The sequence below is a fragment of the Crocodylus siamensis genome, chromosome 1, assembly GCF_052110815.1.
Source record: "Crocodylus siamensis isolate JL-2025a chromosome 1, ASM5211081v1, whole genome shotgun sequence".
Lineage (NCBI taxonomy): Eukaryota > Metazoa > Chordata > Crocodylia > Crocodylidae > Crocodylus > Crocodylus siamensis.
The window spans coordinates 77189316-77261404 of record NC_143395.1 but is presented as its reverse complement, the minus strand read 5'-3'; the positions used below and the strand labels follow the sequence as shown (position 1 = coordinate 77261404).

At 44.2% G+C, this 72089-nt stretch overlaps 1 protein-coding gene and 1 long non-coding RNA gene across 4 annotated transcripts in view; both read left to right on the top strand.

The window, feature by feature from the left end:
• Window positions 1–7625, top strand: part of LOC149872945 (uncharacterized) — a 19000-nt gene extending 11375 nt beyond the window's left edge. The window contains exons 2-3 of the long non-coding RNA XR_016440874.1: window positions 458–516; window positions 4134–7625. This is a non-coding gene — a long non-coding RNA (uncharacterized LOC149872945). The remainder of the gene's footprint in view (window positions 1–457; window positions 517–4133) is intronic.
• A 16369-nt stretch (window positions 7626–23994) lies between these two features.
• Window positions 23995–57468, top strand: GPR63 (G protein-coupled receptor 63). Of its 3 annotated transcripts, none has more exons than XM_090037112.1 (4): window positions 23995–24206; window positions 46872–46984; window positions 47631–47686; window positions 53943–57468. In XM_090037112.1, the coding sequence occupies exon 4, from the start codon at window positions 54076–54078 to the stop codon at window positions 55333–55335; it is 1260 nt and encodes a 419-aa protein (XP_089893238.1). In that variant the 5' UTR covers window positions 23995–24206; window positions 46872–46984; window positions 47631–47686; window positions 53943–54075; the 3' UTR covers window positions 55336–57468. The 3 variants fall into 3 exon arrangements, with proteins under 3 accessions (XP_089893238.1, XP_089893248.1, XP_089893228.1); XM_090037122.1 differs by having other exon boundaries at window positions 47556–47686; XM_090037102.1 differs by lacking the exon at window positions 47631–47686.
• Window positions 57469–72089: the final 14621 nt, after the last annotated feature.

The following is a 72089-nucleotide window of genomic DNA, read 5'->3' as shown; positions in this document are numbered from 1 at the left end:
CTTGTGACCGTTATTTTTAGTCACTCCTGGCAGTGCTCAGGGGAACAGGGACTCCCCCAATGCCTGCTGGTCCCCTCTGAATAGTTTGAAACAGGCTACTGTAGTTTAATTCACTGTACTGCTTTTCTGCAATTAGAAGCAAGCACTTTACCACTTTTATTCACATAACTCATCAAATCTCTAAGATACTTGTGAATTGTCAAAACTTTAGTGATTCTCTTTATTGCATGGTTTGTTTTTCTAGCAAAATTATTTTTATAACAAGAGTTCACAAATGTCCTTTGAGCCAGCAAATTAGTTATTTTATTCTCTCTTAATTTGTTGCCTTTATAAAAACTTGTGAAAGAACACAGGGCGTCTTTTGTATGGGGGGGAGGGAAGTGTGCAAAACTTAGTTTTGTAACATTCCCCACCCCAGGTATATAAGCAAAACTTTGTTCTTGTTTTCACCCTGTAGGAATCCAGGAGGGAGAAAAAACCTAATTCCTTTTATTGGTACTGAGCAGTTTTTGAAGGGTAAGTCTCTTCATCAAGATATTTGAAAGTCATCTCTACCACATTTGCCAGTGTAGAAACTTCAAGGCATCTGACACACAGTAGTGAAGAATATATTAACTACTATGTGATCAACAGATTTTAGATAGTTAAAATATAAGTGACCGAACTGTAATATCAAAGTCCTAAGAATTGGACAAATCCATGTTAATTTATAGTTTCATAGTTTCTAGGGTCTGAAGGGACCTGAAGCAGTTCATCTAGTCCGACCCCCTGCCATGGCAGGAAAGAATACTGGGGTCAAACGACCCCAGCAAGGTGGGGAATAACCTCCTCTTAAAAACCCCCAGGGTAGGAGCCTGCACCACTTCTCTTGGAAGTTGGTTCCAGACCCTAGCCGCCCTGACCATGAAGTAGCGCCTCCTGATATCTAACCTAAACCTACCCTCTGCCAGCTTGTGACCGTTATTCCTGGTCACTCCTGGCGGTGCTCGGGGGAACAGGGACTCCCCCAGTGCCTGCTGATCCCCCCTGACTAGTTTATAACAGGCCACAAGATCCCCCCTCAGCCTTCTCTTTTGGAGACTGAACATGTTCAGGTCCCATAGCCTCTCCTCATAAGGCCTGCCCTGTTGTCCCCTGATCATACGAGTGGCCCTTCTCTGGACCCTCTCCATGCTGTCCACATCCCTCTTGAAGTGTGGTGCCCAGAACTGGATGCAGTACTCCAGCTGCGGCCTGACCAGTGCCGCATAGAGGGGGAGGATCACCTCTTTGGACCTGCTCGAGATACATCTGTGGAGGCATGCCAAGGTGCGGTTGGCCTTCCTAACTGCCTCTCCACACTGCCGGCCCACGTTCATCTTGGAGTCAATGATGACCCCAAGGTCCTTTTCCGCCTCCGTGCTGACAAGAGGGGAGTTCCCTAACCTGTAGGTATGGTGCCAATTGTGCCTCCCCAGGTGGATCACCTTGCACTTGTCTGTCTTGAATCCCATCCTATTCTCATCCGCCCACCCTTGTAACCTGTCTAGGTCCGATTGTAGCCTATTGCTCCCTTCTAGCATGCCCACGTCCCCCCACATCTTAGTTTCATCAGCAAATTTGAACAGGGTGCTATTTACCCCCTCGTCCAAATCACTGATGAAGTTGTTGAACAGTGCGGGCCTGAGGACTGAGCCCTGTGGAACCCCACTGCCCACGTCCTTCCAGGTTGAGAAGGACCCATCTACTACCACCCTCTGGGTGCGGCCCTCCAGCCAGTTGGCGACCCATTTGACTGTGTGGGTATCTACACCACAGCCCCCCAGTTTCTAAATGAGAATGGGGTGAGAGACAGCGTCAAAAGCCTTCCGGAAGTCCAGGAAGACTATGTCCACTGGTACCCCTGCATCTAATGATCTGGTGATCTGATCATAAAAGGCCACCAGGTTGGTCTGACAGGACCTGCCACTGATGAACCCGTGTTGGTTGCCCCTAAGCATGCAGTCCCCTGCTGGCCCCTCCTGGATGTGTGCCAGAATAATTTTCTCGAACAGCTTGCCTAGGATCGAGGTAAGAATAGGATCGAGGCTAGTTTCCCGGGTCCTCCTTCCTCCCTTTTTTGAAGATGGGAACCACGCTGGCCCCCTTCCAGTCCTCCGGCACCACTCCTGAGCACCACGAGTGCTCATAAAGCCGTGCCAGGGGTCTTGCAATGACCTCAGCCAGTTCCTTTAGAACTCTAGGGTGGAGATCATCCAGACTGGCTGACTTGAATATGTCCAGCCCCTCCAGAAGCTCCCTAACTAAATCCTCGCTAACCCTTGGCCCAGGTGTGCCTCCACCGGGGCCCGAGGGGAGCCCAGCAGGGAGGTGGCTGTTCTGGTCCCTACTTAGGAAGATGGAGGCAAAGAAATCATTAAACATGTTAGCTTTGCCGTCAGGTGTGATGACCAAATTTCCCAACGCATCCTGCAAGGGCCCCACATTACTCGGGACCTTCTTTTTACCCCCTACGTATTTAAAAAAGGACTTCTTATTGTCCTTAATCTGGGAAGCTAGTCCCAGTTCCATCTCTGCCTTGGCCTTCCTGACTACCCCCCTACATCCCCGAGCAACTGCAGAATAGTCCTCCCTGGTGATGACCCCTTCTTTCCATTGGGTGTAAGCCTCCTTTTTAGCAAGAAGACATTCCCGGATGCTTTTGGTGAGCCATGGAGGCTTGTGCGCTCTCCTGCTCCCTTTGATCCTGGTTGGGATTACCTTCCTTTGGGCTTGGAGGATCTTCTTCTTAAGGAGCGACCACTCTCCTTGGACACCTGGCTCCACCCCCTCCAACTATCCTCCTTAGCTCGCTGAAGTTTGCCCTCCTAAAATCTAGGGCCGCTGCCTTACTGCATGGCTTTGCCACCTTGCGCTGGATGGTGAATTCCAGCAGGCGATGATCACTGTCGTCTAGGTGGTCGAGCACCCGCAGCCCCCTCACCAGGTCATCACCCATGGCCAGCACTAAGTCCAACAAGGTGTCTCCCCTGGTGGGGCTGTGCACCTCCTGCATTAGATGGAGGTCCTGCACTCTGTCTAAGAACCTACGTGAGTGTTCAGACCTGGCTGACTGTTCTTCCCAGCAGATGTCCGGGAAGTTCAGGTCCCCCATGACTACCACATCCTTAGCCTTCACTACCTCTGTGAGCTGACCCAGGAATTCCTGGTCAAGCTCTTCTCCCTGGTTGGGAGGTCTGTAGTAGACTCCCACCATTAAGTCTCTTTCCCCTTGACTGCCTTGTACTGTAACCCAAAGCACTTCAGAGTGCCCCTCCCCTGACTCCTTGCTAATTGACGAGGATGTGTATTCCTCCTTAATGTAGAGTGCCACGCCCCCACCTCTCTTTCCTATCCTGTCCCTACTGTACAGCCTATAGCCCTTGACATTCACTGCCCAATCATGCGTTGAGTCCCACCACGTTTCTGTGATCCCCACTATGTCTGGGCTGGTGTCAGCCAGCAGGAGGGTGAGTTCCTCCTGCTTGTTTCCCATGCTACGAGCATTTGTGTAGAGGCATTTGAGGCCTCCCGTGGATGTGTGTACTGACCTCCTAGTCCCAGCGTTACCCTGGCCCCTATCTCTTACCTGTTTATTCGCTTCGCTCATTGGTTTGGGCTGGGCTATAGTTGTGGGTGCTGTTTGGTCTGGCAGTCTGATGTTTCCTCCGCCCTCATCTACCCCTTCCCCCAACGAGCCTAGTTTAAAGCCCGCCGGAGGAGGTCCGCCAACCTAGAAGAGAACACACGCTTACCTTTAGGGGAAAGGTGGAGCCCATCCCATCCCAGCATGTCTCACATTGTGATGTGCCGGTCATGGCTGAGGAAGCCCAAGCCCTCCTCGAAGCACCATTCCTGTAGCCGCCAGTTGGTCTCCGTGATGCACGTTTCATGCCGACTGCCTCGTTCACTCACTGGCAGGATAGAAGAGAAAACCACCTGTGCACCCATCTCCCTCAGCATACACCCCAGAGCATGGTAGTCGTCCATCAGGCGATCAGGGTTGTTCTTGGCAGCATCATTAGTGCCCACATGGCCTAGGACCATGGGGTAATAATCGGTGGGCTGGATTACAGTTTGGAGCATCCCCTTCATGTCCTGAATCCTCGCTCCAGGTAGGCAGTATACCTCATGTGCTGAGGGGTCCTGGCAACGGATGGGGCCCTCCGTACCTCTCAGGATGGAGTCACCAATGACAATCACGCGACGCTTCCTCTTCCTGGCCTGCTTGTCTCCTTCAGCTTGCACGGGACACCGTGAGCGTGGAGTTGCCTCCTCCCCGGTTTCGTCCTCTCCTTCCTCCTCCTCCTGGGCTGCCAGGGCTTCGTACCTGTATCATTAATGTGATAAAGTAGCAAGCAAGAAACTGAATTATCTAGCAACCTCTATGCACAGCAAGTCTCAGTAAATATAATCTTAGAGTTATTCCCACCTTTTGTAGACCATCACTTCTTTAGACCATATCTGGTCAGTATAAAATGATAAAAACTAATAGGTAATTTATACAAATTACTTTGATATTTCTCAGGTTGAGATCTTTGAAGGCCTTTCTTTTCCATTTCTCACACGACTGGTTACTAGGTAACTATGTATTTTTCTTCCATACCTCATCTCTAGTAATATTTGAAACTTTTTCTGATTCTGAGCCTAGTGTGCTCACCTTCAACATATTAGAGAAGATGAAAGGGAAATAATTCTATTGGTGCAAGCTGTGTTGGAGTTGGGGTAGGGGGCAAGAGAACTAGTTGATATCTTAAGTGGATGTGACTATTGTTTTGACTAACTAGTGTCTCCTCACCCCCATCTACTTTACATGACAGATTAATTGTAGTTATTTCAGTTGCAATAACCTTGCCACACAGAAACATAGATGTGGAATAAAATGGATTAATTGTACCAGTTGTATTGCTTGAATTTCACTGTTTTTCTACCAAAAGAAGATGTGCCTATACCATACCTGCCACCGTGGCACATACCATGACACATGTCAATTCAGATTTGATGGTTCTGCTTTTGGAATGTTTTAAAGCTAGAGGTTCCTTGCAACTTGTCTATGCATTTACATGTTGACATCTGTAGAAACTTAAATGGTACCACGGTACAACTTTAACAGACCCTTTTCCCAATTACTGAGGTACCAGGATAGCTCTGGTGATTCTCTAAGGCTGTGGGCTTGCCTTCTTCTGGTTCTGCCCATGCCAGGAGCTATAACAGTTGGAGAACCAAAAGTAAGAGTCATTTGCAGTCCATACATGAAGAAAGCCAGAACTCCCCAGCCAGAGAGTTGTGCTGGACAGCTCCCATCAGGGCCAGGGAGGCTGCAGGGAAGGGCTGAGGGCACCAGATGAGAGAGTGGGACCAGCCTGAGGGCCACAGCAGAGAGAGCCAAAGGGCTACAGAGCACAGTGAAGGGCCAGAGCAATCAATGAGACCAGTGTCTAACTTGTGGAGGACACTGTGAGTAGACAGTACTGGCTGAGAGCGTGCTGTTGCACTGTAGACAGGCAAAAGGTCAATTTAGGTTGGAGAACATAAGACCAGAGCACAACATCCATTTTGCATTCACTTTTCAGAGCTGTAAATGTCTATGCAGGAGACAATGGACAGTTGAATTGGACCTGTAATTTCTGATTTTCAGTGGAACTTTATTTTACTCTTCTGATTTGTTATCACTGACCTCCCACTGGATGGATAACAAAAGCGTTTGGATAAAGAAAAACTCTGTTATTGAACTCTTATACCAAACAAATGTTTTGGACTGCTTGAGAAGTACAAGGAGGCTTAGAAGAAAGCAAAGAAGAAATTTGTGGTGAGCAACATGCTGGAATGCAATTGAGAAGCCTTCATGCTAGCTGTAACCATAACTGATAGGGGGGACCAGAACTGTGATGATGGTATTGGGATTTGATAAGGGGGTGGTAGAATGCTATAACAGGGTGCTTTGTCCCTTTACAAAGTAATAGTCAGGCCTGTTGACAGATGTCAGTTGCCAGACATTTGGATAGGCAAGAAGAGTCCTGCTAGGAACTTTCAAAATTGCGTAGAAGAGAAAGCAGGGAAGGAGGAAGCAAGTGGTGAGTCAGCTGCTGGCTGTCAGAAGGAGCCAGGCTTCTCCTCAAGTGCCTGGGATGAGGCAGAAGGATTTGGTTTCCTTTGATTTGTTTGTTTGCTTGCTTATGTGTTACTTAACAACTATGTTTTACGTAGGGGCACTTTTAAACAGAAAATCTCTGAACGTTCACCTTAGTAGATATGCAGAGTTCCTTACTGTGTAGTACATGTAGCAGGTTCACCTTTGAGAGTTTGGGTTGAGTCCCAGGCTTGAGATCCTGTTGTTTTGATTGGTGGAGCCCATCCACCAATCAGGAGGCAGGAAGAGAAATAAAGTCACACCCCTTTCCTGAGGGGAGGGGGGAAGAGCTCCCCTGGACCTGATTGAAGACTGTAAACTGTCAGGTCTGTAAGACTTCAGGGGTGGAGCCCTGGAGTGTATAAAAGGAGCTGTGTGTGCAGCACGAGGGCCAGATGCAATGAGGGACTCCAGAAGAGCAGAGCCAAGAAAAGCTGGGGAGCTCTCACTCAGCAGGCAATAGGCCCAAGGCTCCTGAACCTGCCACTGGAGGAGCACTGTTGGGACTGGTGCAAGAACACGTGGGCTGTTGATGGCGCACAGGGACAGTGCACGGAGACCTGGCCCTGGGAGCAGTGTGAGACTGTTCGGGCCCAACACATTGCACAGTTCGGTGCATGGAGCCCAGGCTTTGGGAGGTGCAAGTGGCAGCTTGAGCCTGCAACCCCAGCAGGGCCTTGGGTCCTGCAATGAGGCGGCTCAGGCCTCATTTCCCAGCAAACAGCCAGGTCCCACAGTGCACAGAGCAGCACACAGGCCCGAGCCTTGGGAGCCAGGGAGCAGTGGAGACCACTTGGGTTAGCCACCTGGCATGAGGACAACTGGCTGGAGCCTGAAGGGCCCGGCCTGTGCTAAGAGAGCCCTCAGTGCCGAGCCAGGGCACAGGGAAATGGTAGTGCTGCAGCATGAGGCCCAACACCCAGGAGCCAGCAGCAGTTGTGCAGCAGCTAAGAGGAGCTGAGCCCTCGGTGCCCAGAGCAGGGCACAGGGTGGAGAGGAGCCCAGCAGTGCAGGAGAGGGCTGGAGAGGCACTTCAGCAGAGAAGACCCCATTAAGCTGTGCCCTGACCACAACCACCTGAAGGAGCGTGAGTTATTGGGTCCCACAGGGAAAGACATTTGAGGTGGGCAAACCCAGAGAAGGGGCTCCCCCCCATACACCCCCCCTCACCTAGTCAAGGCCCTAAGAGGAGGGGTCCCTGGTGCTTCTTGGACACCCCCCCACAAGGGACTCCATTGGAAGGAGGACTATCTCTTGCTATGGGTCAGGGGCTACATTAAGGAAATGGATGTTATTCAGATTGTTCATGTTTCCACCTTATATTTTGTGATTGAAATATTGTATTGTGATGTTGTAAATAGTGTTATTTAGGGTTTGACCTTGGTTATTGGTTAATGTTCACTGTAAATATATGTATATGATATTTAATTTTATGTTTATGTATATTATAACTCAATAAATTGTATATAGTTAAGAACTTTGGGCTTGGGCTAACTCTGTAGAGGAAAGAGGGATCTGCTCAAAAATCCTGGCATCCCTCTCACAGCACCCCCTCCTGCCAACCCATCCCATCCTGTTGAGAACAGGGTACACACTTGGGTGTACCCGGACTACATACAGAAGTCCATCCTGAATGTATTTGCTCCAGATGCAAAAGATATGCCTTAGATGAGTTCTAGGACTAGTGCCTATGCTGCTTCCATTCTTTGGAACTTCATAAATTCATAAGTAACATGAGTGCATTTTAAACACATACACAGCAGCCGTGTCTACACAAGACGCTTTACTACACAGTGGACTAATCTGCTGTGCAGTAAAGCATCACCATCTACACATGCAGGCTTTTACTGCACAGTAAATTAGTCCACTGCACAGTAAATTTACTGCACAGTAAAGCCAAATAATTAATTGCATGTATAGATGCACCCAATAGCACAACACTCATAATGCTAGTAGCTACAAATGGGAATAAGAGGAAATTTATTTCTAATGCTTGTTTTCTGGGGTTTATAATTGCCCTTCCCCAGTGTTACTGGCTAGAACATCAGCTAGAAAGTGCCAAAATGTTTATATTAGCATATATTCCCACATGGATGCCTTGGACATTAATTAGCAACAAGTCAATAGAAATAAAACCATCTCTCTCATAAACTAAGAGGTGGGATTTGCTCCATTCCTCCCAAAAACAGTAACATCTTCTGTCCTATCCCTCCCTATTGGACCACAATCATTTTAGCCACCCAGAGGAAAAACAGAGCCTTTTGGCATGCCCCGAAGTTCAATGATGACTGCCTATGTAGGACCTATGCTTGTTTCTCAGTTGAGAACCCCAAATGGAAAATGCTATTTCATTCACTTTTTTTAGTTATAAACTTGAAAAAGGTATTTTTCACTACTTGGCAGAAATTTGTGGTGCTTTTCTGTACACCAATGCAAGTCAATATCCAAACGTGTAGTCTCAATGAAAGCTAAGACTTTCATTTAAAAAGTTAGTAGGTTTGACCTGGTTTGTTTGTATCATAAAATGTTCAGTTACCTTTTTCTGGCTCTCTGCTATTCAGCTGAATATAAAGCAGCTTTTTTACTGTTCTCCCCCTCAACCTCTGAACTATCAGAAGCTTTTAGATGGTACATCTAAAATTATCTTGTGCTTGGAAGTGCTAAAAGACTTATCACTTTATTCAAAGGTGAGACTAGAATTAATGAGGGTATTAGCACACAAGATTACAGCTTGCATCAAGGAAGCATATGCTAATGATTAAGGGGCAACTGTTTTAGTAAGTGAAAGTGCTTTTTCAAATCTTATCAGACACTCTGCTTTTCCTAGAGTCAGTGCTGCATCATAGCTATACCAGAGTACAGCTACATCCACATACAGCCTGGGTGTTGCAGCCTTATGTTTCAACATCTAACTTCAAAGAACCTGAGGCATAATTCATATTGGCCCTTGAAGTACCTCCAATTTAGCCTTCAGCATATCTCAAAATTGGGGACCTAATTTGAGAAGGGTGTTACAAAGAATACATGTGTAGGCAGCCACAGAGTCTCCAGTCAGAGTACACAGTCAGATGTCTCTCATGGGCAATTCAGAGAGCCTTGATGTTGAGCAGGGAGCTTTGTAGTACTAGTCAATAAGAAAGGCTTAGCACAGGGTCATATCTAAATTTCTGTATGTCTTTGGAAAACCTACTATATGTTAGTTACTTCCACCTGTTTGGGGTTCAGTGCCTGGAGTTCTCTTTTGAGGGGTAGTCACCACAAAGATATGCCCATATTCTCTTTAAGACACAGCTGGAAGAGAAAGTGACAGCTGTTCCTTCTATGTACTAGCTTAGTGACTAGAGCACTCCCACATGAAATGAAAGACCTCTAGATCCTCTGCATATGGAAAGAATTCAAACCGATATCTTCCAGTGCCCAAGAGTGCCATAACCGCCACACTGTCAAACACTGTATGGGGGGCACTCTCCAGCCCTCCTGCTGAGGCAGCCCGCTATGCAGAGAAGAGTGAAAATGTTGTTGTTTTAAACAGCGATCAACAATAGGGAGTATGACTATAATCTAGCACAGGGGTGTCAAACATGTAAATGGGCTTCCAAAGGGGCTGTGACTTCAAAGATGGAGTGAACAAATTCCCTTGTAGCAGCAGGTAAGTGATGGCTGTGTTAACCCCTGCTGCTACTGTTTTCCTGGACACTGCTGTCAAGTCCAGATCCAGCCCAAGCGGCTCTTTGTAGTCCAGATCTATCCTGTAATAACCTCAGCAATTTGGATCTGGTTGGGGTACAGGTGAATTTGACACCCCTAGTCTAGTGGTTTGGCACTTTTTTAGGAGGGAAGAGACCTGTGTTCTGCTCCTTGGACTATTCATGCAGTTGTATTAGACAGTCATTGCATAAAACCAAAATAATTTAGGGAGCAGAAAACAAAAACCAGGACAATGACAAGTGCAAACAAAAGAGCTAGAGAAGTCTAAGTACAGGATAAATATGGGCACATGGCATGTTTGTGGCAATAGCTGCTTTAAAGATTCTGACAGCAGAACTCAAAGAAGTAAATTAGAGTAAGTAGTGTGTTAGTCATTGTGTTTTACTTACTGTGAGCAAAGCAATTTAGTTGGTCCCCACTGCCCTCACTAATTGACTACTGCACCAGGTAAAGGATAAATAAAGGCTTTAACAGCAGGGGCTCTTTCTACAAAGAAGAAACAAAAAAAAGGAATCTCTGCCCTCAGCATTGACTCTTCCCATAGTATAGGAATTAACATAAACTGGTCTTTGTTGCTAACATACCCAATAAATGATGCATCTCTGCTGCCAAGGCCTTGTGTGTGTTCAAGTTGCTTTAGCAGAGATGCAGCTCCACCAGGGCTAGCAAGCCTTTGTCTGGATTTCAGCGTAACCCCAGTATTATCAAAATATCATGTGTTTTTAGAGAAACAATAGTAAAAATGTCTCTGAAGTCAGGTAATTAGTTATTTCTTCAAGGGAGAAATCTGAGTTCTGGTCCTGCTTCACAGATTGCTTATGCATTTTGCCTTGAGTCATTGGACAGAACACAAAAAACCCTTGGGACCAGGACTATTCACTCTCTCTGTGGTTTGTGAGTCTCTGGCCCTAGACATGTTACATTTATTGGGCACTAGACACACTTTCCTGCTGTTTGTTGTGCTAAGAAAATGGCACAATGTACCACAGAATGGCAGATCTGTGATAAAAAAGTTGCTGTTTCAAGCAAAAACAACTCTGTTGTGGGAAACTTTTCTGCAAAAAAATTAAGATATGTACAGGTTTCTCTAAGTCAGTGGTTCTCAAAACTTTTTCAGCTCAAGGCACTTCTCCATAACTTTGTGGCACCCTATTTTAAAGACTGTTTATTACAGTACTTACCCCTCCTTGCAGAGGAGCCAGGCAGTAGGGGTAGGAGAGCAGCCAGACAGGTGGGGCCTAAGCCTGCCTTTATCTGCTTGTCTCCTCACACTCTCTGTGACACCCTTCGGAGGTGTCTTAGGGTGCCCCAGCACCCTGGCTGAGAATCACTGCTCTTGGTTTCTGCAACTCCCAGTATCCCAGAGTGCTGTGCTCTCCCTCTCCCCTCTAGGGGGCAGGGAAGGAGGGAAAGTGTCTGGCTCTCTGATAGCCCACCAAACCAGTAAGCTGCAGAGAGCCCTGCAGGGACCACTGCTGCTGGTTAGCAGTGATGGCATAGCTGCAGCAGTGGAAGGGGCTGATGGGGTGATCTCTGCTACCCAAGCAGCCCTTGCCAAAGTGGGTAACTTGCAGGCAGTCCTGTCAACTGATGTCATTGCAGGAACAGTGATGGAGTTGCAGCAGCAGCAGCAGCAAAGGCTAATTGGGTGGAAGGGACCACCCAAGCAGCCCTTGAGGCTGTAGGTTGCTTGAGAGCAGCCCCATTGGTTGTTACTATGTTAGGAATGGCTGACTGTGTGAGCCTGTTCCCTTTACTAACAGACTGTCCTGGGAGTGGGGAGAGCTAAGGAATACCCTTGTGTCACCATCCGGCTGGAAAGTATGCCTTTGTGGTGACTGTGTTCCATCCAGGAGCCCAGGCATGTGTGGATGCCCCCATACCAATCTACTTTCATAGTACCATTAACCTTGAAGCATTACAAATATAATGCATGTCTAGGGCCTTTCAACACAAGGTAGAAACACTCTGCTCTTACAAAATGGTGAAGCCACTGGCCATGCACCCTAGCAAAATCTGGGCACCTAAGTACCATTGCTGGCAAAAGCTTAGTTGCCTAGAACCTCTCAGTTAGCTAAGCAGCTAAATGGAGTTATTGTGGATCACTTATTTAAGTGCCTCCAATCTGTCTGAATTGTATCCCATCTACCCTGACCAGCCCTAACTCCACTATCAAGTACTTACAGTAGAAATCATTTTCTTACTACCTGGAAATATTCTGAGAGATCAGAAGGGGCATCAAAGGAGAAGGGGTTAATATTCACTGAAGTTTGCATAAGGTGGCAGAAAGCGTGTACGTTTCTTGACTAGCTGTATTGGTACGCACTACAGTAGGCCTGCTTAATGTCCCTCACCACTGTGGTTTGATGTAGAACCAGGTTGTTCATCTTAATGATTACAGGGCCTATGATCAATGTTACTATAATAAAGACTCTTCTGGTAAAAGTTTTCTAAGTCTAAAAAACTAGTGATACATCAGTGATTGGGGAAGACCATGTGCACTTGGGAAAAGATGACTTCAGTTAAAGTGATCCATTTGCCGTTCACTAAAGAGCAGGATGCTGCTAACAACAACAGGTCCCACCTCTGGAGCCTTTTCTGGAAAGACACAGGGAAGAGTAGTGAAGCTGATGCATAAATTCAGAGGAAGAGGAGATAAGCCATGTGTGTTTTGAATCTACCATATTATAACCCAGTGTTTTCAAATGGTGTTCACTGAACCCTGGGGTTCCATGGTAGGTCATCAAGGTTTCCACAGAGATTGGGGGTTACGGTAACCACCACTGCCATGCTGTGTCACCTAGCTCCACGTCAGCTCACATAGCCTGTGGAGCCACAGGTAGGGGGTCCGTGGCAGAAGAAGTGATATGAAAGGATTCTGTGACTTTAGGGAGTTTGACAACCACTATTATAACCAGATGGACTGGCCTGCAAACGTCAAGCAAGATTTATGCTTCCTTTCTTTAAGAGGAAATGCTGTTACTTATCTATGCTGGCCTAACAAGTTGTTAAACATATATTTAATTGATATTTCTATGAATTAAAATGCCATATACAAGCTGCATATGCATACATTAATTTGTTTTACTGTGTGGCAAATACCATGGGAATGCTCATCCCCTTGCTACCTTGTAATGGTATAATTTTGTGCAGTAAACAGATTGTCAATTAAATAAACTCTGATGAGTTGTTTGAAGAAAATTCAGAGAGTGAATTACCATCTTGACAGCAAATCATTCTTCATAGATACTTCTTGCATCTATTGTTATTCCCATCTCTTATTTCACATATTTCATATGGGAGTTCTTGGTTTTAAATTACTCAGGACAAGTCTATAAGATCATTTCAGTTTCTATTGTTGACTTTTCTACAAGATTGAGTGTAGCGATAATATCTGAGGGTTTTCAAATTGAATCAATACATCATGTCTTTCCTACACAAGTAAAAACCTTAAAAGGTTTTAGTCAACTACAGCAAAGACAACCAGAAAGCTCAATAGAGTGATTTTTCACTTTTCAGGTGTTTCATTTCAGATCGGATGGGCATAAAATGCATTTAAGACTTAAATGAAACCTACAGCAAATGTTTATGCATTTTATCCAATGACTTTTTAGTATAAAATACATAAGGAGTAAGAAGTAGAACCCAGGACACCACAGCCTAATAGAAGCCAACCAAGCATCAACCATTCCCCTTCATCCCAGGGGAATGCCCACATCACTTGACTGCAAAGTCAGGGCTCCTTCTTGCTTGCTTTTACCCTGGGCACATGAACCCTTCATTTTTTTCACCACTTGTTAGGTATTCTCCTGACAATTAGATGACATAGATTTGGGCACTGTCAAATTGAGGAAAAGTTGAACCCAGACCTCCCACTTCCTCATCAGCTGCACTAACCGTCAGACTATTATGGAAAAGATTAGAACTACTTCCTTTTTTACCCATTTCTTTTATTGAAAGTGGGCACTACAATCTGTACTAAAAGTAATGTCATCAATATATATTAGACATGTTTGTGCTTTCCAAAATGGGCCTTTCTAGGGACTTAGGCACAGGTCAGCTAGTTTTCAAATGTTGGAAGATGTCAGGCAGGAGCTAAACATCTTCCTGACTCAGATAAGATGGAGGTAGTTCATGCCCGTAAGCTGAACTTTAGACATCAAAGCAGTTAGATAGGGGGTTCTGGATGGCTAATTTGGACTTAGGTGTTTAAATTCTACCTGCAATGGACAACCAAGGGCCCTTTTCTCCAGCAGTTCCAGTCCTAACTCCAGGCCAACAACAAATATATTCAGCTGCAGCTTCTCACTGGTGGTAAGTTTTAAAAATTATATTTAACTGTCTGTTAACATAGATACAAGAACAAGCAAATATTTTGTATTTGTTTTACCAACAGTGGCCACTACTCTGAGGACTAATTGTAGCTCCATTGTTCATTCACAGGCTTAATTAACACTATGGGATTTCAGAGTCTCCTGTGCAGATACAGTTCTGTGGCTGAAGTAGTTTTTCTTATGCTGAAGTTGTATGAGGTCTCCTGAACACCACAGACTCTGCTGACAAAGTTTTCTTTTGCTGGCCGAATTGCGTCCACATGGAGGGACTTTGCCAGCTTAGCTATGATGGTTATAAGATATGTTCTTTACACTCCCTTAGCAAATACAGTTATGCTAACAGAAATCTAATGCAGGCAAAACTACAGATTTGCCGTTCTTTCATTTCTGTTTTGAAACTTATTTCTAGCTAAAGTCATGAACAAATTAAGAAAAAATCTAGTAGAAGAAAAATAGAAATTCCTCTGATTTGCTGTGTAGCCTTTTGCAAGTCACTTAGATACAGATTTTTTAAAGCAGGCATTAATACATTAATTTGCATGCCTTTATTTCCAGATTCAAAAATTGATTTTTCATTCAACAATTCAATTTAATTTAATGGGAGTCTGCTGCATAGCACCTTAAAAAAATAAAAAAGACTAAGATTGGATACATTTCACTGACTATCATAGAGAATGTTAGCTTTAATTGCCTTATGCCACACCTGAATTATGTTTTAAAAAAATTGTCTGAGAGATAAGGAAACTTCCAGTAACCACATTTTTCCTCCTCTCGTTCATTGTCCATTAAAAACCCATCCTGAATCTCTGATTGAGAGGCATGGACACGCCAAACACCTTGTATAAGAACACCTGTTCTTGTATAATTCGGGTGGGCTGGATAAGGAGTATGGGACTGGTCAGGGGACCAGATCATGTGCCAGATCCACCATGGAGGGCTGGTTCAGTGCAAGAGCCTGTAAGCACTATGCCCCACGCACTGCATGCAGCATGTGCTGGCCCTGGCCCCACAGGCAGTACGTGCACAACATGCTATACATAGGAACTGTGTGAATGCAGGGCACCTGCAACAGACCAGTCCTGTGCACTGAACCCAGCGTGTAAGGCAATAGCAGTGGCAGAGATCAGGGGGAAAGGCAGTGGGGATAAGGCAGTAGCAAAGAAACAGGGGTTTGCAGGCACAGAGGAGCTCAGGATGGCTAGATCCACAGGAGCATGGGACAGGTGTTGGAGAAGCAGGAGAGGGAGAAAGGAGACAGAAGTTAGAGAGGTGAGGAGCAGAGACTGGAGCAGGGCTGAACCGCAGTAAAGCAAAACCCAACTCAGGGTTCCAAATAACAGTTTTTTTAAATGAACACTGTACTGTACAGCTTGGTTCCTAAATGAACACTGTACTGTACAGGCACTCCCACACACACTCATACAATGGTAGCAGGAGAAGGAGACTCAGTGGAAGGGTTGGAGTCCACGTAGGGAAGAGAAACAGAGTCCAAGTCCTTGGTTGAAGAGAGGGTGGGGGTGATAGCTATCTATCCAGGCTGGAAGGGATCCTTGATGGCCAGTTGGGGGTCTTTCTCCAGCACGTGTTGTCCAGAGGGGGTCACTGGCAGGGCTTATGGCAGCGTGGCATAGAGCAGGTCTGGTCCAGGTGAAGATGGTGTCCCAAGGAGTCAGTCTTCACTACCCATGTTTATGGGGCAGACTACCTATGATCTCCTATGGGGAGGGCATGCCCAGGCAATGTCAGCCCTGTTCCAGATGTTCATACTGAGCATGTGCAGCCTTAGCACAATGGTGGGTTGCCTCATCTTTTGTTTCTTGAATGCTGAGGGTGGTTCCAATGGCTGGGTTGTTGGTCCAGGTATTGGTTTTGATGGTTTGATTTACTACGGGGTCTTGCTATCATTGTGCTTCACTCATCCTTTCACTCTTTTGCTTCAGGCATTCAGGGAAAACCAATTTACACAGGAGAGGTTACAAACTTAAATGTGAGTCATAACTGTAACATACACACCAGGGCATGGGGACAAGATGGGAACAAGATGGGAACCTGACACACAGAATGGATACTTAACATCATTCATGCCAACCCACGCTACAGGCCTAAATCAAACAGTGTTAATATGAAGTAATAAAAATCAATGCACAAATGACAAGAATCAATATAATACAATATAAAAAAGTAAAAATCAATACAAACAGAACAGAACACTATTTACAATATAAAAAGGAGCTTATTACAATAACAGCATACAAGAATTTAGCTTACCTATTACTACTTGTAATCATTTATAAGGGATAGAGAGGGCAGAGAGAAAGTTGGAAATGGTTAGGGGAAGGGGAGGGAATGTATTTTCAAATAAAAAAAAACAAAACTGGGGGTTTTGCTACAGACAAGCCCCATGTGCCACTTGTGCAGTGCATGCTCCAATTTCAGCTCTATCCCCAGATGCAACTAATGGCAGACAACATATTGGAGGGCAGTCCAAATCCCATGGGCAGTACTGTAGGCTGGATGATAGGGGCCTGCAGGCTAGCCCTATCCCATGGGCTATATTTTTGACACCTTTGGTATAATTTAAAGTGAAGTGTGACCATGTAAAATGGCATTCTAGAGCAGTGAGAGCATCATTTTTGGCTGGTGTGCTACAAATTAGCTCTGCACGCTCCCCAAGACCCACTCTGAGCCCCTTTCTCTGCTGGATCTGCTGCTCTGCTTTTTCCTTCCTGTCCTATGTGCTACTGTGCTGCTGGTCCCCTCTCCAACCTGCTGTTTAGCACACAGAGGCCACCTGTGCCATTTGTGGCACCTGTGCCGCAGTTTGGCCACCTCTGATCTAGAGTTTTACATTTGGCCTCCTTGCTTCAGAAAACAGAAACACTACAATGACACTGAGGGAGTTTCCATCCTGTCTAGCAGAACACCCTTCTAAACAGCAAGTAAAGTTAGCACTTGCTAAGATTGGTACCTAATATGATGATCTGAAAGGTAACAAAAATGCAAATTTAACTTAGAATCTGAAGTCTAAGTTTGATTCCCCACTGATCAGCTCATCAGCACCAGCTCCTCTAGTTCAAGCAGGGCTGATGATGACAGCAACTAGCATGCCCCTTGCAAGAAAGGGTTCTGCAGTTGTATTAACAATTCTGGAGAGGGCTGCACATGCCACAGGAAGCCAGTGCTCTCTCCTGCATTAGGAGGGTAAGAGGAAGTAGTAGGCAAACCTGGAGCTCCTCAGGATCTGTAAATATGTCTGTCCAAAGATGATGAGCATCCATGGGCAGATCTATAATTTTGCAAAGGGAGGTGCAGATGGTGAGGTGAATCTTTTTATAGGAAACAACATATATTTTCCCTAGTTAAAAATAAATTGGAAGCTTTACTAATATTTTAGGGGCTTAAGGTTGAATTATTACATTTAAGACCAAAGCAAAAAATAAGTGTAACTTCATTGGAATAAGTTAGAAACAATCTGCAGGGCTGTGAAATAGGAGCATCGTTACCAGGAGCGGCTGACAGATAGCAGGGTTGTGAAATGGAGGCTAGCTCATCAATACCATTAAAAAGAAGAGGGTTGTTAACACCTGTGCAATGAAGAGTTTAGAAAGGGTAAGGTAGATTATAAAGAGTTGTGAAGTCAAGTGAAACATCAAGACCATTAAAAAGAAGAGAGGGTCATTAACACTTGTGGAAAAAAGTTTTGAAGGGATCCAGTAGATTATGCTGACGTAGAAAGTCAAGAGACTCCCTTGACACTGCCTGACTGGAAATGCTGCTGCCTCTGCCAGGCAGCTGGTTTTAAAATGTGGGTGGAGCAAGTGCCCTCTCTTGGATGTGCCCTTGCGTGCATCAGTTTGGTGCCTGCTTGATGTTACCCACATTACACAATTCACTCGTGCATGGAACCATTTACACTGGCCACATGGGCAAAATCATGATCATAGAATCATAGAAAATTAGGGCTGGAAGAGCCTTTCGGAGGTCATCTAGTCCAAGCTGCTGCTCAAAGCAGGACCATCCTCAACTAGATCATTTCAGCTAAGACTTTGTTTAACTGAGTCTTGAAAACCTCCAAGGATGGAGAGTCCACAACCTTTCTGGATAATCTGTTCCAGTGCTTTACTACCCTCATAGTGAGAAAATTCTTCCTAATATCCAACCTAAACTTCTGTTGCTGCAACCTGTGACCATTGCTTCTTGTTCTGTCATCTGTCACCACTGAGAACAGTCTAGCTCCAGCCTCTTGTTCTGTCATCTGTCACCACTGAGAACAGGCTACTATTAAATCCCCTCTCAGTCTCCTCTTCTCTAAACTAAATAAACCCAGTTCCCTCAGCCTCTCCTCATAAGTCAGGTGTAACCATTTTTGTTGCCCTTCACCTTCAGTTTTATCACCCCATACAATTGACTATGCAGCATTAAAAGGAGCTGTCTGGCTCCAAAATTGTCACTTGGAAACATGTCACTGCTCCACAGCTGAATTCTATGGGATGGCTTAGATAGGGCCCATCTTGCCTCAGACAGGGGCTGGGACCATGGCTGTACGTTAGTGCAACACTAACTGAATAACATGGATCAGAGATAATCCTGCCCTGGAGTGGCATAACATTAAGCCCTATAACGAGTGCTTAAAACCAGTTTCAGGTGTTAATGTGCAGATAATCCAGGGGTTACACAAAATTACTGTGTAACTAAGCCCTTACATAGTAATTTTGGGCAGCTCCTGGAGCTCTTAACCTGTGGATTGTCCTGGCTTTCCCATCCCATTGAGCACTATGCGTGAGTTGGATTTCTTGGGAGGCAATGGCCAGATCACAGTGTGGGGGTGCATTTCCCTTCCTAGGGCCACTCTTGACCCTCCCTTCAGAAATGAGTGGTGGGGAAGACTAGGGCTGTCCAGGAATGAATTTATGGGAGAGCTTTGGGGATCCTGCAGTCACAGCAGCTGGATGCTGCTGCCTCAAACCATGGAAGCAGGTGGCAGCTGAGTGCCTCGCTTGCTAACTATGGGGGGCAGAGACCAAGGTAGGCAACAGCCCAGAGCAGCATTGCCAGGTCAAATTATTGTATTAGAAGCTCAAAATTATAGTATGTGCTTAAAAAGTAGTGTACACTGAAAAATTACACAAATAAGTATGCAAATAAGTCTTCTTATTTACTTTATATTGCTCTCTATAACTCATCAATGAGTGAGTGAGAACCGGGTCATCAAAGTTGAAGCTTTTCTTTCTTTCATGGCTAGGAGTCATAAGAAAGTGCTGACAGCAAACCCCAAAGTCAGTTAAAACTCTCTGAGAGTGACTTGGGTTTTCCATATGCTGCACCAACGAAGTGCCTCAAAAAATATCCATGTTGCAGAGTTGTTGGCCAAAGGACATAGGCAGGCAAGGTTCTCTGGGTAGATGCAATCTTTTTTATTAGAGCAACTACATACTTGGAAAAAAAGTTCTTTGCAAGCTTTTGGGCACAAACACCCTTCCTCAGGTACTGGGAGATATAACAGCAGCGTCTCCCAATGCCTGATGAAGGGTGTTTGTGTCTGAAAGCTTGCAAAGAACTTTTTTTCAATTATCTAGTTCAGGGTTTGTCAACTGGGGGTATATATAACCCAGGGGTACTTGAGAAGCCCCTAGGGGGTATGCATGGGTGGACAAAGGCCCCTGAGATTGGCCCCTGACTTGGCACAGCTCAGGACGGGGTAGCTTTTTTGCCATGTGGGTGGGTGGCATGTTGGGGTGAGGGGGGACACTAAGCCATGGCACAGAAGTATAGGAGTGGATTTAGGGCTTTTGGCCTGCCCCCAGGCCTGCCCACAAATTGAGCCCCCCAGACTCAGGATGCACCAGTCACCCCTGCTGCTGGGGGTACACTGATCCAAAAAAGGTTGAAAACCCCCGATCTAGTTCAGTGGTTCCCCAACTCTGATAGATTGCGCCCCACCAATTAAAAACAATACAACTTTAAGTACCACCAGCACATTTTTGTCAACCAAGACAAGTGACGTACACAAGGAGTACCCAAAAAACTGACAGGGGTCTGGATAGTCCTGGGAATCGAGGGGTGGCACATGCACCAAATTATGGCCTTAAATGCCTCTACACCAATGCTCATAGTATGGGGAATATGCAGGTGGAACTCACCTTCCAGATAGCTAGTTCAAACCCAGACATAGTAGGGCTCACATAAACCTGGTGGGATTCATCCCACGACTAGGTGGTTAACATTAGGGGTTATAGAGTATACAGGCGAGATAGAGCAGGGAGGAAAGGAGGTGGGGGTGTGGCACTCTACGTCAAAGAGCAATACACATCTTCAACTAGTAGGACGGGGTTGGAGGAGGGGCAGGCTGAAGTGCTCTGGGTCAGAATACAGGGGGGTCGTGGGGAAAGGGACTTAACGGTGGGGGTCTATGACAGACCTCCCGACCAAGGGGAGGCTTGCGGAGGCACTTAAGGCAAGGGATGTAGTTGTCATGGGTGATCTAAATTACCCAGGCATCTGCTGGGAGGAGAAGTCAGCCGGGTCGGAATGCTCACAAAGGTTCCTTGCTGAGATACAGGACCTCCACTCAACCCAGGAAGTGCACAGTCCCACCAGGGGAAATGCCCTGCTGGACCTGGTCCTGGCCACAGGTGACAACCTGGTGAGAGGACTCCAGGTTCTTGACCACCTGGGCAACAGTGATCATTGCCTGCTGGATTTCACCATCCAGTGCAGGGTGTCAAGGGCCTGCAGCAAGGCGGTAGCCCTTGACTTCAAGAGGGCCAACTTCAATGAGTGCAGGAGATTGGTAGGAGAGGCACTGGGATCCTCGAGAGTTGGGGAACTGGGTGTCCAAGATGAGCGGTCGTTCCTTAAGGAGACGATACTCAGAGCCCAAGGGGTGACTTGGGCGAGGGGGTGAAAATGAGGACCCAATGAGAATCAAAGTGGGCAAGAGTGTTCAAAAGCCGCCCTGGCTCACCAAGGGTATTCGGGAAAGCCTGATTGCCAAAAAAGGAGGCATACACCCAGTGGAAGGGAGGGGCTATCACCAAAGAAGAGTATATCTCCATCGCTCGGGTCTGTAGGGGGGCTGTTAGGAAAGCTAAGGCAGATACGGAACTAGGGCTAGCATCAAGGATCAAGGACAACAAAAAGTCCTTTTTTAAATACACAGGGAGTATGAAGAAGGCACCGGGTAATGTGGGGCCCCTGCAGGATACACTAGGCAATCTGGTGGTTGCACCAGAGAAAAAAACAGACCTTTTTAACAATTTCTTTGCCTCCATTTTCTTGTGCAGGGACTGGGACTCCCACACCGAGACTTGGGACAGACTCAGGAGAGACTCCGCCAGGCCTACGGTCAGGGAGGACCGAGTTAGGGAACTTCTGGAGGGGCTGGACATGTTCAAATCAGCAGGTCCTGATGTTCTCCACCCCAGGGTGTTGAGGGAATTGGCAGGGGTTATTGCAGGGCCCCTGGCATGGCTTTACGAGCACTTGTGGTGCTCTAGCCAGGTCCCAGACAACTGGAAGAGGGCCAATGTGGTCCCCATCTTCAAAAAAGGGAGGAGGGAGGACCCAGGCAACTATAGGCCTGTTAGTCTTACTTTGATCCCAAGGAAGCTCTTTGAGATTATCAAGGAGCACATCTGTGAAGGGCCAGCAGCCGGGATGATGCTCAGGGGCAACAAGCATGGGTTCATTAGGGGCAGGTCCTGTCAGACCAACCTGGTTGCCTTCTACAATCAGGTCACAAAATCATTAGGCGCAGGTGTCATGGTGGATGTAGTCTTTCTGGACTTCAGGAAGGCCTTTGACACTGTTTCCCACCCCATTCTCATTAAAAAGCTAGGCGACTGTGGCATTGATGTCTACACAGTCAGATGGATAGCAAATTGGCTGAGGGGCCGCACCCAGAGAGTGGTGGTAGACAGGTCATATTCGACCCGGTGGGATGTGAGCAGTGAAGTCCCCCAGGGCTCAGTCCTTGGGCCCGCACTGTTTAATCTCTTTATTAGTGACTTGGACGAGGGGCTGAAAAGCACTCTGTTTAAATTCGTGGATGACACCAAGATTTGGGGTGAGGTGGGCACGCCAGAAGGGAGGTACAGCATACAGCTGGACCTGAACAGGTTACAGGGGCGGGCGAATGAGACTAGGATGGGATTCAGTACTGACACGTGCAGGGTGCTGCACTTGTGCAGTAAGAACCAGCAGCATACCTATAGGTTGGGGAACTCCCTTCTTGAAAACACAGTGGCAGAAAGGGATATTGGAGTCATTATTGATTCCAAGATGAACATGGGCCGCCAATGCGAGGTCATGGTCAGTAGGACTAACCGCACCTTGTTGTGCATCCACAGATGCATCACAAGCAGGGCCAAGGATCCTGAACCTCCCCCTCTATGGGCATGGAAGTCACTGAGCATGGAAGTCCAAAGGAGGGCCACTCGCATGATCTGGGGACAGCAGGGCAAACCCTATAAGGAGAGGCTACAGGACCTGAACCTGTTCAGCTTTCACAAGAGAAGGCTGAGAGGGGATCTGGTGGCCGTCTATGAACTTACTAGGAGGAACCATCGGGGAATGGGAGGCCCTGTTCACACAAGCACCTCCCGGAGTAACAAGAAATAACAGCCATAAATTGTTTGAGAGTAGGTTCAGACTAGACATCAGGAGACACTACTTCACAGTCAGGGTAGCCAGGATCTGGAACCAACTTCCAAGGGAAGTGGTGATGGCTCCTACCTTGGGGGTCTATAAGAGGAGGCTTGACGATTACCAGGCTGGGGTCATTTGAGCCCAGTTTTCTCTCCTGTCCAGGGCAGGGGGTCGGACTAGAAGATCTGCAAGGTCCCTTCTGACCCTACATCTATGAATCTACATAAAGTAATTATAATAAATCTGTTAACGTGCACCGCTGACACGTTGTCTACCTAATGACTGGTGGTACCTGTACCACAGATTGGGAACCGCTGAATAAAAGACTTCACATCCACTCAAACACTGGTGACACATAGGGGGTGCATGCAGGTGCACGTGCACCCCCTGAGCGTGGCAGTGCATCCCTTGAGAAAAGGCGCTGCCGACAGTGCGGGCGATCACTGCTCACCACCTCCCCAACCGCTGTCAACAACGTCGGTGGTGCCTGCAGGCAGTCCACGATCACCGCTGGCCACTGCCGACACTGTCGGTGGTGGTCTCCGACTGCTGGTTGGCGCTTGCCATCACCCCCCCTGCTGCCTACATTGCAGTGGCTGCCTGTGGGAGCTCCCAGCTCACTGCCACCAGCACCATCGCGGCCTGTGGGAACTGGTCGTGCCTCCCAGCCGCCGGGGCCATGCAGCCTTCATGCACCCAAACAAGAAAAAAATTATGTGCTAGAAATGATCACACAGTTGCCAGTCAACGATCATAGTCTCTTGTGGCAGTCACTTTTCTTTGGGTCGACCTGGTATCTTTTATTAGACCAGCTGAGTAGTTGGTGGGGGATGTTCCTTGCGAGCTGTCGGGGCACAGGCGCCCTTCCTCGGGCACCGGGCGCCTCTGAGACCTCCAGGGAATGAAAGCAGCCAAAAGTGTGCCGGGAGGATGCAAACAGGTGACAATTCGCGTCACACTTTCACTAGGGCAAGGGGTGACATTACCTCAGCAACGCCCTCGCTACTTGGACAGCCGGCAACCCTGGCGCGGGCTACCCTGAGGCGAGCAGCCGGGCTCCAACCGCCGAGCGCGGGCAGCCAGGTCCCCGCTCCAGCGGCCGTGCGGGCGCCTGCGCCGGCGTGCAGCGCCCAGTCCCCGCCCCAGCCGGCGGCGGCGGCGGCGCATCGCCGGGCGGGGCGGGGCGGCGGGAGGTGCTCGGCGCTGCCCCTGCCGCGCGGGGCTGCTGCGCGCGGCTGGGAGCGGAGCGGCGGCGGCGGCCCCCGTGTGCGAGCGAGCGATGCCGCCCGCCCGCCTCGCAGCCCTTTGTTGTGGGCGGGCTGCGGGCGCCGCCGCGATGCCGGGCCGGGCTGCGGGCTGCCGGCCGCCAGGTGAGTGCCCCGCGCTCGGCTCGGAGGCTTTGTCTCCCCTTCTCTTCCCTTCCCGCCTGCCGCGCGCTCCTCGTCCCTGCCCCGCTGTCGCCGCGCCCTGGTGTGGTGGGGGGGACCTGCCTTGCCGAGCCCCAGCGCTGTGGAGGAGGGAGTCCAGGTGGAGAGGATTTTCCTCCCCCCACTTTGATCTCCAACTTAAGGGGAGCCCGAATTGCTGGGCTGGGCTAGGGTGAGGCTCTGCAGTGCTCCTGCTGCCTGGCAGGGCGGGGGGTCCAGCCAGCAGAGATGTTGTCCCCCCCTTGGGATGCCAAAACAGGAAGGTGCTAAGGAAAGGAGAGACTTCAGCTGCCTGCCACAGTCAGTGCCTTGCCCTCCCCCCAGCCCCCACTTGAGGCCTGTCGGTGTCTTGTTTTTCTTTGAAGGGTTTCCTCCACCTGGCCCTTTGAATTCTGGCAGGCTTTTCTAGCTGCGGGAGCTAGCTGGAGAAACCTTTCACAGTGGTCCTCTGCCAAGCGCCCAGAGCCTATCCCCCTGCCTTTGCTGCTTCATGCCCCAAACACAGGGTTGTTCTTGACCCCGTCGCTAATTCGAGGCAGTAGTTCAGTGTGGGGTCTGGATGCGAATGCTCCCCACTATCTTGTGGGAGATGCGGCAGAGACTGAAGAGGTCTGATCTCACCCATTGTCTTTCCTTACTCTTCCTTTCTAATCTTTCTAGTCTGACTTTTATGCTCCATACAGTGTTCTCTCCTCTTTTTTTATTTCTTCTTTCCATTTCTTTCTCTCCATTGATCTTTTTTTATTGCCACTGCATAATCGTTTGTAGAAGTGATAATACAAGTGGGTGGCTGAGGACTCAGTCTTCCTAGTTCAAGTCCAAATACATTGTAACTAGGGGATGTGTGATGATACTCATTGCATAATGAGAGAGCATTGGTTTGTGAATTCTTGTAATGTGTAATTAGGGATCTTAGCTTTTAATGTTGTTCCTAATCCAGTGTTCGGTATTTACAATGCTGACTGATTGTGTAAAGCTCTTGATTATGCAAAATGTACTGTTTTATGTACACATTGCTCTTACCTTATATAGGAAATGCATTGCTCTTGATGCTAAAGTAATGTTTGCCTTAGAAAGTGCCATACTTAACGAGATGAGAGATGCTTATTTTCCCATAACATTAACTGTTGTTCATGCAAGTTGTGCCTACAGAGTAATTTTCATATGTGGCCTCTTTCATCAAGTCAGATAATAGGAGGCAGATGGCGAACTGTTATGGGAAGCAGAATTGTAAAGGTGCTTTTCTGACAATTTTAAATGTTTTGGGTTTTTTTCCTCCAAAGAGAACCGAGTGAAACTGGTGAATGAATACATGTGCTAAAAGATACAGGCCACATACACTCGTGTAAAATGGGTAGGAGACTTAGCAAACAAGTTGCATGTGTCCCTGAGAGGACTGTTGAATAGAATTTTAAACATCCAGAAATAAATGCTGTCTGATGCATTCTGTGCTATTATGAGAGACATATTGTACGTTGCGTACGTTAGAAAGACAAGCTATATGGAGGTTTCAAATGATATTAGTTGCATAGAAAAGCCAGCAGTTGGCTACTCTCAAATGTAGTTTTTCTTTGGCCTTTACTCATCATTCCACTTTTGTTGTGAATGATATCGAGCACTAATGTGTTTAAGTTCCCAGGGTCATATGCTTTACAATGAAATTTCTAGTCTACAGAAGCATATTTGATACTGACCACTGGGCAGAGGATTCATTTTAGAATTAGAATAATCACTGAATAACTTTAACTGTTTTTGAAATTCTGTTTTAGTTCCGGAAAAGCATGTGCTGAATATATTGCTCCTTTTATAAAATGAGAGAACTAAATTAATCATTCAAATATTAGTGAATCACATTTAAAAGAGACAAACAATTTTACCTAGGCAGAGAGAACCCGACATGTATACCCCTCATTTTTTAATTTCTCCTAATTTTGTGTGTTCAGAATTGTTTAGATTTCTTGTAAGATAATACCTGATCAAAAAAAGTATGTGGACATTTCATTTCCTGGGCCACACTTAAAACCTCCTTTCGAAATAAGAGTAGATGAGGACTAGGAACAGTAAGTAATGGACTAATTGGAGGGGTTTGGCATCCTGAAATTGCAAAAGCAGGATTTAACCATTTGTGTAAATGTAACTGTCCTTGTTTTAAAAGAAAGATACTGTTGTCATCTTGTGTTTCTTACCACCAGCATAATTTATCTGTGCACTGAAACACACAAAGAAATTTAATGTTTGTTTCTTTGTTCTTTATTTTGCTGGTGGAAATTTTGCATGTTCTGAGATATATCCTGTATGCCAATATCTTGAATAACCAAACAATCTTCATGGCTATGAAATATTTTGAAAGGTTGACATGCTCAATCCTTGTTCATTTTAGGACTGGGTCTGATGCTTATTGCTGTCTTACTTGAAAATGCATTGCTCTTGATGCTAGTCCTGCTTGCCCGCAAAAGGTGCCCTAGTTGAAAAGATGCTCATTGTCCTGTGATGTTAGCTGCTATTCTTATGAGTTTTGTGTGCAGTAGATTTTTTTGTGTGCATGGGACCCATTGGACTCAATGAGGGAGGTCAGTCAGAAGTAGCCAATTTTTGCCTGTAGGGATCAAGGGGAGAATTTGGCACCCCTTACTGTCTTATGCTAGTTACCTGTGTGGCCAGTTTCTGCAGAGAAGATTGGGGGGGGGTGAACAGCTGTTTTGGGGCTGCTGTTTTCCTTAGTTGTGTAGGTAGGCAGGAAGGCATGGGGAAATCCTGGTGCCCTTTTCCCCACCCCCATAGTCAGTGCAGCAAAGGGGGAAATCAGCTATGCCAGGCAAGGGGTGGCAGAATTGATTTCCTCTCCTCTCACCTCAGATCTTCTGCTTGGGCAGCACATCTCCGCAAGGAGATTCGGTGCGCTGGCAAAGTGCTGCTCAAAGAGACAAAGGAGATCAACCTTCTACTTGTATGTTGCCAGTATTCCTACACTCTGAGATCTTATATTTAATTGCAAGGAGAACCTTGGAACAAAACAAGTAGCTTTTTATTTTAAATCTGGTGATTTATGCTGGAGCAGTGATCAACATGGCACAGTACTTGGACATGATGGTTCTAGATTAATCTTTAAAGCACTGATTTTGAAACAAGGTTTCGGAAGATCCTTCTGAAGGGTGCCAGCAGTTGCCACACAATATTGGCACTGTTAGGTGTCCAAACACCTATGCCTGGGTTGCACGATAAACCCACCAATTTCAAATAGGAGTCCCTAGTGTCAAAAACATTTTAATCTGTTGCGTTTTTTCTGAGTTCTTTGCAACACAGGAATTGTTCTGTTATTTTCTCCATAGTCAACAAAAATGAGCGAGAGTTACCTTGAGTCTTAACAAGGTTGAGAACCACTGCTCTAAAGAAATCTCAGAAGATTTTTTTGATGCACAAGTCCTTTCCCCTTCAAAATTATGAACAAATTTTGGCCTCAGGGTACCATTCTGGAATTTTGTAAATGTGCAACTCGCTACCGGGTATATTTATTTATAGTGTTTTTCAGATTATCCTTTGTTGGAACATACATGCACATATTCTGTTTGGCCTGGGTCAGATAGAAGAGAAGGAGCTATTGATATCTCTAGGGAATAACACCAATACCTGACTTTTTCATAACACTTATAATGAATAAGCCTCAAGGCACTTTGCAGAGGATTTCATATGTTGGGGAAGCTGAGGCATGGGGAGAAAATTGAAAATCCCTGAGAAAGCCAGTAAAGAGCCAGGAGTAAGTGACCTGTTAAAAGAATGTTAAAGTTCAGAAGCCAAACACTTAAAAGCTTAGGAAATACCAGAATTAATTTTGCCTATGCAGCCTTAATTTGACTTCCTTTTGTGTATACCTGTCAGTCTAGTCTCTGATTACCCAGCTGTATGCTACTTTTTCTACAGGAGTGGCGAGATGATGTTCTCTTTGGAAGCAGATCTTCTGTCTTCTGTTTTTGCCTTGCTGTTCAGTGTTTCTCTGTACCTTATTTTCTGCACGGTATTTAAACCCTAACAATTGGTGACAGAATTTATTAGTTCTTCTGTGGCCTTTTTTATGATATTTGAAACTGTACTTGTTGAATAATTGATGTCTGTGAGCTAGCATATCTTCACTTTATCCCTGTAAGTTGTCAGGATAGTATTAGTTCCTTTGTGTACTAGGGAGGTTGAGGTATAGAGAGATTATAGTGAAAAGTGTCCACTAATTTAGGGTGTCCAACTTAAATTGCTTTGAAGTCTTGAGGCAGAGTTAGTTAGCAAAAGTAAAAGAAACAGTTTCTCTTGTACAAAATAATTAAGAAATATCTTTCTAATTCCATTATAATTAGAATATCAAAAGCCTTTAGAACTGAGTTTATTGCTTTAGGTTTTCTGCATCATTAGTGCATGGTAAAAAACTATATTTTCAAGGATTCTACAGTGTTTCTCTGTAAGGATGGGGAAGAACATATGCTTTCTCAAAAAAAGTAGAGCTTTGTAAGTTGGTTCTGAGGGTGCTATTAATTCACAGTGCCTTTTAAAACATTGGATTGCCTCTAACCTCTTTACTTTTTCAATTTTTTTCAGAAATCATTTAATTTTTTTTAATGTTATTTGGCAGAGTGGGAGGCGGGGGTGTTGGAGGGATAGTTTGTATTTGCATATATAATAACTGTTAGGTGCATGCACATAAACTCTTTCAAAACACAGAAAGTTGTTTCAAGCTATTATATATGTGCAAAACAAACTAGCTAAAATGTCTCCTTGAAGCATGTAGTGCTCATGTTTGAGTGCTTGTATGCTCTTTTTCCCTCTCTAAGCCTCCCCTATACGACTTAGCTCTGATTTGAAGAGTTCACCACTAGGAATGAGAAATTAATTTAGTTTCTATGAGCACTGAACCTTTGGAGTAGCTGCTGAAGCTCCAAGCATGCCATTTATAATAAGGAGGCTGGTGACATCTGAAAGAGAGTTGGCAGTGCTCAATACTGACTCACAAAGACATGTTCAGAGTGTTTATAACAGCAGGAAAAGATTGCTATGTGCCTTATTTGTAATAGGGCAGGCAAATTCTTCTCTATATACTGCTAGAAGATTTCACTGCCATTTTTATGGGGATACCTGTCCCCATAAAAACACCCAGGGACTGGATTGACTACCGTGTTTTGGTGGTTTTCAACGTTTCAGCCTCAAAGCACCCCATCATATTTTTTCTGAATTTAGTGGCACCCCACTTCAAAACATTATAAAAAACAATTTTCTGAAATTCCTTTATCTTAGATATAAAAGCTTTTTTCTTAAGAGATTTAAAAAAAATGAATAACATGGAAATAATGCAGAAACAGCACTCTGCAGGCAATATTACAATTGAGAAGTTCTGGGAGCACAAGAGCTTAGAAAATAACTTTAGGGTCACAGCCCCATAATTACATGGGTGCAATGGTCTGACTACAGGGTTAGGGACCAAGATTTGCAGCACACATGTGAGAAAGTGAAACTTCCTTTCTTTGTCAACAGAGCACCTGTGTCCTTCTCAGTTTGGCAGCAGGCAAATAATTTGGGAATGGAGACGTGTGTTGCAAAATTCCAAAGGATCCCCTTTTCCTGCAGGACAGATGTAGGGTGTCTACTGGAGACTGCTGGGGGGTGGGGAGGGCAGTGGGTGTTCACTGGGCCTGAGTGGGAGAAGCAGAGAGAGGATTATGGGAGCAGCCCAGTGCTCCAGCAAGGATGGACCCCAAGCACCAGCTCCATCCTGCTCATGGCCTGGCCTTCCAGACCTGGGTCTCAGTGTCTGCCACCTACTCTGCAGCTCCTGCTTTTCCCTGCACCTTCTTTGCATACAACTGCAGCTTGTTTTCCACCAGCTCATTCTTCCCTTCATGGAAGCTGGGGTGCTGCTAGAACTGTTTGGTTCAGGCTGGGCCGCTTAAGACTGTCTCTAGCTCTCCAAGACAGAACAGGTCATATCAGGAGATTCTGAGAGGATGCATGTACTTTGTGGAACCCTTAAAAGCATTTTATGGGAAGCCACGTGAAAATCAGTGATGTATTCATTTCACAAGGCCGATAAACAGACTAGGATCTTCTCAGAACACTTGGTAAATCACAGACCCAGGCACTATGAGAAGTTGGGTGGCACTGCATTTGTCTTGTCATTCATTTCAACAGACGTATCTGAGGTAGCTTCATTCAGATTTGTGTGATAGTAGAAAAGTGAATCAAAGCTTGCATAGACCACTTCAGATAAGCCCTCATCACCTTGCTAGCGATAGTGGTAAATTACTTCAATTATCTCAGGAGATTTTAACTCACTTCAACAAGACAGCAGATTTAAAATTTCACTCATCCCCTCCTTTGTTAGGGTTTTTGGTCCATCTCTGCTCCTGATGGCTCTGCAAGCTGATGTTGGCGACCGGCATGGACAGCTAGAGACCCTCTGGGTAAACATTCGTGGGAAAAACGGCACAGGGGACACAACGGTGGGAGTCTACTACAGACCTCCCACTCAAAGTCCTGAGCTTGACCAGGAGTTCGCCCGGGAACTGACTGAGGCCGCTTGCTCCAGGACCTTGGTTGTCATGGGTGACTTCAATTACCCGGACATCTCGTGGGAAGATCACTCAGCAAAATCCGAGTGGTCGCAAAGCTTTCTCTTGTGCGTGGATGACCTCTACCTGACTCAAGAAATCTATGGGCCAACGAGAGGCAAAGCGCTGCTCGACCTGATACTGGCTACGGGGGACGACCTAATCGGTGACTTAGTGATCGATGGGAAGCTGGGTGACAGCAACCACGAGCTGATCACCTTCACCATCCGCCGTAAAGCTGGCAAGTCAGTCAGCAACACAGAAGTCCTTGACTTCAGAAAAGCCAACTTTGACAAGCTCAAGAGGCTTGTCGGTCAGGCCCTCAGGGACCGTGACCCCAGGGAGATGGGAGTTCAAGAAGAGTGGTTGCTTCTCAAGGAGGCGATCCTCAATGCACAAGCTAAATCTATTCCAACACGGAGGAAAGGCAGCAAGAAGGCACAGCAGCCCTCCTGGCTCTCTAGGGACCTAGCGGACCTCCTGCGGCTAAAAAGGAAAGCCTACAAAGGATGGAGGATGGGATTCACCTCCAAGGAGGATTATTCTGCACTGGTCCGGTCCTGCAGGGAGCAAACCAGGAAAGCCAAGGCTGCAACTGAACTCCAACTAGCTTCAAGCATCAAGGACAACAAAAAGCCCTTTTTCAGATATGTGGGGAGCTGAAGGAAAAGCAAGGGCAATGTTGGACCCCTGCTAAACCAGATGGGGCAACTGACAACTGATGCCCAGGAAAAAGCCAACCTATTAAATAGGTACTTTGCGTCAGTCTTTCATCAGTCCCATGGGACGCCCATGCCTGCTATGGGACAGGGAGATCCGGGTGATGGGGATCCCCTACCCTCCGTCAATGCTGACCTCGTGAAGGAACACCTTGAGAAGCTGGATACCTTCAAGTCAGCCGGCCCTGACAATCTGCACCCCAGGGTACTCAAGGAGCTGGTGAGCGTCATAGCCCAGCCCCTGGCACGGATCTTTGAAAACTCCTGGCGCTCTGGTGTAGTGCCCGAAGACTGGAAGAAGGCCAATGTGGTGCCGATCTTCAAGAAAGGGAGGAGAGTGGATCTGGCTAACTACAGGCCCATTAGCCTGACTTCTATCCTGGGGAAGATCTTAGAAAACTTTATTAAGGAGGCCATCCTTGATGGACTGGCCCAGGCTAACATCCTAAGGGACAGCCAGCACGGGTTTGTTGCGGGTAGGTCTTGTTTGACCAATCTCATTTCCTTCTATGACCAGGTGACCTATTACCTGGACAAGGGAGAAGAGGTTGATGTCATATATCTTGACTTCAAAAAAGCTTTTGATGTGGTATCCCATGATCACCTCTTGGCCAAACTGGCCAGTTGTGGCCTTGTCTCCACCACGATCCGCTGGCTGGGAAACTGGCTCCGTGGTCGGACCCAGAGGTTTGTAATCAATGGCAGTCAGTCATCGTGGTGCCCTGTGACCAGTGGGGTCCCTCAAGGCTCTGTCCTGGGACCCATCTTGTTCAACATCTTCATTAATGATGTGGACATTGGAGTCAGGAGTGGACTGGCCAAGTTCGCCGATGACACCAAACTTTGGGGCAAAGCATCCACGCCAGAAGATAGGCGGGTGATCCAGGCTGACCTGGACATGCTCAGCAAATGGGCAGACGAGAACCTCATGGTGTTTAACACCGAAAAATGCAAGGTTCTCCACCTTGGGAGGAAAAACCTGCAGCACCCTTATAGGCTCGGCAGTGCTACGTTGGATAGCACTACAGAAGAAAGAGACTTGGGGGTCATCATTGACCACAAGATGAACATGAGCCTCCAATGCGATGCTGCGGCTAATAAAGCAACCAAAACGCTGGCTTGCATCCATAGATGCTTCTCGAGCAAATCCCAGGATGTCATTCTCCCCTTGTACTTGGCCTTGGTGAGGCCACAGCTGGAGTACTGTGTCCAGTTTTCGGCTCCACAATTCAAAAAGGATGTGGAGAAGCTTGAGAGAGTCCAGAGGAGAGCCACGCGCATGATCAGAGGTCAGGAAAACAGATCTTACGATGACAGGCTGAGAGCCATGGGACTCTTTAGCCTGGAAAAGCGTAGGCTCAGGGGTGATCTGATGGCCACCTATAAGTTTATCGGGGTGACCACCAGGATCTGGGGGAATGTTTGTTCACCAGAGCGCCCCAAGGGATGACGAGGTCGAATGGTCACAAACTTCTGCAAGACCGTTTCAGGCTGGACATAAGGAAGAATTTCTTTACTGTCCGAGCCCCCAAGGTCTGGAACAGTCTGCCAGCAGAGGTGGTTCAAGCACCTACATTGAACACCTTCAAGAGTAAATTGGATGCTTATCTTGCTGGGATCCTATGACCCCAGCTGACTTCCTGCCCTTTGGGCAGGGGGCTGGACTCGATGATCTCCCGAGGTCCCTTCCAGCCCTAATGTCTATGAAATCTATGAAAATCCTACACACACGGCAGTTCAGGCATTAGACCTAATCTTCAGCCTAAGTATCTTTACTGATGGCATTGCAAACTAGATGAGGTCTGTGACAGGACTTTTTTCTCATTAGGGCCATAGCTGAAAATCATCTGACTCCATTAGACCAGCTGCATGCTGCTTCCTAAATAGCCACTTTCTTCCTTCTACCCACATACTGCCATGGCTTATACAGTGTCATAATGATGTTTTGCATTTTGTTTTCGATTTCTTTCATAGTGAATGCCCAACAATTTATTGGCTTTTTTGATTGCTACTGTGCAATGAGTCAACATTTTAGAGCACCATCTACAATGACTTTAAGTTGCATTTCTTGAGTTGTAATGGCTAGTTCAGAGCCCAGTCTTCTGTATGTAAAACTGAGGTTATTTTTCCCTGTGTGCATTACTTTGCACTTGTCAGGGTAGAAGTTCATCTGCCACTTTTGTTGCTTACTCACTTAGTTGTCAAAGAGATTCCATCCTATTCTTACAGAGGATGACCTATATTAGTTATTTATGCTTTCATCATCAGTCTGTTGTTTGCAGCAGTCCCTGGACATGCCAGTGAACACCAACTAGTACAAGCACTGCAGTGCATCTCCTGAGCAATCCATGCATATCATATCTTCCTCCAGTCTCTCCTCTGGTTTCTTACCAAATCTGAAGTGAAGTTCAGTGATTCAGACCTTACATTCAGAGCACACTGTGGCCTGAGCAGCTGATGTCTAAAAGGCCACCTAAAGGTCCAGGGTAAATGTCATGCTAGATGACATTGTTCCTCTGGCCTATTGAAACAGTACATTAGACTCTCCAGAAACTAAAGGCCATTGCAGACTTGAGGACCACTTCCTATTCCAAATGAAAGTTGGCCTTTTTAACAGAGATGCATAGTAACCTATATATTGGAAATTAAGCTCAACTTCCACCCCCAAAATATACCATAACCGTGTGGCTTTGAGTACACTACTGGAAGCCCTCGTTATCACTATCGTTCTCAGGAACTGTTGTGATGACTGCCATATTAGAACCCATGTAAAATAAGTAGTTCATAAAAATGTTCAGGCCTTACTGATTTGGGCTTGATATATTTCTTTACATGTACTTCAATCTCTAGGGACCTATAAAAGTATCTTTTTAAGAAAAGAAAAATATTCTTAATAAAAAGGACTTGGGCCATATCCTACTCCCCTTAGTAGCATGATGAACCTGCACTTAATAGCTTACCCTAACTAACATCACACCCCAAATCCTTCAGCTCTTCCTACCTGACAGGCCCAAGAGAACAAATGAACATTGCTATGTGTCTGAAGCCCTTAAATCTTGGATGTATATGAGAAAGAGGAGCCAAATGGGTTCCAGAAATGAAAAACTCCACTAGAAAATGACCTGCAAGCATTTCTCCTTCTTTAAACTTTGTGTCAGTTATCAGTCTGACTAATCACAGTAGGAAAGGAAGAAGAGAAATATCTTTTATTCTATTCTATTTGGAGCAGCCTAGATGTAAAAAAACCTCTGTGTGCTATTATCAGTCCCTTGAGGCGTTCAGTCAATCAAGCCAGAGTATGAGGAGGATTTATTTGTGCCTTTTTAAAGAACATAAATAACTCTTGGTTTCATTAGCATGCTCATTTATGATGATGACTCTGCATGCCTTAAAATATAAATGTCTTTCTAGCCTATTTCTGGTAAAGATGAGATAGTTTAAGAATTTAGTCCTCTGCAGTCAGATGGATCCTAGTGTTGCTAAGGAAACAGACTATAAATGAAGTGGCAGCTGAGTGTCCCTACAATATTAGACTGTTTGAAGACAGGATTTTTAACTCATTTAGGTAGGTAAATAAAATGGATTATGATACAAAATGTTAATTTCCTGTTTTTACATGTCATTACATTTTATTGCCCATTTACTAAAGATACTTTAGCTCCCATTACACCCTCCACCACTTGGGGCATTGGTTAAAAATTTGCAACATAAAACAGAAATATAAAAGCTAAGAGAAAATGCATAGCTCTCAAAACTACTCTTTGGTTAATGGGCAAAGTTATTAAAATCCAGTAGTGGTGTGGCCCTAAAAGAAAACATGTTTGTGGGTAGTAGGGTAAATTAAGGTGATTAGAAAGTGTGGAATGATAGAGTGTGTCACAGTGGATATGTCTATCAAATTTGAGCTCAATTTTGTATTGTGTACTGAAGACATGTCTAAAGTTGCCCAAGGCAAGTGTGGTGAACTGAATTTCGGATAACTGCCCTGCCTTGGGAGAAACTTTGACCATCAGTTTCGAAATGCCTACCCAATGCAACAGTGTTTTTTCTACACAAGTAAGGCTAAGCAGGACTGAGAAAGATAGAAATGCAGTTTTCCAATGGTGCATACAAATAAAGGGAGAGAATTTTTATGTTTAAGAGGGATAACTACACATGGGAGGGACAGCAGTTGTTTCCAGGTTTTAGAAGGACTGAAAGGAGAAACATTGGTTACCTTGAAACAGTGAGAAGCCTTGAACTCCCAGGTTAAGTACAGACATTCGAAAAACCTGATCCTGAATTGATTTAGTCTTTGCAGGTTAGTTTAACCTACGTATATTGAACCAATTTGCAAGTGGATAGCCATTCACTTTTGAGTCCCGAAATGCAGCCACATACCTGCAGTGGCTCAGGCTAGAAGCTTGCGCGCGGAGTGGGGTGTGCTATAATGAACTCTCACTTCCCTTTGGTGACAGCTGCGAAGCTGGAGGGAGGCTGTTGGGGGAGGGGAGGGAGGGACAGGGGTGCCTGGCCAGGCTCTAAGCAGGATGCTAAGTGTGATTGGGGAGGAGTTTAAAACCCCACCCTGGCCTGCAGGGACCCCAGCCAGAGTGTGCTGGGAGGGAGAAGGGGGAAGCAGTCATTGCCAGGTTTGTCCCTGAGGAGGAAGGTGTGAGCGTGCTCCATCCACTCCATGCATTGACCTGGTATTACAGTGCTTCCAGGACCGGTGCAAAAAAACAGAAAAAAAAAGAAAAAGTGCCCAGACAGTGGCCAGGGCAGCGCCTCAAGCAAAGGGTGGACAGGGAGGGGGATTAAATTCCCCTGTCTCTCACAGGGACCCCAGCTGGGCAATGGGGTGTGTGGCCAGAGCCTGCCTGCTTGAGGCTGTGGCTGAGGGGTACAGAGGGGCTGGCCTGGGCTGGGCCATGGGGGCAAGGCGCTTTTCCAGCTGGCTGCTGCTCAGGTTGGGGTTGTAGGACCTGTGTGCCCAGATTGTTCCCGGCTCCCTGCACCCAGATTGGGCCAGGCTGTCATGGAACCGCAGCCCGGATGGAAATAACCCTGCCCCTGCCCCTGCCCCTACCCCTGCAGCCTGGCTTGGGCTCACCCCTCCATGTCCATGCTTAGCAGTGCCAGCAGTGCCTGCAGCTTGTGTGGTTCAGCTCCAGCTGAGGTGGGCAGACAGCAGGGCTGTCCTGGGCCAGGACATGGGGGCAAGGTCCTATCAGCTGGCTGCAACTCCATGACAGCCCAGCCTGGCACACGGTGGCTGGCTGGGCAGTGGCGTGGAGACTATGCCATTGCAGCTGTGGGTGGATGCCTTGGCAGCTAGGCTGGCCGTGCGGGATGAGTCTGTTCTGCCCTCAGCTGCCTGGGTTGGCTCAGAGGTGGCAATGGGCCCAGACCCTGTTGGCTGCCAGCTGTGGGGGCTCATGTGCCTGCAGCTGCTGCTGCTACGCCCCCTGCATAGTGCTTGCTCATCCGTCCATAGCTGCCACATGAGACAGATGAACAGGCACTGTGCAGGTGGTGTGGCGGTGCCTGCTGGCACATGAGTGCCTATGGTGGGTGGCTGCTAGTCTCTGGGCCTGCTGGCACCTCTGAGCTAGCTTGGGCAGCTGCAGGCATGATAGACTCATCCTGCACAGCCAGTCCATCTGCCAGGGCACCTGCCTGTAGCTGCAGTGGCGTTGTTTCTATGCTGCTGCCTGGCCAGCTGGCTTCTGTGTGTGGTGGGCCAGGCTGTCAAGGAGCTGCAGCCAGCTGGTAAGGGCCCTACCCCTGTGGCCTAGTCTGGTCTGGGCTGGCCCTGTGATCTGCCTAGCTCACCTAGGGCTGAGCTGGGCTGGCTGTGGGTGCTGTTGAGGATGGGCATGGAGGGGACAGCCCAGGCTGTGCCTCTGGGGCAGGGTCCTTCCCAGCTGGCTGTGACTTTATGACAGCCCGGCCTGGCCTGGGTGCGGGGAGCCAGGAACAATCTAGTTGCACAGCTCATGTGGTCCCAGCCAGAGCCTTAGCTTGAAAGAGTAAAACTAGAAGCACCAGAGCACCCTTGGATTAGATGGAGTTCTGCAGAAACGTGTGAACAGCTGCCATAGGTTCACCTGCATAGGTAGGAGGCACCATTTTTAGAGCATGGTGTGACATGAGAAATCTGAGCCTATGACAGACTCGACTGGCTTAGAAATGTGTAGGAATCTGAGTTGGGTCCACTTGCAAAAGACTTATAAAAGATACTGGGCCAGGTTGTAACAGGCCATCTAAAGGTGAATATTGACATCTATATTCTTATCAAGTTAAGGTTGGGGTTTTTTTTAGAAGCCTCAGCTTCTTTTAGGGGAGGCCTAATTCAAAATACCTTCTATTTTGGAAATATCTGTGCTTAACTAGAAGCATTTGAGCTGCCTGTTTGATTTCATTGGGATGAGGGATGTGCTTCAAGTTAAATGTATAAATGTTTCCAAGATGCCAGTCTAATTCTGAGGATAAATACACCAAAGATGGGAAAGAATAGGGGGAAAATGGTTTAGCAAGTTCTGTGTGTTTGGAAGAAACTACTGGGCCTTTTCTCTCATTAGATACCAGTTATTGTGCTGCTTGGGACTGCAGTGGTGGGGAATCTGGGATTACAGAAGAGACTTTAAAATATTTATTTGGAAAATTTTAAAAATCATGAGGGGTCGTCAGGCACGGGCAATTATTTTGGGTGCAGGACTGCTTACTGAATTTTGGCAAGCCATCGAGGGCCGCATGACAGGCAACCGGGGCAGATAAATGTTAATTTTCTAAATTTTTTAGGGACCCCATGGGCTGGATAGAATGGCCTGGTGGGCCTCATTATGTCCACCCCTGAGTCTAGGAGTACGAAATACGTACTGAAGGATTTCAGGTAACATCCCATGAATAAATTGTTTTTTTACTCCTAATTCTATTTCTTTTCTATTTCAGGGAAAACTCCAGCAGTTTGAAATTTGTTTTCTGACCTGGAATGACATTTCTAGTGAAATGACAATTTAAAAATACAATTTAGAACTCTGAAACCTTTGAATTAACCTTATGGAAATAAATCTGAAATTAAAGTATTAAATGTAGTATCTACTATATAAAATATGTCAAAATAAGAAGTAAAAGTCAAAGTACTTTCAGCATATTAAAACAAATGATTTTTGGCATAAAACAATAGAAATTAATCTTGAAAAATGGAATAAGAAGGTTGAAATGTTGTTTCAACTTTCTTTTATAAACACAAACACTAATGAAATAAGCATGTTCTAGGAAAATAGATACAAGTTCTTTTTCAATAAAACTCCATTGTTTTTAAGAAACAGCTATTCTGTTCAAAAAAGGTTGACCAACTCCAGAAATGTAGAATTGATACTTAACAGGCGGGCTGCTATTATGGCTAGAGTTGTAAAGCGCATCACAGAAACAAAGGAACAATTTTTAGAAGAAGACAGGTGAGGAAAAAAATACATAATTAAGACTAGTAGTAATTCTAGAGGGAGGCTGAAAAGCACATTTTTACTTAGCTTTAAAGCATCTTTGACACCATGTTTAATTCTGAAATTATTCTTAAAGGTGACTTCAAGAAAGCTGTTTAAAATTGCATTTGTTTCTTTTTTTAGTTTTAAAAATATCAGATCCCTACTGTCACCTCTGCTTAGTTTTTCAAGACTGTTTTTTGGGAGTCTGGGTATTGTTAAGTCTAACCTTTTAATATGTAAGCAGATAGAATCTTTAAGAGAAGTTCCTTTCTCTAAATACTTATTAAAATTAAAAATAAAGGGTTAATTGATAGTTTTAAACAGATTTATAACTCCTTTCCCTTCAGTTGCATAACAGCTGAGGTTTTCAATTGTTTGGGACAGCAGGGGCCAACCTTTCTGGCAGCTGTCACAAAATTAGTCCCGCACCTACTCTGATCCCCTTTCTCTGCCTCATATGCTCCTTTGCTTTCTGTTCCCAGCTCTTTGTTCCCTGCCTGATCTGCTGCTCTGCTTTCTGCTTCGTTCCCTGTTCTCCCTGTCTGATTTACTGCTTTGCTTTCTGCTTCCTGCCCTATCTGCTGCTGTACTGCCTGTCTCCTTGCCTGATCTGATGCATGCTGTACACAGAAGATGCCCCTGCCATTTGTTGTAGGTTGGCTACCTTTGATTTAGGATGTTGTCTTTTTCACTTGCTCAGCACTTTTGCTTGGCCATAGCATAAGTTGACATGGAATAATTGGTGTTGCAGTGTTGAAGAGTTCAACTTGATTCTTTTTGGCTGTGAGTACTTGCAGTTTAATTTGGTATAGTGTTTATATTAAGTACTGAATTGCTACAAAAAGATGATCATTCTACAAACGTATTTTTCTAGAATCAGATTAGTGGTAAACTCAAAACCAAATACACTTCGTATCTGAGAACTCATTTTAACATTGTTTCCCAGATGAGTTAATTGAGTATAATGAAACAGTGCTAAGCTTATAGAAGAAAACATGATTACTGAAGCATAAGACACACACTAGTGTATATATGTTCCATGTTCTGCACAGATTTTAAAACAATATTCTGGAAAGGAGTTTGAAAAGTCTTTAGGTTTAAGTGGGGGAACAGTAGGTGGGAGCCTGGAAGCTGCAGTTTAACCCATTCCTGGGCTGCCAATTGGACAGCCCTGGCCTAGCCTATGCCACACAGTGAGTTCACACTTGAAGCCCCTCTGTGGCAGACTCTGCCGGCAGAGTTTCTCTATCTCTTCCAAGTGGACTAAGACTCATCTTGCTACCAGCATGTGAAGTCACTCCTGATCCTTCAGGTGGCTGCCATCATCCATTCAGTAGCTGGTATCTTTCTATCAGTTGAGTGGAACTATGCAGTGCTGCCACAATCATGCCGATGTGTATGCACCCTGGCATCTTGGCGACAGCAGCTGCTGTCTGTGGGCAGCCATTGCAGCTTCCAAGTATGAGAAGAATTGTTGTTTAAAAAAAAATTCTGTCAGCTTTTGTAATCAGCCTGAGAACTCGAAAGCTTTCACTGCCTATTCAAAATGCCGCTGTCACGCCGCTCTGTTTGATGTGTAGGATGAATGATTGAAGGTAGTGTTTTTATTACAGTGGTCTGTATAGATACCATCAATGCTTTGGGCCCCACGTGCTAGGCACTGTTTGGATGCAAGCTTTGGGGAAGATCCAGGGAGGTGTGGTATAGTCATACCTCCCTTCACCTGAGCTCTCCAGAAGACATGTTGGTGGCTTCAGCTCCCTGAGGTCCCGGATGCTTGGGTCCCCTACAGAGTGGGGGGAGGAAATGAGCTGACAACTTCAGGGTGGGGAGGAGGCATGACTGAAGCCTCTGGGCCAGCAGGGTTCACTTGAAGGAGCCATGCAGGGGACTTGGTCAGAAAGTAGGGATCCACCTGTCAGTTCCTGGCTGACCTGTGGACAGGAGAGAGTTCCAGGGGCACTATTGCCCACTCCAATCAGAGGTCCCTATTTTGTGGTCCTTGCCTTTTGCTGAACTGCCCTGCCCTGTCCCATGGTACACAATGGCTGGGTTGGAGGTCAGCCTGATGGGAGGAAAGGAAGAGCAACCACAGGAGGTGATGGGAGGCAGAGTGGATTGTAGGATGCAAGTTTTGGGCATCTGGGCAAAGGGTTTCCAACTGCAGCCTGAGGCAGCCATAGCGTGAATCGTGGGGAAGGGGTGCTGGGAGCTGGTGGGGTGGGTGGGGGGATGGTTTGACAGCTACCCCCTGAGATACAGCTGCATCTGCCACACCACCCCTTTCCAAAACCCTAGATCTACCTATGTGCAAACTTTATGCTTGTTCAATAGTACCTGAAAATATTACTGACGGTGCAGTTCACACTGGTAGTATGTTCACCTTCAGAGTAAAATGATTTCGGTATTCTTCTTTTAACTTCCTTAGCTGTCACCATTAATACTCAGTGGCTGAATTTAGGCAATGATCCTGCAAGCTGCTCTATGTGAGCACAAGAGTCCACTGATATATGCAGATGCAGAGATCCATCTAGCATAATATTATTGCAGGTATAAAGACATAGACCATTTTTAATCCATAGTAATCTCATAGTTAGAGAGTTTCTTTATATTTATAATGGAAAGTACTTACTGGAAGTCATAGAAACAGTAACAACAGTCAGCTCCCCAGTACCACTCCAAACCAGCTTCTTAACTGCATTTATTTTATGGATCAATTTTAAAATGGTACAGATTAATTTTCATTTCTTCTAAAACTGCTTTTATCTACCTGCTTGGCTGTTATGGTTTTTTTTTTTTTCAGGTTTAAATTATTCCTAAATAGCAGTGATGTTCTAGATTTTTTTTTAATTGACTAAAGATACTACTACCAGTCTTACACACAGTATCTTCTAGCACAAAAGGTGTGAGAAGGAATAAAAGTTATTATGGAAAATATGCCTGCCTTATGGGAAGATCTGACACTTAAAATTTGTATTCAGTCCTTCCTAGCTCCTGGCAGACTCTTGTGCCTTCTGGCAAACCTGCTCACCTAGTTGATGCTTTAGTGAGACTGAAAGGAAAGATCAAGAGTTTGATACTTATTAAACAGAATACAGATTTAGTAGCCAAAGCTTATATTAATCTTATTTCTGCATTTTATCTCTGTCTTTTTTGTGCGTTTGTTTCCCTTTTACTTGTTCATTGTAATAAACAAGTGGTTCAATTTTATGCTGTTGGCAAAATTACTTGCATTAATAGTGACTTCTGGCCACTTGTTTTAAAAATTATGAAGGAGTTCTTGTGAAATGTGTCAAACCTTTCCTAGATTTTTACAAGCTGTGGAGACGTGTGTATATGTATGTATGTATGTATGTGTGTGTGTGTGTGTGTGTGTATATATATATATATATATATGTATGTATGTATGTGTATATGTATGTATGTGTATATGTATGTATATATATTCCAAAACAATTCACTTGTCTTTTTCACAAAGTTTTTCTTGTGGCTTGATTTTTACATATAAAAATAACATTTATAAATAACCATCATCCCTGGGATTTGCCAGAGATTATTTAAATAGCTGAGCTGTATCAAACCCTGCAATCCCAGGAACTGGCACAGGGAGCCGGCAAGGGAAGTTCTCACTTCTATGTAGGGAATGCTGAGGATTAGGGTCAAAGCCAATGAGCTAAGGAGAGGGGGACAGACGCAGGTAAATCAAAAGTAACATTTAGGTATATACACTTAGGATCAGGGTAACAAGAGGTTTTCTTGTGCAGGGACTGGGACTTCCCCGCTGTGATGCCAGACGGACTTGAGAGGAACACCTCCAGACCTCAGGTTGGGGAGGACCGAGTTAGAGAGCTTCTGGAGGGGCTGGACGTGTTCAAGTCAGCGGATCCAGATGCTTTCCACCCCAGGGTGCTGAGGGAGCTAGCTGGGGTTATTGCAGGGCCCTTGGCATGGCTTTCCGAGCGCTCGTGGTGCTCCGGCCAGGTGCCGGATGACTGGAAGATGGCTAATGTGGTCCCCATCTTCAAACAAGGGAAGAGGGAGGACCCGGGCAACTATAGGCCCATCAGTCTTACCTCTATCCTTGGGAATCTCTTTGAGAACATCCTCAAGGAGCACATCTGTGATGGGCTGGCTTCAGGGATGATGCTCAAGGGCAACCAGCACGGTTTCATTAGGGGCAGGTCATGTCAGACCAACCTGATTGCCTTTTATGATCAGGTCACAAAGGCAATGGATGCAGGTGTCCCATAAGTCTTTCTGGACTTTAGCAAGGCCTTTGACACCGTCTCCCACCCCATCCTCATTAAAAAACTAGGCGACTGTGGCATTGATGCCTACACAGTCAGATGGATTGCAGACTGGCTGAAGGGTCGTACATGGAGGGTGGTGGTGGATGGGTCATATTCGACCTGGGGGGAAGTGGGCAGTGGAGTCCCCCAGGGCTCAGTCCTGGGGCCTGCGCTGTTCAATTACTTTATCAGTGATTTGGATGACGGGGTGAATTGCAACCTGTTTAAATTCGCTGATAATACCAAAATTTGGGGTGAGGTGAGCATGCTAGCAGGGAGGGAAAGACTGCAACAAGACCTGGATGGGTTATAGGAGTGGGCTGACATAAACAGGATGCGTTTCAATACTGACAAGTGCAGGGTGCTGCACTTAGGCAGTAGAAACCAGCAGCACACTTACAGAATGGGAAACTCCCTTCTTGAGAGCACGGAGGCAGAAAGGGATCTTGGAGTCATTATTGACTCCAAGATGAACGTGGGCCGACAATGCGAGGTCACAGTTGGTAGGGCTAACCGGACCTTGTCGTGCATCCACAGGTGCGTCTCAGGTAGAGCCAGGGAGGTGATCCTCCCCCTCTATGTGATGCTGGTCAGGCCACTGCTGGAGTATTGTGTCCAGTTCTGTGCGCCCCATTTCAGGAGGGATGTGGACAGCATTGAGAGGGTCCAGAGGAGAGCCACCTGCATGATCCAGGGACTACGGGGCAGACCCTACAATGAAAGACTGCGGGACCTAAACCTGTTCAGCCTTCACAAGGGAAGGCTGAGGGGGGACCTGGTGACCATCTATAAACTCACTGGGGGGACGAGAAGGGTTTAGGGGAGACACTGTTTCCCCTAGCGCCCCCTGGCATGACCAGGAACAATGGACACAAGTTATTAGAGGGTAGATTTAGATTAGACACCCGCAAGAACTACTTCACAGTTCGGGCAGCTAGGAGCTGGAACCAACTTCCTAGGGAAGTGGTGCTGGCTCCTACCCTGGGGATCTTTAAGAAGAGGCTTGATGCCTACCTGGCTGGACTCATTTGAGTCCAGTCTTTTCTCCTGCCCAGGCAGGGGGTCAGACTTGAAGATCTACAAGGTCCCTTCCGACCCTACTTCTATGATTCTATGATAGGTGAACAGTGACACTGGTGAAATCCTCCAAAAACAGGTAGCTGGTAGAAAACACTAACACCATGATAATATACACTTGAGAACCTTAAACCCTCCCACAATGCCAGAGGGCTCCAAACTAGACTCTGGTCCCTTTAACACAGGGGCTGTCAAGCAGGGGTACGCGGAAAGGCCTTGGGGTATGTGGCAGCGGTGCGGAGAAGCAGGGGCACTCACCGTTTTGCCTCTGTTGCTTCTGGTTTTGCAGTTGTGCATGGGACACCCCTTGCCCCCTCCCCCGCGCTCACTGATCCACTCAGGGGACCCCTCCCCCACTCATCAATCAGCTGGGGACTTCCTGCTTCTTGACCAACCACCAGGGGTACACCAGCCAAAAAAGGTTGGAAACCCCTGCCTTAACGCACTTAATTGCAATCAGTGTTCTGAATTCACCAATCACATTGAGGCCTCACAGTCATATCAGTTCCACTTTCCCCAAATCTCTGTGGTTAGTTACTGAAGTGGACCAGTATTGCTCCCCCTCTGTGCAGCGTTAGTCAGGCCGCAGCTGGAGTACTATGTCCAGTTCTGGGCGCCGCACTTCAAGAAGGACATGGAGAACCTTGAAAGGGTCCAGAGGAGGGCCACTCATATGGTTGAGGGCCTCCGTAGCCAGCCACATGAGGAGAGGCTGAGGGACCTGGATCTCTTCAGTCTCCGCAAGAGGAGACTGAGGGGAGGGATCTTGTGGCTGCCTACAACTTTATCAAGGGCCACCAGCAGGGACTCGGGGAAGTGTGTTCACCAGGGCCCCTCTTGGAGTCACCAGGAACAATGGCCACAAGCTGAGGGAGGATAGATTATTGGTCTGAGGTGGTAACTGAGGTGGTAGCAAGATATGAAATAGGCATGACTATATCTATAGTTTCCATGCCTTTTCCTGTCAATTTTCAGTTATGTTTAGCAAGGTTTTTGATATAGTCTCCATCACCATTCTCGTAAGGAATCTAAGGAAGTATGGGTTGGATGAACGGGATTGTAAGGTGGATTGAAACTGGTTGGATTGTTGGGCTCAAAGGGTAGCGATCAATGGCATGATGTCTAGCTGGCAACTGGTATTAAGTGGAGTGCCCAATGAATTGGTCCTAGAGCTGTTTTTGTTCAGTATCTTCATTAACAACCTGGAACCTGGGATAGAGTGCACCCTAAGCAAATTCACAGATGACACCAAGCTGGGGGGAATAGTAGATGCGCTGGAGGCTAGGGCTAGGATTCAGAGTAGACAAATTAGAAGATTTGACCAAAAAAAATCTCACGTGGTTCAAAAAGGACAAGTACAAAGTCCTGTACTTAGGACAGAAGAATCCCATGCAATGGTACAGGCTTAGGACCAACTGGCTAAGCAGCAGCTCTGCATAAAAGGACCTGGGGGTTACAGTGGACAATAAGACGGATATGAGTCAACAGTATGCCCTTGTTGCCATGAAAGCTAACAGCATGCTAAGCTATAATAGTGTGAACTTTGCCAGCAGATCGAGGGAAGTAATTACAGGCAGTCCAAGGCTTGAGACGTTTCGAATTACAAAGAATGGCACTTGCACCATTTACAAACTGACACCCTATTTCAACTTTCTGATGTAAGTTTCGACTTTACAACAATTGATTCGATGCCACGCCAGTGAACAAGTTTGCTGCATCACCCATCTCTCTGGAGAACATCTGAACAAACTTTCTTGGATGCTTTCTTTAAGAAAGCAGACAAGACTCCAGAAAAACCTGCAGCTAGGACTCCTCAGAAGACTTCAAGCAAGAGCCCTTCAAAAAGTCCAGCAAAGTCACCTCAGAGAAGTCCTTCCAAATCAATATGATTGCCATTTACAATATAAATACATTAATGCAGCTATATTACTCATCTATAATTGAGTACAAAATTCTGGATTATTTTTGGTGAAAATCAGGTATCAGGCCTTGGTTCAAGAACCAATCCCCCATTTATAACGTTGTTCCTATGGGAAAGTCGGTTCTGAGTTATGACATTTCAGCTATTCAGAATTGAGGCCTTATGTTTCATAGTTTCATAGTTGGTAGGGTCAGAAGGGACCTGAGCAGATCATCAAGTCCAACCCCCTGCCATGGCAGGAAAAAGTACTGGGGTCAAACAACCCCAGCAAGGTGTTCATCCAGCCTCCTCTTAAAGACCCCCAGGGTAGGAGCCAGCACCACTTCTCTTGGACGTTGGTTCCAGATCCTAGCCGCCCTGACGGTGAAGTAGCGCCTCCTGATGTGTAATCTGAATCTAACCTCTGCCACCCTTACAACTTTTAAAAGCAGTTACAACAAACGCTCTACTTGGATTTAGTCAGTGGTGTTTAGTTAGCCATGCGCTTTCTCCCCTTGGTCTATCGCGTATTTGGATGTGTTATTGATTTATGTATTTATTTGTTAACAGGCTGCTTGGAAAGGGCATGCTTTGCTGATCATCACGGCATGCAACCTCAGAGTACCACAAGATGACTTTTTTGGACTATTCCTAGTTCTGTTCATGGGAACCTGCCTGGATAGGTGAGTTTGAGATTTCTGCCAGGAAAGGGTGTATGTTCATGGCACTTAAAGGTTGAATTTATACGCATAATTTTAATGTAATGGAACTCTGAGAACAGTATTGTAAACTGAGCTTCCACAGGAATGGAAATCATATAGCATAGACTGACAACATAGATACTAAAAAAGACCCAAACCTTTGCACTTCTATAGAACCTTCCACTTCCTCCGTGTGAAGTATTTCAAGTACTACTCCTTGTAACATCTTTGAGGAGCAGGCAAATTCTAATGGGAGAATTGAGGTAGTACCGGGAATAAACTCAGACCTCCCTTTGATTTTTCCCAGGTTCTGAAGCCTTAACTAGAATATGCCTTTTCCCAACAGTGAAGTAAATACTGTTTTTGTTTACACTTTGTCTCTATTCATGATTTATAAGAGAAATAATTGCTTCCATGCATTTTGGGCAGCTAGTAACCAACTAAATTAAAGTAAAAAAGCAAGCTTCTTAATTTCATTAATACCACTGATCGCTACATCAAAAGATGACTATTGCTTTTGTATTTTTTGCTGCAACAAAATACATTTTTAAAGAAGAAGAAAGGAAAATCTCTCATTTTAAAGTGGTGCTTTCAATGAATAACTTTGCTGGTGATCTTATGTACACAGTCTAGGTGATTATTTACAGATGGAAATGATGCAGCTCCCTGGGGAGAGTCATTTAGGTGAGTGTGTAAATTGTCCCTGCTCATTCCTTTTGCCTCACTCCTTTCTTTTGTTGGATCAGACTGCATTTCATTCCCTGTACTGCCTAAGGCACCAAAGAAAACCTTTTCCCTTTTATATAGGAGAAGACTGCCGGGTTCCGGTATATAAGGGTGTTGTTGAAGAAAGAGCATATTGTGTGTAATGTTTTGTAATATTTTGCCACTTTATTTATTAATTTGGTTTATATCCTACCCTGTTTAAAAAATTCAGAGCAGCTTACAATGAGCAAATGACCCACAGACAAGATTCTTCAAATAACATCCCCAAACCAAGACAGACAAGGATCTTTGGGTAGGTGTGTTTATATTTTATTAGACCAATTGAATAGTTGGAAAAATTGTTCTTTGCAAGCTTTTGGGCACAAACACCCTTCTTCAGTCTCTCTCTCTCTGCCTGAAAAAGGGTGTTTTTGCTGTAAAACTTGCAAAGAACAATTTTTCCAACTATTCAGTTGGTCCTACAAAAGATATCACATCTGCCCAAAGAACCCTGTCTGCCTATGTCCTTAGACCAACATGGCTACAACCAGCGATCCTATCCCAGAACCCAAGAACTCCAACTCCTTCCCCTTTTCCCTCTTCTCAACCACTGCTGCTGTGTTCAGTTCCTGTGGAAGCAAACCTTCCCACTAGTCCCAACTGTGCCCCACAACTGCCACTCGCATCATGTTACAAGAAACCCTTCCCCAAACCCCTACCCACTTGTTCTCACCACCCCCCCCAAATCCCAGAGGAGATTACCCATCCTCCCTTAATGTCCTCTCTAAGCCCTCACCCCCTGCTTTATAGAGGAGCTGTGGCTGTCACCTCTCCTCTGCACAGAACACAACTAACTGCTTCCCCGTCACCTCAGCTAACACAACACAAATACCAGAGAACCCTTAACACAGAAGTAAAAGGAAAAGACAGACACTCTTGTCACAGCCAAGAGCAATGTCGGGGGTACCCTTAAGCACCAACCTCTGGTGTTGCCCACCCAGGGAGGCCTACTGGCTTGTAGGCTTGCTTATTGGCTGAATACTTATCCTTCATTCATTTTTTCTTCCTTTTGCTTATTAAAAACAAAATAATTTATAGCATATATCCATACTTCTTGACTTTAACCTATTTACGCAAAATGTTTTTGTTACCTCAATTACTTATGTAAGCCAGTATGTACATTTACTAAGTAACTGTTCAACCAAATGTTTATAGATCATCTTTAATAAATCCAAGAGTGAATTAAAATAAGATGTTCACAATAACTTTAAAATATCCCGGTGCTTCACAATTTTGAACTCTTAAAGATTTATTAAAGGTCTTTATTTTTTTCCTGTGTTCAGGACACCTGTCATCTTTTAGCTTTTGAAGAAAATGACAGTTGGATAGCTAAAACCTGGTGCAGGGATCTTGGTAAAATTGGATAGGGGAAAATTAATACAGTAGTTAAATGCAATGATTCACTAAAGTAGCAGCCAAATATATACTGGCTTTGCATAAAACATATGGTATCTCTAATTCTGCATCTATAAGAAAAATGAAAAAGCCCTCCCCCATTTGACTATGTGGGAGGTTCTGGTTTTGTTGTTGGCTTTCTACTTGAGACGTAATCTTTGTCTTTCCTTCTGGTTGGTCATGGTTTCTGAATTCTAATGGAAATATTATCTTCCAAAGCTGCTAAATATAGACATCAGAAATTTAGCAATAATTATATTTGGTGCATGAAATTTGTGTGATATTTAGCAGTAAGTTTATACTGCATCAAAACAATTGGGTCTATTATGTTCTATAGGAAAAAAGTTGCTTTTGAAGGAGAGAGCTGTTTGAGAGGAAGTGTACATACCCAATAATTTTTTTTATTTTTCAATATAGAAAGTAATTTGAATGGTTGTTTTTTGCATGTGAAAAAAAAATTGGAGTACATGTTCCAAAAGTGGGTTTACCATGACAAAAGTGTATCAGCATCATATTTATCCACTTTGGCTAGGAAAGAACTTGCCTACTTGAATTACTACTAATATATGGGTTTTTCAAGCTCAACATAATTAGTGTTCTCCAGTGACCCTGTTCTAGTCTGAAATTGTAGTATTTCTCCTTACCTGCTAGCAACTTTAGATTGAAACAAAACTCTTCTGAACACCTTTTTAGCCCCCTTTTGAGTCACAATTTTTGGCAGAGAGGGTGAAAGGAGGGAGGAGTCATGGAGTGAGTGATTATTATGTATTTGGTAGTTGGAGGTTAGAACAGGCTGAACACATTTGTTGATGCAGCGTGGCCCCTATTTTTAAAAAATTCTGATAACTCAGGCTTTGTGAAAAGAAATCAGTGGAGTTGGATGTGGTACATTTAACTGCTTTCTTTACTTGTAATCAGAGCAAAGGAATAGATTTGATGAGCTTGAGAGTCTGCAACATTTGGTGCTACTACTGGTGCCTAGTCCCGGAGCAGAATGAAGAAGTGCCTCAGTTCTCTCTGCCAGGGTTGGCAACCTTGGAAGCTGCAGGCTTTCAGCCCAGCTGGTGCAGTGCCATGGGCTGCCATTCCCCTCCAGCCACTCTAGGGATGCTGAGCAGAAGCTGCTGTGAGGGAGAGCTGCCCTCCATGCCAGTGTGGGGAGCTGTTTGTATTGTTGCACTATTAGCAAAACCTGAACTGGATCAAACGGCTGTGGATTGGCATTCCCTTAGTAAAAAGCATACTGGACCCAATCCCTTTGTGCGCTGGATCTTGGGCCATACGTTGCTCTATACAGAGCACATGGTGTAAGACATCTTAGATGGGTAATCCAAAATACCCACATGATGACTGGGGAGCCAGCCAATAGGAAATGCCTAGCCTAGGGATGTCTCTAAACCCCCATCTTCCTCAGGAACTTAGGTGTCTGGTGTAGCTGTCTTTATCAACTTAGGATCCAGAGCCCATGTTCTCCTCCTGTTTTCTAAAAGAACTAAGCAAGTCTCACTTTTTGTGACATCCATATTTTTTTTATTAAGTAGTAATGCTTAGATTGGTGGAGACCTGAGACTCTGGGCCTTCCTTAGCCAGAGGGGTTCACAAACAAACCCTCATTCCCTAGGAGTGTCCGCTAGCCATGAGACTGTACACTTTGCTGCATGGGGGCACTTTTGCCCCAGCCTACAGAATTTGTACCACAGGGCAAAGAAGAATGAAAGTTTATGGGACAAGGGAGTGAGCACAAAATGAAGCATCACTCTGTAGCCTAGTGAATAGTATATTCAGCTTGAAAATGGGAGTCCTAGGTTCTGGTCCTTAGTTCAGCAACTGTCTGGGTATTCTGTATTTAAGCAGTCATCGGAGTAAAGAATTCTGGGAACAGAAACCAGTCTGTTTTTCAGGATCAGGTCCAAAGGCGAGAAGCTCAACTCTTTTTTTTTTTTTCTCTGCTTCTCCTCAGTGGCCTGAAAAAGCATCTGCAGCCTATCTGCATCATTACATGATTTATTCCTGTCTATGGATCTGGTATCTTTATCATTTTGAACAGCTAGATCTCTATATGGGAACTACCATAAAAGGGCTTATTTTGAGCCCAGCTGGAGAGACTGTTCTCTGCAACTGAAAGGGTTGAGATCATGACATTTTCAAAGGGATTAAATGTTGTAATTAATTCTATCAATGAATATTATCCTCTCTGAATATGCAGAAAAAAACAGGGTGTGGGCTTTCTGAATTGGTAGAATGTATGCAAAACAAACGTTCTAGCCTTTACACCCTCCCCTCCCTGAGTTTGCTTTATTTATAAATATAGATTTAAAACAGAATTCCTTATTTCCAAATAACACCTAAGAGTGATTTTTCTCCTTAGGATTTTATGAAATATCTGTCACCCCACAGTTTCTGGGCATCTGAGTGTGAGGCTGCACATTCCAATTAGCACATGCTAAGAAGGATTTTGAGGCCTATGTATGCAAAATCCTTTTTCATCTTTCCTGCATATAGTGGAACTAATTCCTTTGTGCAGTTGGTTACAGAGAGTCTTCTGCAAAAGTGTTTACTTTCAATTCCTAAATGGGAATTTTATTTCAGCAAGCTCTGGGGCATGCTGTCATCATGGGTCTGCGGTTTGTGCCTTAGCTTATTATTAACATCAGTTCTTCCCGCAGAGGTGCTAACATAAAATAAAAATCAAGAATGAAGTAACTAAGTCAGTCTGTCATTTTTACAGGAATATTAGTATATGTAGCCTAGCCTGGCTTAGTCTGCTCTCACTAAGCTAAAAGAGAGAATCTGAAATACAAAGGCCCCAGAGGATTAATGATTAATCCTCTCTTCAAGTAGTATGACATAAAACATTACATTATTAAATCAATAGATTGTTACATTTCTACATTTCTAGGAAGGGATTTCTGCAGCAGAGGCAGGGTGTACAAGCACTGTAATTGACCAGGTTAGGAAGAGGCTACTAGTTTATTTATTGTCTCTCTAAGACACAAAGGGTAACAGTTCTTGCAACATCTGAAATAGAGGAAGAAATCTTTAAGACTAGAATGTCCTACTGAAGTGGAGCTCAACCTTTTACAGCGACCAGCTGGGTGCTTTTAACTTAGCCACACCACAGACCATTGCTCCCCTCTTTATGGAGGAGAGGAGTGGGAGAGAAAAGTGAATGCCAATGTCAGAGGGAGGGAAGGGAGAGAGAAAGAGCAGGGCAACAAGGACAGCAAAGGGGATCAGCAGCCAGCTGCAGGACAAGGAAGGGGATGAATAAGGCTGAGCTGCTTGCCCCTGATGCTCCTGTGCCTACTGGGTGGTTTGTGGCTCTACAGCATAGAGGTCCTAGGTAGGATTCAGAGTAGACTTGAGTTTGGAACACTGGGAGAAGTAGTGTCATTTTTTTTTATGATAAAGTCTAGTCCTGGAAAGGTATCCAGTCTAGAGGCCATGAGCTTTTGAGACCATGAGGGAGTTCTTGACCATATACTGGCCTCATGGTGTATGTTTTAAGGCAGATCAGATAATCTACTAGTTTCACTTCCTCAGTGCATCCTGATCCCAAAAGAGACCTAAAGCAAACGCTTCTGTCGGTGGACATGGTAATCCATCCTCATTCAGACATGAAATGCCATTCATCTGCATCTCACTTGGATGCCAAAATACCATCAAAATGTTCAAGTTAATAGCCCCAAATTGGCAGTAGGGGTTAAAATTACAGGTGTTTCAGATAATTAATATTGGGAAGTTTTAATAAAACTGAAAGGTAATATACTTAAAATTTAAAAAAAAAAGAAGGAAATAATAGATTACCAATAATACAAGAGCTCATTAGAATTGTTATGGACAATGGGTATGTTGTATTGGATCCAGAAGCATTTTACAAGGGTGTAATGCCATATGCTTCTAGGTATAAGGCAATAACTAATTAACATAAGTTCAGGAGAGATGTCATTAATTCTTAACACTGTAGCAGGTTTCATGCATCATCTTATGAGATGTTTGATGCTCTCTATTGTTGTTGAGGTCAGAACACAGAATTTGATGACCTTTGCATATAATTTCCTTTGATAGCTACAGAAATTTTTTAAGAGTGCATCTGGTTTCCATTCAAGTCGCTTGGAAATATTGTAACAACAATCTCCAGCACTTAATGGTTAAAAATATGATAGTGGTTTAAAAACCATGAGACTATAAAACTGATAATGTTTTGCATTCTCCTTTGCCTTTATGTATCTGACCTTTTAGGTTTTATGTTTTAAAGTTTTGTTTTTTCTCTGCAAACATGAAAGCTAGAAATTAATCTTTATTCAAATGAAAATTGAGGTTCTTGCAGAAGATCATAACTACAGGAACTGGAGCTTTTGCAAGAAGATAAAATGCTATCAGACACCTTGAAAACTATAGGGCTCTTCAGCATTTTAACAGGGCTATGCTTTAGCTAGGCTAAAAACAAAAAAACAAAGAAACAAAGTAACCTTATGATTAAACCACCTCCTGTGTGACAAGGAGGAACATTTATTAAAAGAAGGTGTTTGTTATAATGAAGTTAGTTAAATTTGCAGCATCACAGTAATGAAAAAATGGGTCCTTCTGCTTGAATTGTTAAAAATGGGGTTTGTTATGATGAGGTTGTACTTTTACACTGACATCAAATATTAGCTAAGAAGCAGAAAAGAGACTTTAGCGTGATCAAAATTTGAGAGTGTTCTTCATCAGCACACAACTTAGTAATGTATCTTAAGAACTCTTCTGTAACTTCTTTATTTTTTGTTTCGTTTTCCAGACATGAAAGTTGGAGCTCTGCTGTTAATGGGTATTTGATCCCAATTTGGTCAATCACCAAGGAACATGATACTGCCCTTACAGGTTGAAATGCCTTGAAGACTTTTGGCTCTGCATTCATTCATCCTGAAGCAATGGTTTTCTCTGTATTGTTGACATCTGCCCATTCTGGGACATCAAATGCTACTTTTATTGTCTATGAAAATGTCTATACGAATTTTACTACTCCCCAATTTCAGATTCGTAGTGGCACAACACAGCCATTGAAATACAGTCCAGGTGCCATGGTCACCCCTGAGTTAAGTACTTTCCTAGTGAACACTACAGCTATCCTGCCATCACAAGAAGTTTTCAAGCGCTTGAGTCTGCCGCTCCAGATCATTCTTTCTGCTGCTATGATATTTATAATATTGGTTTCTTTTTTAGGAAACTTTGTTGTCTGCCTCATGGTCTACCAGAAGGCTGCCATGCGATCTGCAATTAACATTCTCTTAGCAAGCCTGGCTTTTGCAGATATGTTGCTTGCAGTGCTGAACATGCCTTTTGCTCTGATAACCATCATTACTACTCGGTGGATTTTTGGGGATATCTTCTGTAGAGTCTCTGCTATGTTTTTCTGGCTGTTTGTTATAGAAGGGGTAGCCATCCTACTCATTATTAGCATTGATAGATTCCTTATTATTGTCCAGAGGCAAGATAAACTGAACCCTTACCGTGCAAAGTTTCTTATAGTTATATCATGGGCTACATCCTTTATTGTGGCTTTTCCATTATCTGTTGGGACCCCTAATCTGCAGATACCCTCTAGAGCCCCTCAGTGTGTTTTTGGCTATTCCACAAGCCCTGGCTACCGGGCTTACGTGGTTATAATCTTGCTTATTTCTTTCTTTATTCCATTCATGGTGATGCTGTACTCTTTTATGGGCATACTCAACACTGTACGCCACAATGCAGTTCGTATCCATAGCCATCCTGACAGCATATGCCTCAGCCAGGCCAGCAAACTTGGTCTCATGAGTCTTCAGAGACCTTTTCAAATGAACATTGATATGAGCTTTAAAACTCGTGCCTTCACAACCATATTGATCTTGTTCATTGTCTTCATAATCTGTTGGGCACCATTCACCACCTACAGCCTTATTGCAACATTCAATGGCCACTTTTACCACAAGCACAACTTTTTTGAGATAAGCACTTGGCTCCTTTGGCTCTGCTACCTCAAGTCTGCACTGAATCCGCTGATTTACTACTGGAGGATTAAGAAATTCCACGATGCATGCTTAGACTTAGTGCCCAAGTACTTCAAGTTTTTGCCACAGCTACCTGGTCATACAAGGAGACGCATTCGGCCTAGTGCCGTCTATGTGTGTGGGGAGCACCGGTCAGCTGTGTAATACTGCAGCTAATAGACATGATGGTTATTTTCTGGGATTATTTGAATATATGTGGTGTTTGTTTATAAAATATGGCTCCTTCAACTGCCATATTGCTGACTTAAGTTTTTCGTTACTTTGTGCAATTTGGAGGAAAACAGTGATTGATTAGAGTTGGTTTACTACCAGAATATAATGTAAACAGAATTACAGATGTTACCTCTAGGATTCAGCTGAAATCCATTCTTTTTTAAAAAAATTACATTTGTAATACTTGTCAGGTTTATGCTTACTAAGCCTGCAATTGCATCTAATTGTAGGGTTTTTTATGCTGCTAAGGTACAGTATATTAAGATGGTGTAATTTTTCTGAATATGTTGCTGCTTTCTGTCAAGATATTAGAGCCAAAAAGTTTAATTTAATTTTAACAAGTTAAGAGTTTTGGTGATGGCATTGGAAAACTTTTTTTTCCCTTTTAATATTTCAGTTAATATTTTGTGCACTTTACAAACTTGATACAAAAATCTACTCTGAATATTTTGTTACCAGTTGAGAGAGTTTTTTGGATGTTGATTATTTGACATGTTATAGTGTTGCTTTAATGAAAGACCTGCTTAGCCCTAAGGAGGGCAATTACTTGTTGGTGCACTTATAATTAAAACAACTGATTTGCTGGGTTTTATTTCTGAAAATTGACCAAATTATGACATTTACTCCTCATAAATTTTAGATTACTGTGGGCAGAGCATGGACACACAATTAAAAGGTAGATTATCGTGCCCCAAAGGTCATGCAATTTTTGGAAAAGGTGGGTCTGCACAAAAATGGGCATTTTTTTATTATTGTACACATTTAAATATTTTTTCTGCTTACAAACCATCCAAAACTTAAGTGATATGTCCAAAAGTTAAGTTGGAAATTATGGCTCTCATCCTGCCACTTACAATGTGTGGGCAGACAGCTGTTCTTAGATAGAGCCCTAATGACGTTGGTATGGCTACATATAGATGAAATAGATGAAACTTTGTACCTAAGGTGAAACCTTGTGTTCTGAATGGTAGAATTGGGATGCAGTAAGATGTGTCCAAAAATTGGAACAGCTGTTTTTGTTTGTTTGTTTGTTTTTAAAAACCAAACAAACCCCTGAACCATGTTTTGGATGAGGCACTAATAAACTCCTTTACCTAAAGATTGGCTATAGACTTCCAAATCTTTAACAAACAAAATAAAATCTTTTAGTTAGTTTGATTTTGTTTCTTATCATAAGAAGAAGTTGGGAATTAATAATGGACAAGAGTTAGAGGGGTTGAGTAAGTTAAATTTCCTATCTTTTATCTGGGTTTTTTTTGTTGTTGTTGTTGCTTTTCTTTACCCTCTTCCACCACAGTGCCTGTTGTCTTGCTGACTTGCTCTGGAATATTACTTGTAAGATAAAGTAGCTCACAGAGCTGAGACTTCTCTCCCGGGAATGCCAATTAGCACCAGGCACTGACATAGCTTTTCCTGATATCCACCTTGAAAACATTCATTTTTATTTGAGAATAAGAAAAATGTTGGTGGATTTCAGGCAATGACAGTAATCCATATATAAATTGAATAAGCTTCTACATGAGTGGTGGATAAAGTAAAGCATTAGGGCTGTTAGCCACATGTAACCCCTTTGTGAGGCATCAGGGCATGGGGGGGGCATGTCCCCCCCCCTCCCCTCGACAGGGTCCTCCCAGTGGCAGCGGCAGTGCCTGTGGGAGCTCACCAGCTTCTCTCCCGCCAGCATTGGTGGTGGTGGTGGCTCCTGCAGGAGCTTACCTGCAGGTGCCCCCCTAGACTCAGGAGGCACCAGTCACCCATGCATCAGGGTGTGCAGAGGGGAAACGTAGGAGAACTTGTCTCTTATAAGTATGGTCTCTTTGGGGTTGTGTTTGAGCATGGGAAGAATTAATTGTCCCTTTTTTCAGGTTGGGGCAGGAATGAACAGAGGCTTTTCTGGGAGTTTCTGCATAAGGATTTGGGATTAAGAGTGTAAAGGATATGTCTTGTTTTGTGTTACTACTTGTTATCTGAGCCCAGGTAAGCAGTATGTATTTAAGGTCTAGAGTGGCTTTTATGAAGCTAATTATCGAAGGGCTAAGATTACTCTAAATCTTATCTTGAAAACATTCATTCTTATTTGAGAGTAAGAAAATGTTATGTAGATTTCAGGCAATGACAGTAATCCATACATAAATTGAATAAGCTTATATATGAGTGGTGGATAAAGTAAAATACTAGGACTGTTAATCGCATGTAACCCCTTTATGAGGCATCAGGGCATAGGGGGAGCACAGGGGGGTCACTCTTATAACCCAAAATATTAAAAAATATATTTTCTTATACTTTGGACATGTGAAAGTAAGAATTTTTGCCTTGATTGATTTCATGCCATTTTTCCTTTTTGAGTTATTTACTCTTTTCTTCTCTGAAAACTACATAATGGGAGTATACACTTTCTACCACTAGCAGAATAGAGATTTATTTCCCCCCTCAGAGATGTAAAACTGGTTTGAATGGCTATAAGAATTCAAACTTTGGGGCAAAGCATCCACGCCAGAAGACAGGCGGGTGATCCAAGCTGACCTGGACAAGCTCAGCAAATGGGCAGACGAGAACCTCATGGTGTTTAACACCGAAAAATGCAAGGTTCTCCACCTTGGAGGAAAAACCTGCAGCATCCTTATAGGCTCGGCAGTGCTACGTTGGATAGCACTACAGAAGAAAGAGACTTGGGGGTCATCATTGACCACAAGATGAACATGAGCCTGCAATGCGATGCTGCGGCTAGTAAAGCGACCAAAACGCTGGCTTGCATCCATAGATGCTTCTCGAGCAAATCCCAGGACGTCATTCTCCCCTTGTACTCGGCCTTGGTGAGGCTGCAGCTGGAGTACTGCGTCCAGTTTTCGGCTCCACAATTCAAAAAGGATGTGGAGAAGCTTGAGAGAGTCCAGAGGAGAGCCATGCGCATGATCAGAGGTCAGGAAAACCGATCTTACGATGATAGGCTGAGAGACATGGGACTCTTTAGCCTGGAAAAGCGTAGGCTCAGGGGTGATCTGATGGCCACCTATAAGTTTATCGGGGTGACCACCAGGATCTGGGGGAACGTTTGTTCACCAGAGCGCCCCAAGGGATGACTAGGTCGAACGGTCACAAACTCCTGCAAGACCGTTTCAGGCTGGACATAAGGAAGAAATTCTTTACTGTCTGAGCTGCCAAGGTCTGGAACAATCTGCCAGCGGAGGTGGTTCAAGCACCTACTTTGAACAGCTTTAAGAGCAAATTGGATGCTTATCTTGCTGGGATCCTGTAACCCCAGCTGACTTCTTGCCCTTTGGGCAGGGGGCTGGACTCGATGATCTCCCGAGGTCCCTTCCAGCCCTAATGTCTATGAAATCTATGAAATCTATAAGGTGAAGGGAGGTGGATGAGCAATCCAGTGAGGTTTATGAAAGTATCCTTTGAGGAAGATGGGGAACCTGATCTTTTGGGGGTTTCCTAAGCTCTGATCTGTGCTAGCTGTGAAGTAGAAATTGTATCTGTGAAAATATCTTGGGCCCAAATTGAAATGTGCTTTTAATTCCAATATTCAATCTATTAACGCACGTGAAGAGAAGACCCTACTGCACAAAATTCAGAGGTGACTTACATGTGGTATAATATACACATTTAATAGTTTAGGAGTTGGGAGGTTGGCAGAAATAGTGTTCATCTAACAGGAGGAGGCAGAATATGGCATGTGTGGTTTGCTTGGTACATAAATTACACCATTTGGCCTATTGTGTCTAATTTTGTTGTTTTAGAGCAGTGCCTTGTTAGTGGCAGTTTAATTCCTAGGGTCAAGCTGAAGATTAGTCAACTGTTTAATCTCACTGATCATGAGTTTGCAAACACAAGCATGACCTTACTCACTTTTGTTAAGTTGTCCAAGAGGGCCATTTTGCAAAACACTTCAGTAGAGTGGACCAATTAGGGATTTTTACAATCGATGTTTCATTTTTTTTTATTTGACTTGGGAATTCAAGTAGTCTTCTTGCTCTCCAAATATAATGCACATTACTGAAATGTGTGTTCCTTTTTTCTTTAATATAAAAAAAGTCATTGGTATGGAAGATCAAAATGTATTTTCAACTATTTTGCAGTTATAGTGATGTTCAGTCAAAGCATGATGCTTTCATAACTTTCATTTGTACAAATCTGTTGCTAAAATGGTTTTTTGTACTTAATGGATATTGCATAGTCTTTGACAGTTTTTTTCCTACTTTATGTAAAGATATTTATCCATATAGAAAAGAAAAATGTTGTCTCATCTCTTTCTGTTGATTTTTTCACTTGTATACTTTTATAATTTCATTTACTTGGGCTTATGCTTAAATAACTGCCAGATCTTAATGTTCTTTTTAGGCTCTTTTGGGATATATATATATTTTTTAATTCTCAAGTCATGCAACATTGCCCTCCTTGAAAGACATTGGTTTATTTTTATGGGAAAGAAAACTTTAGAGCTCATACTTGTTGCAGCTGAAATGGTAAAGAATTTCTAACAAGTCCATTTTTCCAGGAGTCACTATTTTGCCATTTAATAACTTGTTTATTTAATTTTTTTGAACAGTAGTAATTTAACTATGTGGAGAAACCTTGAATTTATTGTTTTCAAAACAAACTGTTAAATAGAACTGTGTTGTATTTTCTGTACATATCCTACCCAGGAAAATAATTGAAAAACTGAAAAGGAAAATAAACATGAATATTTTCCAAAATATAGAAGAAGTCTTTCATTAATAAATTATGTCCACATGTACAAGAAGGCCCTTCAAAATATCTGTTGCTTTAAATATCTGAATTTTTTTTATATTCAAACACTTTAAAATGTTCTTTATAATTTGTATAACAAATACTGATTTTTTTTCAGAAATGTAAATGAAAATATTGCATAGTATTCTTGTATAGTTTCTTGTATGGTAATTTTATAGCAAAATGATGGTCTGCCAAAACTGTGATGGAGATGCTGTTAGTGTATCAGAAAGAAATGTCAGTATTTCCACTGAAGAGAAGGCTGAAAGCCTTAAGAATATGAAACTTTCTTTTTATTCCATGTAAAGTAGGTATGTTGCCTTTTAGCTATTCTAAGTAATTAAAATCATATTATTGTGGAATAAATAGAACATATGCCACAGGCAGGGGTACAAGTGTGGCATGAATAATTTCCACACCAGATAATGACCTTTATGATTCAGTTACTGCCTGTTTTTTAAGTGATGGATTATTCCCTTCACTAGTAGAAATAAAAACAGCACTGAATTGGATGATGAGCATCTTGGGAGTGTTGCAAGGACTTTCAGTAAGTTCACAGTTTAAATGAACTTCTGCCACTAATTTTAGAAATGACAGAGAATCAAGGCAGAAGTGCTGCTGAAAAGTAGCTGTCTGCTTGCTGGAGTGCTGCCTTGCCTACACACAGAGCCAACCCTAGGGGGATGCGGGGACTGGATCAAATCAGCTTGTGTGGGGCCCTCTTAACACTCTGCGGGGCTGTGGGACCTTTGCAAAGGGGGGGGGGGGTGTCTCCATGCTTCTTCTGTGGTGTGGGGCTGAGCTGCCAGCTCCAGGTTGGCCCCATGGGAGGGGCTGTGGCTGCTCCACCTGGCTCCGCAGGACCCCCCCCCCCGCATAGCATGGGGCCTGGGGCAGTTGTCTCAATTCATCGTACCCTAGGGATGGCTCTGCCCACACACTCAAACACTGTGAATGGTTCTAAAGTTCTTAAGATGCTCCTCAATAACTTTAGCTACATGAGGAATGAAATCTGAGTCTGAGAGACTTTGCCATTGAATTTAGTGAAACTAAATTTCTTAAAATGTTCCATCAGATTCTGGTTTATTTTGGGTACTAATGAATGTGAGCATGCTAGTTTGAACAGGGATCTACAGCCATTTTAAGGAGGAGGTTTGAACCAGTGTGAGAGCCATTAGGCTCATCTTGGTTTATGTGGCTATATATGATGTATGTGGATTGTAGATTATGTTCACATTGGTACACTGTAAATTAACAAACTATTTAAAATAAGCTTAACTGCCTTTGACTTCTACAGAACTACAACAGCATATACTTAAGGGCTTCTCCGGACCTGGCTCATACACTATACATTGTGCAGTATTGGTCCCCTTTATAAATTTGCTGGGTAGAAAATATGATGAAATAACATATATTTCAAGAGAGCTGATAACATTTTTGACACGATAACTTGATCATAGAACTAACTTCAGCTAGCTGTATAAAAGTTATACAAAAAATCTAGTAATAAAAAAACTGAAAAAATCTAGTAATCTTGTTCATTTCAAAATAAAACAAGTTGGAATGCCCCTTCTTCTTTAACTTGATGTTATTGTTAGAAACAAATCAAGATGTTATTGGTAGAATCAAAATTGTGACAGCGTGGGGCCAGGGTTTCCATCGGGATCCACCCCAACAGCGCTGGCAGGGCATGTGGCTGAGCAGGGAAGGGCTCTGCTGCTGGAGCTGGGATCTTGCAGTGGTGACAGCATGGTCCAGGGCCAGGGCAGAGTTGCAATCTGCAGCCTGCACACTCATTCCTGGGGCAGTGTGCAGGCAGCTGAGCCCCAGCTCTGGACCATGCTATCACCACTGCAAGATCCCAGCCCTGGAGCAGCTCCCTGCCCAGCTGTGTGCCCTGCTAGTGTCACTGGGACTGATCTCTGTGGAAACCCTGGGCCCATGCTGTCACAGCCCTTCCAATGCTGGAGTCTCTATGGAAACTGGCTGCAGCAACACAGGTGGGGGCTGCTGGGAAATGGACCCGATCTCCCACAGGCCAGACTTTGTCTACCCCTGAGCTAGACTATTCTCAGTGGTGGCAGATGACAGAACAAGGAGCAATGATCTCAAGTTGCAGCAAGGGAAGTTTAGGTTAGATGTGAGGAAAAAACCTTCTCATTAGGAGGGTAGTAAAGTACTAGAACAGTTTATGCAGCAAGGCTGTGGAATTTCCATCCTTGGAGGTTTTTAAGACCCAGGTAGACAAAGCCTTGGCTGGGGTGGTTTGGTTGGGGATGGTCCTGTTTTGGGCAGGGGATGACCTCCTGAAGTCCCTTCTAACCCTAATTGTTTATGATTTTATTGAGATCCTTTACTTTCCTAGTAGTCTCTGTGTGTAGACAAGCCTTTTGTGAGATATTTTTGGTTTCCCAGTTTCTGTGGATCGCTACCAGAAAGACGTGTCAGAACTTAGATTTTTTTAAAAATCTCAGTACTTAATATTATTCATAAAATGTTGCTATACTTATTAGTAAAAGTTGTAATAGTTGAACCAGATAGGTATATAGAAACAATAGTCTTCAGAAATGGCAAATATTGCAGATAAGTGAGGCAATATATATAAATTCTGAGCAGAATGTGTTTCTGAGCAGAATGTGTTTGCCAGTGTCTAAATATTAGTATGTAGGTGAGGAACATGGCAACAAAGAGACGATCATACTTCTAGCTCTAATTGGCATTGTGCCTCAAGCAATCACAGCTTTGAAAACCTGCACTGGAGACTTGGAATAAAATTAGTTCAGCAACACCACAAGATGGAATTTTCTTCTTCCACCTTGACTTCCCCCTTGTTTCTAAAAATGTTATATCAAAACCTAAAGATTTTCTCCAGTTACTTAAAACTAGATCCACAAGGCTGATTTGAAAGTTGTGTTTTTTAGTGTTTTACTATGTAACTTTTGGGAATGACAACATCAAAGTTAGGTACTTATTCTATCTATAGAATGCATTGAGAAATGGGGTTCCTAAGAATGGGGTTCCCATCAGGCAGCAAACTGCTGATTTACCTCAACTAGCCAACTGGAGATGCTGATGCTGTCATGATTTCTTCTATGCTCTTAGACTTGGACACTATACCTCCTCCTGCCTGTGATTCATAACCCCAATCTCCTGGAGTTATGCCTGTCTTTGAGCAGCTGGAAGACAGAACTGATCCTCTATTTGAAGCAGGTGTAGTGGTGGTGATCCTTCCTCTCTTTAGCCAAATTGTTCAGTGGTTAGAGAATTTACTCGGGATGTGGCAAATGCATCTATTTCAGTACTCTGTGGGCATTTTGACTTGCATCTCTCACCCTTCAGGTGCACTCTTCTAATTGCCAGGCCGTAGGATATTTATAGGAAGTGGTTGAGGTATGCATTCAGTCCCTCTTATGGAAGATTTTCCATTTTGTATTGTCAAATTAAATTGGACATGAGAGAGTGAGTGCGCAAGACAGAAATTCTTTCTAACTTATTGGTTAGGGCAGTCACTAGGTGGGGAGAAGTTGGGTTCACTTGTCTGCTCCTATAATAATAAATTGCTATTTAATTTCATAGATTTCATAGACATTAGGGCTGGAAGGGACCTCGGGAGATCATCGAGTCCAGCCCCCTGCCCAAAGGGCAAGAAGTCAGCTGGGGTTATAGGATCCCAGCAAGATAAGCATCCAATTTGCTCTTAAAGCTGTTCAAAGTAGGTGCTTGAACCACCTCCGCTGGCAGATTGTTCCAGACCTTGGCAGCTCAGACAGTAAAGAATTTCTTCCTTATGTCCAGCCTGAAACAGTCTTGCAGGAGTTTGTGACCGTTCGACCTAGTCATCCCTTGGGGCGCTCTGGTGAACAAACGTTCCCCCAGATCCTGGTGGTCACCCCTGATAAACTTATAGGTGGCCATCATAATAAAACAATTGATATACTGTGTAAGATAGTGAAATATTCAGTAGAACAGATGCCTATACCCAGCTTCTACCCTCCAGGTGATTGCTTTAATTACTAAGCTATAGAATCAGGCTAATACTTGTGTGCTGTCTCTGAGTATTAAAGCATATTGATTTTTCTGAATATTTGACTATTCTGTGCAAAGTGGAATGGCTTTAATAGGAGGGATTGATTGATTCTATTTCAAATTATTAGTCTGATCTTGTTTTAGACCTCAGGTCTGGTGTGGACCCCCCAGTTGTCCATTGTGCTCTAGCAGTTGCAGAAGATCATTCACTTGCTCAGGGGATCTTTATTACTTGAGCTGTTCACCATTGTTGAAAATAAGGTGGTTCTTGCCCCATCAAGATTTTTCATGTTGAAAACTTGGGACTAACAGAATAAGGCAGTTAGCTAAATAAGGTTTTAAGTATCTCCAGTTTACTGTCACTTTAGATCTGGAAATGTTATGTGAGAAAATTGTCTAAGTCCCTTTGTGAATCTCAGCCTTAGAAGTTTTGCTCGTCTCCCCCCTAGTTTTCTTGCAGTTGCTGATAATGTGGTACAGGTATGTTAAAGATGACATGGAGCCTTTTGGCAGTGTATTCTATTCTCTGTCTACACGGTGGGTACTTTTACATGTGCTATTAATGCTATAAAGTCTTAACTGCACAGTTAGTCTTCCCTGGGAGCACATCTACACATGCTCTCCATTGGGATCAAATCTGCTCCTAATGGGAGAAGCCCAGTACAGGGTTGCTCCTACCCTGCTCTGCCCCCCTGAAGCAACCAGGAGGAGCTCCAGACTCCCCCCAGGGTGCACACAAGGTCAGGAGAGCTCCTGCTGGCTGTAATGGCAGCTGTCTCCTTGCCCTGTATACATCAGGAAGGTTCCTGATGTGCAGGGGGCCAGGAGACAGCTGCCACTGCAGAGCTCTCCCAGTCCTGTGCCCAACTCACCTTCCCCTATGCAGCTCAGGGCTGCTCAGCTTCCAACTCCTTGTGGGAGCTGGGAGCTGAGCAGCACTGGGGAAGTTCCTTGTTCCTCTGCCCCCTAGTGTTGGGGCTAACTGGGAGCAAATTTTTCAAATTTATGGAGGAGTTTTGCAGTTCTACACATGCTACTGGCTGTGTCTACGGGTGCTATTAATTTGAAGAAAAAGACTGCGCAGCAAGCCTACTGGAGGAGCATGTCTCTTGGGAGTGGATTTAGCCAGTTGCTGGGGCAGGAGGACATTGTCTTGGCCAGGCTTCAAGGTTGGAGCCTACCCTGGCAGCAAGCAGCTCCCGTGGGACGGCATTATTCTCCCACCCTCTGCTGTTCCCTGGGCTGACCAGGGGCAAATTTGCTCTTGGTCCACCTTTTGCAAGTGGGCTACTGTTCAGTCACTGCTGCGTGGTTAATTTGCAAATACAGGTAGCAAATTAACCTCACAGTTGACTAATTGGCTGTGCATTAAGCATCTGCACATGTAGATGGTGACACTTTTTACCATGCCATTAGTAAACTGCACGTTAACATGTCTCATGTAGATGTGCCCACTTGTGTAATAATATCTACTGCACAGTTAACTTACTACCTGTATGTACAGGGTAGTAGCTAACTACACAATAGACTAATTTACTGCAAAGTACATGGTATGCATGTGTAGATGGTGATGCTTTTACTACACAGTAGATAAGTTTACTGAGCAGTAAGGTGTTTCATGTAGATTTACCCACAGACTCTGGCAAGGTAGCTTAAGGTGTGGTGTCAAATGGCTTTAATTCACGTTATCTTAATTCAGGCAAATTAAAACCATTTTTCTTTTGAATTAGTATGTCAGTGCTTTAACTAATGAACTGTAACTTCACAGCTTTAATTAATTTGTTTGAACTTTTCTGCTTGCCCCTGTGTAGATGACACTCCTGTTGAAATTAAGTAATTTTAGAACCTCATTTCATGTATAATAGCTAAATTCTTGCTAGATTTATTTTTGTGTATGACAGTTCCTTTGTTATAAATTAACCTCAATTATTCTTAATGCAATTAAGTATTAAATGCATAATATTGAGCAAAATTGAATTATAAGAAAAAAAAATTAAATTATATTTCTTTTTTACCTGACAATGGTGTTAAGAAAGTTCAGTTTCGATGTATGGGGAATTGAGGGACTTCCCCTCTAGATTAGAAGGCCAGAAGGGACTGTTGCAATAGTTGTCCTGACCTTACATAGAACATAATCATTTCTCAAATTAATTCTTCTGTGAACTAGGGCATATATTTTACATGCATGGTTGTCCAGGTAAGCTCAGATGCTGGTAGAAAGCATCTTAAAATTATTTTTAAAAGTAAAAAAAATAGCCTTTTGAAGACATTATTGACTTCTATACTTCAACTTTGGTCAATATTGTTGGTGTTCATTCTGGAAGGTTGGCTTTTCAAATTGACTTTCTCAAAGGAGTTCATTATCTTGAAACCTGTGACTAATAAGAGATGTTGTGTGCTTTTGAAGTTCAAGGTAATTTCCAGGAAGGTTACCATTACTAAGCAACGGATTCTGTGGAGTGTCTCCTGAAGGGCGAAAGCTACAGCATGAACAAAGAAGTAAAACAAAATCCAGCACAAGAAAAGATGAAGAATGAGAGGGTGATTTAAATGATATCGTTCTAGGGAAAGATCACTCATGGCTTAAAGAACATACAGCTCATCTGTCCAGAAGCCGGCTTTCCTGAGATTGGTTCCCAACTGTAGAAGAACTCGCCTAGGAACTAACTTCACTGCCTTTTGCTCCAAGTGCAAGGCATATGTCTTTGACCTTGCCTTCCCTAATATAAACCCATAGCTGCATACAAATCTAAAAATCAAACTCAACATGCTGCCAAAAAGTACTATAACTTTCACACAGTTTTTCTGAAGAGTGTAACTTTATAACAAAAGTTAATTACGTTGCTTGATGAATTGCTGAAATGGGCTCAAACAGTAAACTAACACCTGCATAGAAAAAACAAAATGCTTGATACTTGAATGATAATGTCACTTTTCAGTATTGGTTTGTTGTATACCTTTAGTAAGTTAAGAGACAATGCTTTGACAATGGAGCCTTACTGGAAGTTGAGAGTAGTACTGACCTTTTGATATTTGGGTGCCTCTTTTGCCTTTGTTCCAGTGATCAAATACTACACCTTGATGAGAGAGCCAAAAATTTTTTTTTTTTTAAATGATTTGGATTTTTTTGCATGATTTATTTGGACCTTGTCCCTGTCTTTTTTGTGTTTTTAATATGAGCAAATGTTCAAATGATCCAGTGTACTGGCACACATTTTGCTTGAAGTGAGTTTCAGTATTCATAGCAAAAATGTTTTCTCATCCTGTCAAGTGAGAATATGGGCAGAGGAACAATTTACCACTAAAAAGAAGAGTATGGTTCCAGCATCTGACCAGCTCCACATTAGCTATTGTGCATGCTCTTATCCTGCAGCAAATTTACTTGGAATAGTATGTTACTATGATTTAGCTTCTATTTATTGTAGCACAGAAATGTGCACACACAAAGCTACCGCAGAGCAACTTACACATGGTAAAGCCCTTCCCCACTTTTACCTGCTAGTAAGCTATTTATATGTCCATACTCTAAGGAAAGCAATACCCCATAATTCAGAATGCATTTTGAATAATTAGGATCAAGCAAGAAAGTAAAATATTTATAATAATTTAATCAATTTTAACAATGAACATACCCAAAGAAACGGAATATTCATAATTGGATTGTAAGAGGAAGAAACTGCAGTATATTTGTCACGTTACTTCCCTTAGTCTTATTAGAAGTAGACTTCCAGGGTTAAGGACACTGACCAGAAGGCTCATGTGACAGATTTACAGGTTTGTTTGTTTGTTTGTTTGCTTGGGTTTTTTTTAGTATTTCTGGTTGAAATGCCTTCATGTTGCAGACCTTGATTTCCCTAAGTTCACAGTATTCAAAACTTGCTGAATAAGGAAAGAAGCATTAACAGAGTCTTCACCAGGACCTAGAATTGCTTGTGTGGGGTGAGACCAGATGTACCTCCAGGCACAAAGGAATTAAAGAGCTGTGTTGATGCTTCAGGTAGGCATGGTACACAACCTGTGGAGGAGACTCCCCAGAGGCTGAGAAAGCAGACACAGGTCCATCACAATGGATGGACCAGCCATAAAAGCAGTGTATTGGCTGGGGATCTCGGGGGCATCTGCAGAAAAGCAACAGACAGGCTGATTTGGGGGTACTCAGGGGCTATATGGCCTGGAGAGAGAACAGCTGAGCTAATTTCAGGGGTGCTCAAGGCTGTGCATATGGACTGGGGACAGAGGAACTGGTTAACCCTTGGAAGGGGACAGGGTCATCTTGCTGCATGGCTTCTGCCCCAATATTGAAGAGGAGCTGTCTATTTTGCTGCTTGGAACTTGAGGTGTGCCCCTTTCCCCTTTTGAAGGGTAAAGTCCATCTCACTGAAGAATGGTGGTGGAGAAGCAGGGAGGGACATGGCTCCCTCCCTACCCTAGAAGCCATGTCTGGCTGGCTTCAGGGAGTGCTCAGAGAGACCAGACACGGCTGAATGTGCCACGCAAATGTTCCCAGGGGGAATCCATGACAACTTATTCCTAATATAGAATGTGGAAATTTTTCTGGAAAAAAGCATTTGTTTTAGATTATTTGGCACCATCCTATCAGGTTTTATTTTTAATGAAATTTTATAGAGCTCATCATTTCTTAATTCATTCTTTCTCCCTTTAATACCTTGTATGAGAAGGAATTTTTACTACCCTAATTTTTACAGGTTGGGAAGCATGGCTTAAGAGAAATGTAATGGCTAGATCCACAACAGGGTTGAGGTGCAAAAGTATAAAATTTAAATGCATGCAATTTTTATTCTGTTGCTGTCTAACTCTGAAATTGCCTAAAGCCCATAAATACCTAAGTTTTGGTAAGTAAATTTCCAAGACACCTAAATGTCTGCTTTTTGGGGTATGGACAAAAACATACTTGATGTAGTTTTACACCAGTTTGAATTCATAAAGCAGCTGCACAATTGTTTCAGTCTGCTTTCTCAGTATGCTGTCTAAAATGGAGCCGTGGTGACTGACTGTGTAAGAACATGAATTTTGGGACTGTTTGTCCTATTCTTAGCAGGTGACTGAGAGCTGTCAGAGAAGGAAGAAATCTGTGACAGCAATGAGGATTTGCCTGTTTCAGGACCATCTGCTGCTATTTCTGAGCAGGGCAGCTGAGCATGGAAGAGTTGGAAAAGGGTATTGCTCAGACATAGGATGATCTGCAGTGATGTAAGATTTATGATGTGCAAAGCCATAGTCCTTGATCTGCATGTAGCTGGCCCTGGAGCTTAAGGCAGACCCCCACCTGAGTTCCTTTGACAGTGGACAATTGGCTGATGGGAGCTATTTGGACAATGGTAAACTCCAACTGTTACCCCTCTGTAGCCAACTTGGTTGAAGTGGGCAAGTTACTACTGAAACAGCTGTTTAGAGTTATGCACAGCTTGCATGATGGTGCTCACCTTGAGCTTCCTTATGCCAACCAATACTTGGGAAATCACTGATGGATTTCCCTGCTCTCCAGTATTACTGGTATGATTGACTACATGCATACCGTGGCCCTTTGCTCTACCTGCAATAATCAGAAGGGTTATTTCTCTGTTAAGATGCAGGGCATCATAGGTACTCAATGGTGGTTTCACTCATATCATTCTTGAATGGTCCAGGAAAGTGCACGAGGCAAGGGACTTTCCAGCCTGTCTCCTTTATGAGGCAAGGACTTTTGTATATTACCAAAGTATATAAGATTTACCATTTCCTACTGAATCTGGGCAATCCCATTAGCCTGTGCCTCTCCTACCTGATGAGGCCTGATGTGTGATATAAGGTTTCCCTGCCAGTTGTGGTTCTCAGTGGATGCTAGCTCTAGTGTCTCATACACTGTGACAACCATTAAGCCTCTAACTCCCAACTGTCCCCTACTGATCTACCAGACTTATTTTTGTCATTGAACTTGCCATCACTGTGCTAGTAAGTTGAAAGAGTCCAGCCTAACCCTGAGTATTTTCCACCTTCTCTTTAGGAAGCCAAATGTACCATCAAGGTAACTCCTACAGTGATGAAAGAAATATTCCTTCCTGGCATACAGATGAGGAAAAGCCTCAGTTTGCAACTTAAACTCTTTCTCACACCCTCCTATACTATCTTTAGTCAAAGTAATTATGTTTAAAGAAATTGATAGGAAAATAAAGATTCTTGAATTTTACAAATAATCAAATTAACTATGCAAACATAGGGGAATAGAATCCCTTTAAAAAGTAGAGGGAAGGGAGAAATAAATTGGATGGGATGGGTAAATCTGTTTCCTCCTTACAAAACTTTGTCATTGGTGGCATGGAGGGAAATAGCTTCTGCAGTGTCCAAGGGTTTTAGGAGTAGAATGATGTGGAATGTGGGTAGTATGTGTGTTGTAGCATCACAGGAGGAGGGCTCACAGGGCTGGGATCTGTGTAGAGAGATGTGTAGCCCTATCCATTTATGACTAATGGTGCAGCTTCCAGAAACTGGGTTTAGCAGCTGCTAGATGAGGGCTGGACCATCTTAACCCACCAAGAAAAGAGGTGGTGGGTAGCTGGGGAAAAACACTTGGAGCTGGTTGTGATGCACAGTGGGGCTGCTTCTGATAACTTGAGGGTTGTTGCTGAAAAGCTGAGATATGGTGATGGACTTCTACCCCCAGGCACTGGCAGTTTAAGATTATTTAGCAGCAATGACTGTATTTCTCTCTTTTGTCCAAGACTCACCAGCAGTTCCACTGCTTCTGTTGCCCTGGCAACAGCTTGTTTTATTATCTCCTCTGTCCACTTTGCCTGTACGGTGCCAACACACTTGGCCCATGTGATTGTCTGCATCATCTGGTCAAGTCTGCAGCATGCTGGTGCTTTATCGTGGACCTCCTGCTCTTCAGGATCCCCTCCTTCATCCTCCTCCTGTTCTTCTGTAATGCAGTGATTCTGTAATGCATTGCAGCCCATGGTCCTGCCCAGTTGAAAGGTTGCCAGAGGTTGGCCCTGAGAGAAATGTATCAAGCACTTGTTTTATCCTCACCCTCAGAGATTTTGATAGTCCAGTAATTTCTAGGATGCTGTTGCTGTTCACTTTCCCCTGTTTATGCAGAATCTGGTAACAGAGTTGACTTTTGCAGTGGCCCCTGCAGCCCAGCTATCTTGATGCTTTTCATCAGTGGGACAGGAGAGGTTATGATGTTGTTTATCCCATTTGACACCGTCTAGGTTGCTTGCAGCTCCAGTACAAGATGCATGATTCCTGTGGGGACAGATAGTTGGAGTGGAAGGGAGTGTTGCACCATAGGTGGGTTGTGTGTGTGGGGAGGGTGGAGGGGAGGCAATGCTACTTGGCTTTTTCTTCATTCATCAGGCAGATCACACTGTGGGTGAATGGACTTGGCCAGAAGCATGACTAGCAGTTTTTGTATCCTGGGTTGCAGCAGTGACTGGGGGCAGCAGTGGTGGCTGGGCCACTGGTACTGTCAGCAGTTGGTTGGACCAGCAGTAGCAGCAGCCCAACCAATCTTGCATGCACTTGAAGTCAGCACCTAAGGCTGATGTCCCACTCACCCATGCCTAGTTATGCTACTGGACATAACCCTGGTTCATCACATGAAGGGGTGACAGAGGTACAAATTCACCAATTTCAGGGAATTTGACATTCATTTAAAATATTTAAAAAAATAACCAAATCTTAGAAAAGTAGTCCTGGATGGGACTTCAGGAGGTCATCTAGTCCAACCCCCTGCTCAAGGCAGGATCATCCCTAACTAAAACAGGTAAGTATTTTCCTAACCTGCTCTTAAAAACTTTTGAGAAATGAGGATTCCACAGCCTCTCTGGGCAGCCTGTCCTAATGTTTAACCATCTTCATAGTGAGAAAATTCTTTATAATATCCAACCTGAATTTCCCATGTCACAATACTCTCTCTC

What these genes read in the sequence shown, in the direction of transcription:
- GPR63 (XM_090037102.1), top strand. Translation starts at nt 54,076, where the DNA reads ATGGTTTTCTCTGTATTGTTGACATCTGCCCATTCTGGGACATCAAAT.